Source organism: Centroberyx gerrardi, chromosome 16 (genome assembly GCF_048128805.1).
Source record: "Centroberyx gerrardi isolate f3 chromosome 16, fCenGer3.hap1.cur.20231027, whole genome shotgun sequence".
Taxonomy (NCBI): domain Eukaryota; kingdom Metazoa; phylum Chordata; class Actinopteri; order Beryciformes; family Berycidae; genus Centroberyx; species Centroberyx gerrardi.
In genome coordinates, this window is record NC_136012.1 from 11,733,686 (window position 1) to 11,797,838 (window position 64,153).

General features: G+C 44.3%; 6 protein-coding genes across 7 annotated transcripts; 4 read left to right on the forward strand and 2 right to left on the reverse strand.

Annotated features, from left to right (window-relative positions):
* Positions 1-13,594: 13,594 nt before the first annotated feature.
* On the forward strand, positions 13,595-29,217 carry pdgfrb (platelet-derived growth factor receptor, beta polypeptide). The gene is made up of 22 exons (XM_078288991.1): positions 13,595-13,691; positions 14,220-14,549; positions 14,682-14,939; positions 15,786-15,916; positions 16,478-16,643; positions 17,518-17,698; positions 18,150-18,265; positions 18,463-18,586; positions 18,854-19,062; positions 19,677-19,771; positions 19,929-20,061; positions 21,040-21,144; positions 21,522-21,632; positions 22,405-22,564; positions 22,798-22,964; positions 23,557-23,675; positions 24,435-24,557; positions 24,719-24,830; positions 25,753-25,852; positions 25,940-26,045; positions 26,505-26,797; positions 27,640-29,217. Exons 1-22 carry the CDS (start codon positions 13,643-13,645, stop codon positions 27,785-27,787), a joined length of 3,336 nt encoding a protein of 1,111 aa, XP_078145117.1. The 5' UTR covers positions 13,595-13,642; the 3' UTR covers positions 27,788-29,217.
* Positions 29,218-29,776: 559 nt separating this feature from the next.
* csf1ra (colony stimulating factor 1 receptor, a) lies at positions 29,777-42,981 on the forward strand. Its single transcript, XM_071905878.2, has 22 exons — positions 29,777-29,906; positions 30,235-30,355; positions 33,579-33,869; positions 34,275-34,562; positions 34,735-34,871; positions 34,960-35,125; positions 35,313-35,514; positions 35,970-36,085; positions 36,188-36,299; positions 36,551-36,756; positions 37,100-37,191; positions 37,352-37,478; positions 37,665-37,769; positions 38,431-38,541; positions 38,636-38,798; positions 38,918-39,000; positions 39,144-39,247; positions 39,622-39,744; positions 39,875-39,986; positions 40,072-40,171; positions 40,939-41,050; positions 41,574-42,981. Exons 2-22 carry the CDS (start codon positions 30,304-30,306, stop codon positions 41,718-41,720), a joined length of 2,949 nt encoding a protein of 982 aa, XP_071761979.1. The 5' UTR covers positions 29,777-29,906; positions 30,235-30,303; the 3' UTR covers positions 41,721-42,981.
* A 1,270-nt stretch (positions 42,982-44,251) lies between these two features.
* Positions 44,252-54,423, reverse strand: hmgxb3 (HMG box domain containing 3). 2 transcript variants are annotated; one of them, XM_071905865.2, is made up of 21 exons: positions 54,297-54,423; positions 53,739-53,916; positions 53,440-53,614; positions 52,697-53,233; positions 52,419-52,526; positions 52,098-52,232; positions 51,702-51,946; positions 51,208-51,317; positions 51,038-51,115; positions 50,693-50,775; positions 50,477-50,584; positions 50,169-50,309; positions 49,174-49,481; positions 48,770-48,897; positions 47,976-48,107; positions 47,629-47,813; positions 47,171-47,393; positions 46,627-46,760; positions 46,314-46,433; positions 45,928-46,137; positions 44,252-45,756 (listed from the first exon to the last, which is right to left on the reverse strand). In XM_071905865.2, exons 2-21 carry the CDS (start codon positions 53,894-53,896, stop codon positions 45,160-45,162), a joined length of 3,915 nt encoding a protein of 1,304 aa, XP_071761966.2. In that variant the 5' UTR covers positions 53,897-53,916; positions 54,297-54,423; the 3' UTR covers positions 44,252-45,159. The 2 variants fall into 2 exon arrangements, with proteins under 2 accessions (XP_071761966.2, XP_078145241.1); XM_078289115.1 differs by lacking the exon at positions 52,697-53,233.
* Positions 54,424-55,027: 604 nt separating this feature from the next.
* LOC139916855 (SLC35A4 upstream open reading frame protein-like) lies at positions 55,028-56,069 on the forward strand. Its single transcript, XM_071905871.2, has 3 exons — positions 55,028-55,161; positions 55,585-55,683; positions 55,863-56,069. The coding sequence occupies exons 1-3, from the start codon at positions 55,147-55,149 to the stop codon at positions 56,058-56,060; spliced, it is 312 nt and encodes a 103-aa protein (XP_071761972.1). The 5' UTR covers positions 55,028-55,146; the 3' UTR covers positions 56,061-56,069.
* Positions 56,070-56,677: 608 nt separating this feature from the next.
* LOC139916854 (putative UDP-sugar transporter protein SLC35A4) lies at positions 56,678-57,989 on the forward strand. The gene has a single exon (XM_071905870.2). It carries the CDS (start codon positions 56,692-56,694, stop codon positions 57,667-57,669), a length of 978 nt encoding a protein of 325 aa, XP_071761971.1. The 5' UTR covers positions 56,678-56,691; the 3' UTR covers positions 57,670-57,989.
* A 311-nt stretch (positions 57,990-58,300) lies between these two features.
* LOC144542425 (uncharacterized) lies at positions 58,301-59,512 on the reverse strand. Its single transcript, XM_078289152.1, has 3 exons — positions 59,451-59,512; positions 58,596-58,746; positions 58,301-58,405 (listed from the first exon to the last, which is right to left on the reverse strand). The coding sequence occupies exons 1-3, from the start codon at positions 59,484-59,486 to the stop codon at positions 58,332-58,334; spliced, it is 261 nt and encodes an 86-aa protein (XP_078145278.1). The 5' UTR covers positions 59,487-59,512; the 3' UTR covers positions 58,301-58,331.
* Positions 59,513-64,153: the final 4,641 nt, after the last annotated feature.

Sequence of the window (64,153 nt, forward strand, 5' to 3'; positions counted from 1 at the left end):
ACACACACACAAAGCCTTGAGTAAATCCAACTGTCTGACCTTTACTCGCATCAAAAAATGTCTTCAAACATTCAAACCCCAGAAAGCTTGAAATATATCCTTATAGTTTAAATTTAAGGCACTTCCCTCCTGCTGTGCCAAAACTGAAAGCATGACCTTTCTATGACTGCCATAAATCTCCTAATATTTATCTAAATGAGGGGTTGCTATAGTGAGTAACCCATGTATAGAGCATCACATAAACAGCGTCACTATAGGTCTCCTTGTAGTTGTCAAGACATTCAAGTGCATCTAAGGGGAACTAATAAGAGGCTTGTATCCTCTGTCAACCACTTCTAACAGCTCACATGTGTCAGAAACAGTGTAATGAGCTGCTGTTGCTGCCCAGACAAACCCAATGCTTTCATCTTCCACAGCCAAGCTGCCTCTAAAGAGATATTACAGTGTGCACAAGGGCTGCACAGTGCTTCACTAGTACCAATATCTGTGATACCAAACACTCTGCTGTACTGTGGTAGTCAAATATTGAAGAGTGTAGGACTGCTTCAGTATTTTAATGTTATTCAACAAGTAGTGCTCAGCATTCTGTGGCATGGTGTCATGATACTCGACTTGGTGTGGTACTGAAATAAATGTAGAGTGAATATATAGAGTGAAGTTTACTCAGTGTGACAACTCACTGTCTCTAAACAGCCCTGACTTTTCCTAATTCATATTTGACCATAATGTATGACATACTGTATATTCACCCTCCATGTCTATAGATTGTGTTATGAATTGCCTAATTAATGGCAAGACAGCATATGCATTTTAATTTAAATGATGTCTACACTGACACTTGTTGTTTCAATGCAAATTTTAACCTCTGATCATGCCAGGGTGCATCAAGTGACGGGTCTGGATGCAAAAAAAATCAGATTTTTCTTTACTTACATTGCTACTGAATCTTCAAAATCAGATTCGGATGTGGTCAGTTTCACATTGTGATTTGAATTCGACGTAGTCTGGACGCAAGCAAGCCACAATGTCAAAACAACAATGTAAAGAGATGCAGAGGGAGAGAGGGAAAAGATAATGCAGATATAGATTTAAATAAATATGTTGAAATGACAAGTGTAACCATAGCCAGGGGCTTTTGAGCCGTCCTAGTATTCCCCTGGCTCAGTTTCAGGTTTGTGCCTCTAAGCCAAACCACTGACTCGTATCCTTTATCGCTAGAGCTTATAATGTATCTGAACCCAGATCAGACATTATATGGCTTCATCCATCTTCATCCATCAATGTTGATGCTGGGTTCAGCTCCAGGACCGGGCCTCGGCCCCGGTGTTTCCTGCCTCCGCCTCTCTCTGTGGCCTCTGGGGGCCCCTCGCTGTCAGGCGGAGAGAGATAACCTCTAGCTATATCTGAGACCCAGCGAAACACAAACACACGACCAGCGTACGGGGCGGCAGCACTGGGTAGCTATGGCAACGAGCCAGATCAGGAGTGAGAGAAAGCCCCCATTTTGCTGTTCAAATAGGCTGAATAGGCTGGGTATTGTGGGAGAAGAATGGTGCGGAGTCCAGTTTGTTAAGTGGTTTGTTACTCTGTCAAGCTTTATGAATAAACAAGGACAGTTGCCAAATCTAAAACAATCGACACTCTCTCTTTTTCCCTTTCTCTGCCACTCTGAGATTCTTTGCCATTGTAGCAACATCGGTGCGCTCTAACCATCGGCAAAACCACGCAAAATGACAGATGATGATAAAATGCGAGGCCCTCCCTAGACATGTGCGTCCCCCGTCCAGTTCATCTCTCTCTTTGCATTCTTAAAAATTAAAATATTTCTACTCAGTGCGTCCCCAGAGAGCTGTGGGTTGCTGGAGGATGTTTAGACAGGGTGTGTGTGCCTCTTCAGCTGATAAGGGAGTGTGTGTGTGGGAGTGTTTGCATTTGTGTGTTGGATGTGTACTATCACTGTCTATTATCTGTTATTGCTGCATTTTAATTGTCACTATCGAAAGGTGGCATATCGTTGTTAGCACTAGATACATGGGAGCAGGTTTATGGAGGTTTATTTACTGATTTAGAGTAGATTTATTGTAGTCCTAAACAAAGTGTGATATTGCTGCGGCAGCGGGGAGAGACGGTGAGGTGGGACTGTCCTGTGTGGTGTCGATCCCCTCCTATCTAATAACTGGGCCTTCACTGGCTCTCTAATTACTGCTAGCAGGGCCTTTAGATGTGCCCTCGCAATTAGAGGAGAGCATGGTTACTGTCCAATTTACCCCCTCCTCATCTCTGTCCCACAGCCTCCCCCCCCCCCCCATACACACACACACACACACACACACACACACACTTCCAGAGAGAAAAGGCCTTAGTCAGCTGCAGGCTTGCGTTATGAATTTCAAGCTGGCCACTCATATCCTGGGAAAGGAAGAAATTAGGAAGAGGGCCAAGATTGAAAACAGACATGGACGCATTTGCATGGTGTGCGTGTGTGTGTGTGTGTGTGTGTGTGTGTGAAAGAGAGACAGAGAAAGACAGGAGGGGGTACAGAGAGAGGGATAGAGGTGTTGTGTTATTTTATGTGCGTCTAAGAGAGAAAGAGAGGGAATGAAAGAAGAAGGAAAAGGAGATATAAAGTGTGAGAAAAACAGACTTACTCAAGCTTTAAAAGCCTCCTGTGTTTTTTTTTTTTTTTTTTTTTTTTACCTCTTTCACACCTGATTTTTGGTAGAGTGATTATATAAGTGAGTTATTTTCCTGAGAAAGACACTTTCATGTTTGTGTCCAAAGCGGGCCGCCGTGAGCTCTGCCAAAACCTTTTCTCCCCCGGACCTCTCACTCACTCTCTCTCTCACTCGCTCTCTCAGTCTTTCTCTTTCCTTTTTTATTGTGCTTGTTGTTTTGTGGAGGGTTCGACGCGGTCCAGATTGCTGTTGCCAGTAGAGACTGTCTGAGCCGGTTCAGCTCAGCTACACCTCCTCTAGCTCGTCTAGCTGGCTCCATTCATAAACAAATCGCTCCGGCCCGGGACCCCTCCACTGCTACCTAAGAGCAACAAACACAACTTGATCTGTATTTTTTGAAGTTCTCTCCCCTCTGCCTCTTTCCCGGCTCGTTCCTTTGTTTTTTTCTTTTTTTTGAAACTTCCCTCCTTTTGCAACTCCCTCCCTCCCTCCTCCTCTCCCTCCTCTCCCTCCTCACTCCTACTCTTCAGAGTTGCAGCAGAGCCGGACCACTGACACTCTCTTCTGTGTGAATCCGTCAGGGCAGGAGTGTGTGTGTATGTATGCGTGTGTGTGTGTGTGTGTCTCCATTGGGAGCGCTTTCACTTTTTTTTTTTAAACTTACAGAACTCTTTGGGAGCAGTGGGCAGGCTTTTTTCAGAATGTGTGTGTGTGTGTGAGAGAGAGAGAGAGAGAGAGAGAGAGAGCGGAGACCCCCATGGTGCTGTGATTTGACTAAACAAACAGCCGGGCTCGGAGCGGTTCCTCCTCCAGCGGACTCCCAGCACACCAGAGATTAACCTCCCAGCCCTCAGACCCCCGAACATCTGAGGGATCTATACGTCTACACCAGCAGCCCTCCTGCAGAGAGAGCCGGCTGGAAAGCTCTCCTCTGATTCCAGAAGGAGACCGGCCAGCGAAAACTTATCAGACAAGAAGAGGGAAAGAGAGGGAAACACACACACAGACACACACACACTCATCCTGAGAGACGTGTCTGTGCTCCAGGATAACGCTGAAGGTAAGGGGCCTTTGTTTTCTCGCACTCTCTTTTTCTTTCACTTTCAAGGTTTCTCGTTTTTAGTCGCGGCTGCCCGGCAGGTGCTGGCAGAAGTGAAGATGTACCGCACAAGGCAAGGCGGTGAAAATTCACTTAGTCTGCATGGGGAGCCTGCCGTGACCGATTCAATTTCATAGCTGTCTGTCTCAGGATGGATGCACCTCATCCCTACAGCGCTGGACTATTGGTCCATAGGTGTTGTTGATTTGAATTGATATGTTACTCAGATTTAAACTTACTCACAAAAACACCCAAAGCTGAATGACAAATGGGTTTAACACAGATTCATGTCTGGTGCTGCCTTGTTTTTATTGTTGACATTGCTGCCAGTCAGCAGTGAGAATCTGCGTTTGTGGTATTTGTTGCCCACATACTTGAATGTGTACACATCAAGCATTACAATGTGAAAGGGTGTGAGCAACCTGTTCAAACATCAACATGGCGACGGCTTGAGTTGTCCTTTACAACGCACACAACATTGGACCGCCACACTGACAGGCATCTCTTTACACACACACACACACACACACACATCTTTTTGGAGCCTTTTCACAGTGCAACTCTAACAATGTTTATCTTCTCGCTAAGGAGAATACGTTTGACAAGGTGTCCTGGGGTCTGTGACACACACACACACACACACACACACACACACACACATACATACACACACACACAGAGCTTTATAACCCAAGCTGTTTGTATGCTCTCCACTTTGTGCTTCACTGCTAAAGGGCTTGTTTGTACAGCCCTCTCCAGTCACCCTGAGTGAACCGTCGCTCCTCAGCACTGAACCATCCGTCTCCTGCCTCCCTGGTGAATGACCCCAACAGAATCAATCTTCTCTGCATAGCTACATGGTGGATGCTCATACACAGGCCGCGGCTGCATAGCGTTATCAGACCCGGCATCAGTCACTGTCACCGGCAGCCTCTTTAGCCGTGGACGGATCTCTTTTTAGTGATAACCACAGAGAGACACATACCAGCTCACGTAAATCCGGAGTTATTGCTTCGCCTTGGGTCACCCTTTGTAAATCTCTCATAAACCTGTGAGCCGGTCTCGTCTGCGCGGTGCGGAGCAGACATAAACAACCGGCTGAATCATCCCGTCCCATTCATCACAAGAGAAGGTTTTAGTACCTGGAATGAGTTGCGTTATGACAATGCGAGCTATTTCATGACGGAGGCACATGTGGCATGCACGTCTTTTCAGTCTAATCCGGCCATATGTTTTGCACTTGAAAGCCCTGTAGTCGACACAGGGCCTTGTGCGCTGCTGCTGTAGTGGTGTTGGGCATTCGGGTGGTTAGCTGCATGCAGAGATCATTCATTTACTGTATACAGATGACCTTTTTGATTTGAAAGCATTAGCATCTCCTGAACAGATGTCTTCTTGTAACGGAAACAATGTTGGCATGTGTTTTGTCATATGTCTCCTCCTCTTTGCCTGCAGTAAGTTGCCCCCTTTTGAAGTTTCTGATCTTCTGTGGCCATCTTGTTCGGAGATGGCTCTGTGGTTATTTTGGTCCGGGTCTGGCATTGTCTAGTAGCCTACTGTTGTTGCAAATGAGCCATTGGAAAATTGCATTCATGTCATAGTTTTGCTGTCAGTGGGATAGCATCTCTTGTGGAACATTTCCTAGCACGGACTGAAAAAACAGTATATGTTAGATATACTCTGGCAAATTTATATGGTGGGGAGTTGCAAAACACAGAGATGTTTTACTCTTTTTCTGAGCGCTGGGGATTTTTCTCCTGTGCGTCAGGGTGCTGGTATGCACAGCAGCCCGGCTCTCTCCCCGGCCCCGTCGCAGTCCTGCCCCGCCGGCTCCGTTCCCCCGGCCCAGACCTAATCCTTCGTCATCAGCTGTTTCCTGGCTGTCCCGGCTCTCTGCATGCCAGCCGCTCTGAGAAAATGTGCTTCGCATTATGACCATGCAGAAAACATGCCGGGAGTCTGATTCGGCTCACATGTGCCGTGGAGCGGCGATACGGCAACGCTCTCTGAGTTTTGAAACACATTGATCCCATTCTGTCCTCTTGTGATTTATCTTTTGTGAGCCAAACACACAGCTGTTGTCCAGCAACTATGTATTGAAGACTAGTGTGGAGTTGTTTAGATCTGGATGGGCTTCAGAGAGTTTAACAGCTGGTTTTAAAGCACTCTTTGAATTTTTGTCATCAAATGACCGACATAACATATATTGATGATGAGTGTATCTTCCGTTTTATATTTTAAATATAACAATCTCTGACTCATTTTCTGGTGGTCATTTATCCAGTGATTCATAATTCATCACTCATACTTTCGGACTGAGCTGTAGCTTCTCTCGCTGGACCATCAGTCTTTTTACCCTCCTATAGGGCACCACTTCTTTATCGCTGTACTTAGACACTTATTCGAGCCGTATCGTAGCTTTTCATATAGAGCACTAAGTGGTACTGAGATAGAGCATCCCGTATGGCTGCCCCTCCATCTGTCCTCTCTCCTCTCTCCTCCCCCTCGCTCCCTCCTTCCTTCACTCCCACCCACTCACACAGCGCTGACAGGCAGCTGCATCCCATCTTTGGAGAGTGGAGGAGAAATACGGCCACTCCTAGAGGACAACTCCTAGAGGAAGTTGGGGGGAAAAAAGAAGTTTTCTCTTTTATGATAACAAAGTTTAAGAGGGAAAACAGCATAAAACGTGCAAAGAAAGGTGTCATTTTCAGTTGCATGCATGTAAGACAGAGACCCAAACAAGCTAATTTGAGTCTAGAATAATACCAGAAAGATATTATAATGTCCTGTCTGTGAATTAAATTCATTCAGGAAACAGTGTATTGATAGTACTGCTTAAGGAAAAATCCAGATTTTCAGCAGGAAGTTTTGGTCTCCATCACATTCTTTTAACGCACTACTCTTTTCTCTGGAGTTTTCACTGTCCTGCGTCCAACTAAAACATGCCAGGACTGGTGATATACAGAGCAGTGGGACAGGACGACGAAGGAAAACACCCTGTTGCTTTTACAAGACGATAAGAATATTCCGCACAATGGAAAATGTGGGCTAATTCTAATTTCTTTCAGTCTGTCTTGCCTGAATTAGGCCCAAAGTTATGGGGCCGTTTTCAAAGCTGATGGTAACATCTAACATAACGTTTCCTCTGATTTATGACAGTTAATAAGAAACTCACCTATATATTATGAGACGATGTGAGCTATTCTGAGATTTTCTCCTCCTCACCTCTACAAAGGTCAGAGTGAACATAACTCTGCACAGCAGCACGCCAAAACCCAAGAAATAGTGTCAATGATCACTTTTCTCTCTCACTCTTATGCTCCCCCCCCCCCCCCCCCCCGCCCCCCCTCCCTTCCACACACTGTTGTGTTTTGGGAAGCCGCCATGGAAAACGAGTGGAATTTAAAGCCAGTCAGAGTCCTAATTGTATTCAGCTGTTTCTTTTTCTTTCTTTTTTTGGGGGGTGTGTGTATGTGTAGGTGGGGGGGGGGCTTAGGCTATTTCTCACGGAGCAGGGTGGGGGGGCTGTTCCCTGAAGTGTTTGTGGGACGGTGTGCAGGAAGAAGGAGGGGAGTTGGGGTGTTGCTCCGTCCAGATGGGGAGGTCTTAGTTGAAAACGGGGATGGGGTGCTGTCTAATCCTAGAGACTCTATATCTGTATAACAGTTTACCTGGGACTTCTACATGATTCTGCACTGCACTGCTTTTTAAGGTCTGTTTACGCTCACAGCATGCACACTGTGTGGTGCTTAGAAAGGAAAACACATTACAGCCCAACTAGTAGCAACCCAAAGATTTACTGCTTGAGAAAAAGGGGGGAAATTTAACTCCAATGACACTTAAAGTCACAGCTACTTTGGTATTAAAGGTCCTCTTTGATATCTTAATCCTTTTCCCCTCATTTAGGCTCCCAAATGAGTAGAAAATTAGATCATTAAACTGATATCAAACGTTAGCCACATCTGAGACTGTCAGTCTACAACCTTCAGTTTTACCCAGAGGCCCCTTGCATCCTCTGCCCCCCCCCAACCCACCACCACAACCAGCATTTACAAGTCTATTTGAAGGGGAGTAAACCAAAATCCACTGATTCCCGAACATATGTTGCCTCAGCATGACTATGGAGGGACTTCGGTTGCTGAGGCGAGACCGCTCATAGTCACTCTGCCATGCTGAAGCAAAACCAAAGGGAGTTGTGTGACGGTAAAAAGACAAGGGGACTTTTTGTTAATGCATCAGAATCTGATGATGCAAACTTGAAATGGCTTTAGTGTGGTTTCAAGTTACAGAATAGGAGATCTTACCGTATATTGACAGTGAACAGCAGTCTTTGCAAGGCCCTGTGTGCCCACAGCAGTGTCCAGTGGTCTAATTGTGACTTCTAGTAGGAGGTCAGTGTAAGCTGTCAGAGGATGAGAGCCAAAAAGACTTCAACTTGTTACTGTAGGCTACTGGAGCTGTGGTCGTTATAAAACAACAAAGTCGTCTCTCCAGCCTCGACCTAAGTCCTGTAAACAGTTACAGCACATTTGCCAAAAATACTACGACACTGTAACAGACACGTTTCTGGAGTGGGAAAATATGTGGGGCATTTCCATGATGGTGAAAGATTTTTTTTTTTTTATTTGACCAGTGTTGTCAGACACTTTCTTCACAATAGCAGTGGAGGTCAAATGCGCCCATAGTATTACATGTGTCACAAGGCATTAAGAGCTCAAATACATATTTCCACCCCTTAGAGGAAGACGTCTAAAGCCTCACAAGCTAGAAGTGCAACTGTCCATTTCTTTCCTTTTACAATCTGGAAGATGGATCGTTATGCACCCAAAACAGACTCCATGAGCAGACTGCCACACTTAAGCATTTCCTGTTTATAATAGCTCAGACACGCAGACAGCATGTTGATGACATGTGTGCTATCTTAACTGAGATCACCTTTTACTCACAAGCCTGCAGTTTATCAATTAGAATTACAGCTCTGGCACTGTATCTGTATTGGTCAAGCTGGGGTGGAAGCAGTGCATCGTGGGTCTGCTGCCAAGGGACCAGAAGGTTTGTCTCGGGGGAGGAGGGGGAAGGGGGGGGGGGGGGGGGGGGTCATCTGTCCAAGAGGAGTGATAAAAACGGTGGTTTATTTTAACAAAGACTCACTGGGTCATTTTTTTCCCACAGAGCATGCCAAAGTCCTGCAGCAGAGAGACACATTCTGAGACCCCGACTTCCGGCTAAAAAAGAGGGATCTGCAGAAAAAAAAACCAAAAAAAAAAACATGAACACTTATACTGTGCTGCAGCTATTCTAGTGATATCATTTGGAATATGTCCTAATAAAGTAAAGTGTCCAGTGTCAGCGGCTGTTAATAATCTGCCTTTATCCTGGCTGTGGCTGTTTGTATTGGACAGAAGTGACCACCAAATTGGAGATGTTTGTTTTGCGGATCACGACTTCCTGCACACATCAGTAGAGTAAACATCGTCGTCTCTGATCTGAGGCTGTGCTCGCGCTCCCTCTGCCATCCCACTCTACGCTTTGATGTGGTGTGTGTCGTAAATTGTATTCTTTATGTCTGCGCGCCCCCCAAGCAGTTTTGTCCACTGTCTGGTGTCGTGTGCAGTATTCTTGCGGTGTGTACATGGTTTGTCATACTTTGTCATTGGTCTCACTCATGTGATCTCGCATGTTGTTTGTTTTTTTCCTATGTGTGGTTTTCTCTTTTTTTGCTCTTTCTTCTTTCCTCATCTGCTTTACACATTTCTCATTCTAAGTTTACATCTTTCCATTGCTGTGCAGTTCTTTATTTGTACCTCGCTCTCTCTTCACAGAAGTCTCTCTATGTGTGACTGGTCCTCTCCTCATTGCAGCGTCTGTCGTGTCTGGCTAGTGGTTGTGGTGGTCTGCTGCATCACTGATGCACCGCTGACTCACACCCACACAAGGCCAGCAAATTTCCCCATACAGGAAGTCAGAGCTCTCCAGCTGCACTTCAGGAGGGTTTTTGGATATCTTTCTCTCTTTTGTTATTTAGTGTGTTTTTTTCTTCTTTTTCTCAAAGTGCAACCTTTCCCCCCTGGGACACGCTCAGAAAGGCAAACGCTTGGCTGCAAATGTGGTTCGGAAAGTGGTTCCCACCTCATCACGGGCCGCTTCATCATTGCCAGATGTTTAAATGAAACATGCAGCTCCAGTATATATAGATAATCCCAGGAGTGGGATTACAGGCTGCTGAGGGAAGTGAGTTTACGCACGCTGTAGCTGTGTCCCGGGGCTGTGCGTGGGCCGCGTGCGTCCTGCTGAGGCTGAGTGGAGCATTCTGCCTTGTTAGCTGGTGACACTTTGAGTGTGGTGGGGTTGTTTATGAGAACCGGGAAGGGTCAATCAGCCACCAAATTCCCATCATCTCTGGGAAAACTCATACGTCGGAATCACAGTTTATCCCTCATGGTGATTACTGTGCCATTCCTAACGTAAACACTGGCTCTTCTTCAGACCTCCATGGTCAAGCTGGGAATGAGAACCATTATGGTTTACAACAAGCCTGAAAGCCCACCAATGTCACGCTCAGCAGTAAAACCTAACAAAATGTCCATAATTGTGACATCTCAGTAAAGAAAATTAGTCTTCAAAATACTGATAATTGTTGATTTTGGCATCAATTGGCCTTTTGTTGCCCCACAGCAACATGGCTCTGGATGATTGGTCCTGTGGTTAGTAGGGTGGATGTTACTGTACATTATCACATCATTATATTGCTTCACAGCACATCTCTGTGGTTCAGACAGAGAATAGCTCTGTCCCTCAGGGATCAAACTGCTACCAAGTGTTTTTATTAAGTGGGCAGTACAGAGTTACTGACATGCTGCCAAACCTTCTTGGCAGATTCTCTGGGGGTTCATTGTTATCGAGTGTCCTGCCAGAGCTCTGACCCTCTTAACGCTTCATAAAACGGTCCGTTCCTTTCTTGCACAAAGACCTGATCAGGGCGTAGATTAGCAAATAAGCGGCTATGTTTTCAACAGCGTGGATCTCACTGCGGTATGTTCTTGAATCGCGGGTTAATCTCCAGCAGTAGCGTCCACTCTCTTTTTGAAGTGGTCCAGTGGGTCCCTTTGGCCCTCTGATCCTAGACAGTCGATCCCATTTTGAGGGTCAGACTCCTTCTCAAAGGCCTCTGTTCAACGTCCCCCACTGCCCATCGGTCAACATAAAGCCTCATCATGTTGCAGTAGCCAAACATTATTTTTCCGTCCCCCCCCCCCCCCTCTTCTCTGAGGTTTCAAAAACTCAGAATAAGATTTGAACACACCTAGATTCTTGTTCAACATCGAAGGTTTCCTGTAGTTTGATATCAGATGTAAATTCATATCCTGCACAGGGCAGTTAGTCCTAGCCTTGCTCTTTGACTTATTTTAGTAAAAATAGCGTCAGCAGCCAGCCACAATAAGATCATTTGGCCAAGTGACACATGCCTTTGGCGTCAGAGTATTTGTCAGCTGTCATGCAAAGTCGTCATCATTGACACCAAGGTTAGTGGCACTCATAAGACTTGATGTATGGCTTCCTCGGTCGACGGTCCCTCTGAGTGTGCTGTGGCCCTCGAGGGATGAGGTGACCCCCCTACCCACCCACCCCCTCGACCCCTCCGCTCCCGCCGCTGTCACCAGCACGGTCCCAAGTGTATCAGCGATCCTGGGAAAGTTTCTGAGAAATACTGTGGGAACGTGAACTGTACACAGACACCAATGACGAACAAGGGGAAGAGGGGGAGGGTATGTTTGTGTGTGTATGTGTGTGTGTGTGTGTGTGTGTGGAGGTGGTGGGTGAAGGAGGGAGGGTTGGGGTGTAGAGCAGAGTGTGCTTGTGTGTGCAATTGTGTGGCATTATGAATGTTTATGTGTATATGTGTGTGTAGCAAGAGAAAAAGCACAATCCAATCAAAGTTGGATCAATCAAACCTCTAGTGTATCTATTTCTCTCTCTCTCTCTCTCTCTCTCTCTCTCTCCCTCCTTCACCCCTTTTTATTAGAACCAGGAGGCGGGGGAGGAGGAAATGGACGAGTCATGTTTTTGGAGCAACTCAAGAGTTCTTCGTTTTGGGAGCGGAAATGCCAAAGGCAGTTAATTTAGGGAGACAACGTGTATCTGGTTTGAGTAACTGGCTTGGGGTTAGTCATGGAACTTCTCCTTGTACCTCACTGCCATTGCCACGCTGATAAGGCCATTCATCTTTTTTACATCTAGAAATACACTTACCCATTAAAAATTTGATAACAGCAGAGTTTATGCTCTTGGTATAAGTGGAGTTGACCATTTTATTAAAGATGACGTCATATATGTTCAATCAATCAACTTTAGTCATGACATGAAACGTGTATGGAGAAATAGCTGGATAAAGTTCAAAACATGTTTTCAATCACAGACTGCAAAACGATACTCCAAGCTCTTAAAATAGAAATTACACAATTGGAGTTGATCATCAAGTAAAAACATTTAAGGGGGCAAAACTGTCCTCAAGATGGATTTCGCAATTTTTCCACTGGCTCCCTCGCAGGATCCCTCCCTCTCTTCCTCCTCCACCCTCTCTCTTCCCAAGGCTCCCTCTTCCGCCCTCTCTCTCTTTCCCACCCTCTTGCATGCAGGCCTGTGATCTGTCCTTAACTGTTTCCAGACGCCTGTGTGCTGCACCCCTTCTGCCCCCCCCCCACCCCCCCACCCCCCCTAATCACAACAACAAACCACCCCTCCTCTGCTCATTCTGGATCTTTCCCTCTGCCCTTTAGCTTTATGTATGCAGTGGAATTAGAAATATTTTGGAGCTCTCTCATTGGCTGACAGTGGTCAATGTGGGGAGATGAGCATTACTCACCTTTGACCCCAATAGCTGTTGTCTTTATTCCCGAAAGTTGATATCACATTAGTGTAAAACATGACTTCCTGTTGGTGTTACAAAGCCATAGCAACCTGTCAAAACTCCAAATATGTTCCCCTGTCACTGGCTTTGGTGAATGCCCTCATTTTCACTTTTGTTTACACCAAAACCAATTAATGGCTCAGCACGACGCTAGAATAGCTCGGGCGCAGCATTGTTGCCACTGAGCGTGTTGCAAAGCTGCACACAGTGACCCGTTTGTTAGTGGACAGAACGCTGGTGAACCAAGAACCAAAAGTGCCAGACATTGTTGCTCTGTCCGGGTGCAGCGAGGCATCAAATACCTCCAATGTGAACTGATTCTGCACCTAAGACTCTGTGAGCAGGCCAGAAACCATTAGAGAAAGCAGCAAACCAAATACTTTTTTTTGTTAGTTTCTGTTTGTATGAACACAGCAAAGTTTTATGGCATTTCTCTATCATTGGGAGCAGATTGCACTGACATGAAATGTGATTTATTTTGGAAACTCCCACTTGACCTGACCCATTGGGTCTCATAAGGGCAGGAGTCCATCCGTCATGATATGAAGCTTATCTCATATGGAAAGAAATGAATGAGATGTTCAGAATCCTGAGGGTTCAGCGCTCGCTCAGTTATCAATCAGCTATTTTATTTGTCTACAGCTTGTAAAGGGGGTCAATGTATTTACAAAGTAGATTTTTCTGATATATTTTATGCTTTCACTCACTTTCTTGACTTCCCATTACATTTTAATAGAAAAGAATACTTTGTGAAGACCTTTGCTTACAAAATAGTTTTAGTGTTTTTGGATAGAATCGTTTTTGTGGAAATATAGACAGATGGATTTCAGGGAGCAACATTTTTTCAACTGGAGAAGTCCCATCACAGTCTTGGATTCTTGACTGTAATTGAATTGATCAAGCATTGCTATCCCTTCTGTCTGTTTGCAGATCAAAAGCGCCTTGAAGACATCCACCATGAGGAGTGTGACGGCGTCCACGCTCCATCTGACAGTCATAGCCACAGGTATGAAGTCAATCTCTGTCTACCAACAAAAATCCACATCTCTAACAGGATCACAAGTGGTTTTGCAGGGAAGCAAGGAGAGTGACGCCAAGCTTAGGTGAAGCGCTTCATGTTTAAATCATTTGCCGGAGCTGCAGTCATAAGAAACCAGTAGATAGTGAAAGAGGTGACAGGTTCTGCGTTTATTCAGTGGGCGTCTTATCGAAATTGAAAGTAATTATTTCACTGAGGTTTCGAAATACAGAATCTTAAAAAGACACAGAACTGCCCTTCAGGGTGATTCGTTAGCTAACTGGCCTGTGAGATTAACACAATACTTGGATGTGAACTGACCTCTGTCATTTTGAATACATCTGTCAATGGCAAGGCATCATTATCCGCCCCCTTACCCGCTCCAGGCAACTCATATCCCTCATCATTCGGAGATAGAACAGGATCTGGCTTGTATTGTTGCTTTAACCTTTGACCTCACACTCCTGTCATTTTGACCCCCCCGGCCTGACCTTTTCCTTGTTGTGTCAACTGCAGCTCTTCTGCATCTCTGCCCTGAGTTTTGTTGCGTGGAGATCACGCCCGGCGACGGAGAGCAGGTCCTGGCTGCGGGCTCCTCCCTCACCCTGACCTGCTCCGGCTCGGGGGCCGCCAGCTGGGGCTTCAAGAGGGACGATGTGCCGTACTTCCAAGTGGAGCAGGTCCACAACGGAGACCCCTTCAGCGGTCAAAACGACCAAATTGTGAAGGGCAGCGACACATCCAGTGTTTTGACGCTGAGGAGCGTGAGCTGGAAACACACAGGGGTTTATGAATGCAGTGACCCACACACTGGAGAAACTAAGGAGGTGGCTGTCTTCGTCCCAGGTCAGGCCTGGTTTACCTTTAACTCAGCTTCCTATAGCTTGTTGCTGCCATACATCAAGTTCAAATAATTCAATTTAAATTTTAGCTAATCCATAATGTAAACAGTAAAACAAGCGGCATCTCTGTCCTCAGACCCTGATGTGTGGTTCATCGAGAGCTCCCATGGCATGGTAACTAAGACCAGTGAGGAAGGCACCATCCCCTGCGTGGTCACCAACCCCAGCATCAATGTCACCCTGTATGAGAAGGACAGCGACACGCCGCTCGGCGGACTCTATGTGCCCAGCGAGGGGTACAAGGCACTGCTGGAGGACAGGACCTATGTGTGTCGTGGGGAGCTGGATGGGGTTGTGAGAGAGTCCCAGTCCTTCTATGTCTTCAGCATTGTTGGTAGGTGCTTAGGTTGAAAGTGTTGGTTAAAGGGATAGTTCACCCCAAAATGAAAATTCAGTCATGGTCTACTCACCTCCATGTCAGTCGAAAGACTGGAGTTCGTAGGACCACCAAACACAGATCGAGTTAGCCCCTGTAGTTCCACCTCAGTCTTCTCCCTATTAATAACTAAGTTAACAGAGCGATCTTTTTATAGCTCCGATTAAAAAATAATAAAATGTCCATAAAATATCTCCAAACAGCTCGTGCAGCATAATCCAAGTGTTTTGTAGCCAAACGATTGCACTGTGGGTCCAATATTTGCCTCATTATCTCCTGTATAATTTGCATACAACCTACAGTGCTTTAGTGGAAGACTCTGCTTGCTACTGTATGGTGCGCACACAACCAGAGCATTGTCAGTGAGACGGGAAAATACAGGAGATAATGAGGTAAATATTGGACTTTTGGAACCGCAGTGCAATCGTTTGGTTTCAAAACACTTGGATTATGCTGCACAAGAGAAATTGTTGGACATTTTATGCTTTTTTTTGAGCTGTAAAAAGATGGCCAATGCAGTTTTGATTGACATGGGGGTGAACAGGTCATGACTGAATTTCCATTTTGGGGTGACCTATTCCTTTAAGCTATAGTAGCAGCACCCTTTGCACAATTTAATGCTTGCTTTGCAGTGAGGGAGAATGCTACACTTTATCTGTTTTGGAGTTAGATCACTAACAGTTTCACCCCCCCCCCCCCCCCCCCCCCCCAACACACTTCCCCCCCAACCACACCCTCCTCACCCCCCCTTCTCCTCCCCACACCTCTTCCTCCTCTCCCCCACAATCGCTCTTCCCGTCCCAGCCCCGGAGGCCATCGACGCCTACATCAATGCGTCGAAGACGGTGCTGAAGCAGGGCGAACCGCTGACGGTCAACTGCACGATCCACGGAGTGGAGCTAGTGTTCTTCTCCTGGGACTATCCCAACAGAGAGGTGAGTAGGAGTGGAGCAGAACAAGCCCTTTTGTTTGACTTTCCCCTCCGCAGTCAGGCCTCATAGCCGAGCCCAAATTGCATCAAGATGTAGAGACACACCTCAATTTTTATCCCCCCTGCCCGTGAAATTTTACTCAAGACACATGGTTTCGATATTGTAATAATCGTATGGAAAATTTGGAATTTTAAACTTGGATCCATTTTTGGATTAATATGAAGATGATCTCCAGAGCTGTGAGAATGTATTTGCATGTATAGAGGAGGATTTCAGCTTTATTGAGGAGCTTTCAGATTGGCTGGAACACGGAGGCAGCTTCATCCAATTTCATGGGTGAATCTCTGCTTGTTATCTTTCTTTCTCCCATCTTTCCCAACACTCCCCACTGTGACTGTGTGGTGTCTCATAGAGTAGAAATTTCCTAAAAAAAAATCATCAATCAAACTCATCATTTCCCATAAGCTTTGTTGCGCAGAAGTTGCATCACTCTAATTTTAATCCTATTCACCATTCACATTCAGCGACCCTTATCACCCCCCTCCTCCCCCTCTCTCCTCCCAGGACAGTGACGTTGAGCCGCTGACGGACGTCCTGTCTGCCATAAGTATGCGCTCCTGCCTCATCTTCCCTCGCGCCACGCTGGCCCACAGCGGCACCTACGTCTGCCATGTCCACGAGGGCGTCCAAGACCAGAGTGCCTCCGCCAACATCAACATCACTGTCCTCGGTTAGACTGACACACACACACACACACACACACACACACACACAAAGTAAAAACAAACCGATGCTGGATAGATTATTATTGTGTTTTTTTTGACTGAGAGAGGGCCGCTTATTATATAAACCTTTGCAAGAAAAGGTGAGAGAGAGGCGCCTCTGCTAAGGGAAATGAAAATGTAATTGTATTTATTTCTGTTGAAAGTGACGTCACTAAGAATATAAACGTGTGTGTGTTTCGTGTGAAGCCGACCTTTGACATGGTATTGATGCCCTGAATGATACCTTCAAAAACAGAGCTTCAAGCCAAGGGGAAACTCTATCTTCAGATTTTTGTGAAATTGACGTAAGTTGAGTCACAGCAAACAAGAAATGTTTGTGTAACTGAGATTCATTACTTCAACCATTAACATAAGATAAACCACAGCTTCTAAGCAAATTGAGAGTCAGTAATACTAGGATTCATCGTACTATCTGAGCTTTTCTTCCTATTTCCGTCTCTTGACAGTCATTGAGTGTACACGCATGGGTCTGTGAATGCTTATTCTATCTCCAGCGAGGTGTGGTATGTTTATGAAAGCCTCGAATAACTTAAACTGCCATGCTCCTTAGAGACAAGGTAGGGCAGCTTTCTGGACATCTCAGTGGAAAAGACAGATACTGTCTGGGACACACAAGTTCAACTGTGAACAGCAACAGTAGAGTAGTTTGATGTCAGATGAAGCAGCTTGAATACACCGATACCTAACCAGTAAGCAAGACTTAGTGCATGGATCAAAGGGAGAATTAAGTTAAGATTTTGTGGGAGACAGAATGAACTGTATATCAAACGGTACGGCATGTACATGATTTGGTTGATCGTATGAACCTTCCTCCCTCAGAGCGAGGCTTCGTGGACCTGGGGCCGGTTGAGCAACGAAACGTTTCAGCGCAACTGCATCAGAACGTGGAGCTGAGAGTGGAGATCGAGGCCTACCCTCCCCCTCAGGTCCGCTGGAGCAAAGACAGCGCCACCATTAACGGAGACAAAACCCTCACCACCAGGCAGGAGCACGAGACCAGGTGGGACAGCAGACTGACCCAGGGTTCAAAATAACATGGTAGCTGTTTTGTGGCCCTGCATACCATAACACAATTGAAAACCTTGCACACTTTGGTACTTTTAAGCGACAGAGCAAATGTTTTTAAGCAATTAGCATGCGACTTAGGTTAGAGCGACAGCCCCCGGAGACATCTAGCTCCTGTCAGTCATCACCAGATAAGGACTTGGCAGAGAGAAACATAATACTCTCTGGAGGGCAAAGACTCCATCATTCAACATCACACAGGAACCATAAACACAAGATATGTGTACGCATTCTCAAATGTCTTTCAGAAAAATGACAGAAAACAGTGTTGCAAATGCAAATGTTCTCAGGATTTTTATTTGATGTTGCCTTTTTAAGTACATGTGTGTGTTTCTCTCTTAAATTCATACCTGCCTCACCTTTTGTCCATATTTCTGTGACCTCAGGTACATCAGTATTCTGACCCTGGTGAGGGTGAGGATGGAGCAGAAGGGCCTCTACACTGTCCTTGTCACCAATGGAGATGACACGAAGGAAGTGACCTTTGATCTGGAGGTCCAAGGTGAGCGATCGCTCTAACAAAGTTTAAATAATAATGGCGTACAAGGTGTGTGTCATGAAGCAGAGTTGAAAATAAACTATTCGTACGATGTTAGCCAGCAATTTGCATGGCAAGAGTCAAGAGATAATCATGTAACAGCTGATTGTTTTTACCCATGTCTGTAATGATTAATGACTGCCTCCCCCCCCTGTGTGTAGTTCCCTCTCAGATTAAAGACCTGACTGACCACCACCTGCCTGGGAAGAGGCACTTGGTGACCTGTGTAGCTGAGGGGGTCCCATCCCCGACCATACAGTGGTACAGCTGTGACAGCATGCTCAAGTGAGTCGTATAGCACTTACCCATTTATCACCGTCGCTGATCTGTCACACACTGAACACTAGGGGGCTGACCATACACACAAGTTTGTTTTACTTTGTAGTTCTGTGTCTGTCTTGATTCTGTCTACTCTGATGCACATGTGGAACTCTGCATAGTGAGAAACAAGCACCTATGCTATTTCACAGGCTTGGCTAGTGGTTTTACAGGTAGTCTATGATCAGGTTTAATGATTTGAAGCTTACCTTTTGGTTTTGTGTCCTGCTCCAGGTGTAGCAACCGGACGGCAGTTTGGCAGTCGCTGATGCCCGACCCCGAGACGCTGAGCATCCAGACCAATGTCAGCTACAGCGAGAGTCGGAAGATCAGCCAGGTCCGCAGCCAGGTGACCTTCCACAAGCCCCAGCAGGTCACCGTTCGCTGCGAGACCAGCAATCAGGGAGGGCTCGACAGACGAGACGTCAAACTGGTGTCCAGCAGTAGGTGTCTCCAGAGGTCTTACATCAGAATTCTTGTTGCTGTTGTCATGAGAAAACCTTGCAACTCCAGTTTTGGTGATTTTCAGGTTTTCACTTCCCTTTGAAGGATTACATGCTCCTCTATGGGTGAGAAAGTTCTTACGACCCCTTGGGCTTATGAAACCCTTTCAAAACCCCATTGGATAAACTCAAATATGCATGATGGTCAAGCTAAAAACAAGGCTGTTTTTTGGAGATACAAGGTTTTCACCTGACTGCAACAATATGTGTTTTCATTACAGAAATAAATCTATGTATTTCTTCTTAAGCTATAGAAATCCATGTTTACTGTAGTATTTAATGCCCCTGTGCTGTATATATTTTTTTCCTAACCATATCTTTGGGAATCATTACAGTTACAGTTGTAGCTGTACTATGCTCTCTGACCCAGTACCCTACTCATGTTTATAATCTGCAGTTTTATGCCTGGTGAGAATAGTATAACCAGTGTTAAATGTTCTGTTTGGATGTCACAACCAGTGGAGCAATACACAACCTGTGAATGTTATAGGGAATGGCAAATGCTCAGTTTGAAACCTCCTGAGTAATGCTCTGTTTCCTTTCCTCTGTTGCAGCGCTGTTCTCCCAGGTGGCAGTGTTGGCTGCTGTTCTCGCTCTAGTGGTCATCATTATCATCTCCATCATCATCCTCATTGCTGTATGGAGGAAGGTGAGACTGACAAACTCCAACATTAGTCTATTCTTGATTTTTCAAATTTTCAAGTTGAATTAACTTACAAAATTGCAATGAATGGAATTACTAAAGAGCAGCCGAATATCGGTGCATCAGTTTTTACTCAAGTGTCTGTCTTTCTGTGCGTTCCCAGAAGCCGCGGTATGAGATCAGGTGGAAGGTGATTGAGTCGGTGAGTCTGGACGGTCATGAGTACATCTATGTGGACCCCATCCACCTGCCCTACGACCTGGCCTGGGAAATGCCCAGAGACAACCTGGTGCTGGGTGAGGCATTTGGCAAAGAGGGGATGAATGATAGTATGGTGATGGATGTGACTTAACAGAGTGATGCCACCCTTAGTGTACGCTTTTTACTCTTCATTTCTCAAATCAATTGACAAATACATTACTTCTATCACAAAGGTAACTTGTAAAATATACAGCCTTGCAGTGGTCAAGTCAAAAGTCAAGTCAGATTTATTTCTAGAGCACATTTCATACAATGATGCATCTCAAAGAGACATAAAAATGGTGAAGGTATGAATATAAAATGGATGTACAAAGGGTCAGGGTTAGGGTTATTACACTTCCAGAAGCTAAGAACTAGCTCCCCAGCTGTTTTGGTTCTCTCTGTAGGGAGGGTTAAAGCACCAAATGATTTAAGACTCTGGCTCATATGGAACAAATATATCAGACAGGAACATAGTTGCCAGACCATTGGAGATTTAGATTTGTTAAAACCTGAGCTGTTGCATTTTGAGTAAGTTGCAGCCAACGAATAATTTGATTGTCAATATCAGACTCAATATTGCTCAGACTTAGCGGTCAGAGAACTTAAGCTGCAGTCAATACCAGGTGATTTCAGTGCTGTGGGTGGTTTGGATTACCTCTGCATGATTGATTCAAGAATGCTAAATAAGGTTTGTAAACTTGTCCTGTTCCCACCTTGTTTTTTAAAGCACTTTTTAGCTGTCTTTCTGATGATGTGTTGTTGAGAGTCAGCTGCTCCTTACAAACAGGAGGTTTCCCCAGGCCACCGACGGCTGCCATGGTCAGGCCTCTGCAAAGAAAAGTAATCTGGAGTGATCTGTCATAAACAACTACAGGCCAAACTCTAATCTCCCCTTCCATGGGAAAAAAGTACCAGAGGAATTTGTTTACAGTAATATTGTTTTAATTAAGAGAAATGTTCTTCCTCCTTATTTCGGTCTGCTGTGTGTTCCATTCAAACTCTTTTCTGTTGAACTCTGCTTTGTGTTCCAGGTCGCACTCTTGGATCAGGAGCGTTCGGCAGGGTGGTCGAGGCCACTGCGTACGGTCTCACTCACTCCCAGTCCAGCACAAAGGTGGCCGTGAAAATGCTGAAATGTAAGATGCAAAATGTAACAAAGCAGTAGAAAGACATGAGCGTACTCAGTGTGTACAATACAGAGAGCACAGTAGAGTCCCCTGCATAGCTGTCAAATATTGTGACACAAATGCCATATTCCTGTGAGCAAAGAGTGAGACCAGCACCCCGATGTGCTTTAGTTTGGTTGCCAGTCTGGCTCCAGTCTCAGCCAACTTGTCATTGTGCAGTTTGGCAAGGCAGCAATGTGTCCTGGTCTGGCTGCCATAGTGAACTTTATGCTTATTGCTCTCCTCCTGTTCTATTACCTTCCTCGCACTGCCCCGCTTTCACACATCTCTCTCTCTCTCTCTCCTTCTCTCTCTCTCTCTCTCTCTCTCTCCCTCTCTCCATCCAGCCACGGCCAGGAGGAGTGAGACTCAGGCTCTGATGTCAGAGTTGAAGATCATGAGTCACCTCGGTCCTCACCTCAACATTGTTAACTTGCTGGGAGCCTGCACCAAACAGGGTGAGCAGCACAGCCATTCATTTGATGAATGGTTTATAGCAGTAACACACAACTGATTCATCACATATAAAAGCAAAAAAAACACCCCAAAAACCAATTCAAAATGAATTTGAATATTAGTAACACTCATGAATGAATTAATCATTATTTATTATTAATTCATATAATTTAATGGTTTACTAACAACTAATTGATGATTACTTAATTTAATACTTTGTTTACTAATTAATAATAAATGAGATAGTAATACACTATTTATGTTTTATAAACCATTTATTAACCATTCAATAACCAAACATCAGTTGTAAACATCAGTTGCAAACTTAACATAATGTTTATTTATATTTTACAAATGATTTGTTAATCATTTACAAATACTTAACTAAGAATTTAAGTGTTTAAGATGGATAATAACAAATTATTAACAAATTGTTAATGAAGGCAATCAAGGCATTGTTACCTAACCATTAAATATTAATAAATGTAATTAATTAATTAAATAATGATTAATTAATCATTTACTAGTCATTATTATTAGGTGTTACCTATATGTTAAGCCTAATTAATACAACTTAATATATAATTTTTAAAAGAGTGTATTTGTGTTAAAGGACAGTGTTATTTGTGCATTTAAATTTGCTATAGGTGCTGTAAGTGAAATTAACTTTCAGTACTGGACAAGGTTTGATCCATGTTTGGTAAATCCCAAATGACCGATATGATATTTAGACTGCTCATGTTTCTTCATAACTCCTGCTGCTCCACCAATCAGGCCCTCTGTACCTGGTGACGGAGTACTGTCGCTGTGGCGACCTCGTGGACTATCTGCACAGGAACAAGCACACCTTCCTGCAATACTACGCTGAGAAGAACCAGGAGGACTCCGGCTGCCGCATCTCCGGAGGGAGCACTCCGCTCAGCCAGAGGAAAGGGTGAGCGAAACGGACATCCTGCACAAAATCACCATTCACAGCTGCACAAAGGACCGCTTGGTGTGTGGTTTTTTTATTGAAATCTCTCTGCTGTCACATTTCTCTGTGCCGGAGAGACGGCCACAGACACCCTTTTTCACATATGGTTTGATGTGGTCAGGGACCGTGAAGGAAGTGTGGATTTGGGACGTTTCACTGAATCCCATTGTCTGAAACTCCATCCCTCTCCACAGCTACGTGTCTTTCGGCAGCGAGTGTGACGGAGGCTACATGGACATGAGTAAAGACGAGCCCTCAGTCTACGTGCCCATGCAGGAGCAGATAGACTCCATCAAATATGCAGACATCCAGCCTTCTCCGTATGAGTCTCCCTACCAGCAGGACCTCTATCAGGAACAAGGTTTGAGCTGTGTGTGTGTGTGTGTGTGTGTGAGAGAGAGTCTGTACAAGTATCTGTGCCTCTATCTGTGTGTTGATATAGCTGGGTGTGTATCCTGTAGACCATAATGAATTTTCCAGCTATGACAATGAATATAGGGATGAAGATGTACACGCTATAAGCAGAGGAAACACAGCTAAAGTACAATATACTGTAGGTCCGAACAGTGACTGTCTGTCTCTCAGTGAAAGCACATGAGGCCAGGACACAGACACAGGCCTTTGACCAGATACACTGCTTTTAATCAGTGACTTTGAAATAGTATAATCCATAACAGGTCAGATTGTTTAAGCTTCATCAATCAGTGAATATAGTGCACTTTTTGTTTATCTGCCAGTACAGTGATCATAGGCAGGAAAGAGTGTATTTGTTACAGTATATGGGGCATGAGTTTCATTTCAGCCCATGCAGTCACGGGACACTGGGAGTTCCCCCAGAAATATGCTAAACTACAGGGACGATTTCTTTATTCATGACTCCTCCCTTCACCTTCTTGTCTCTGTATTCTGTTGCCGTCTCACCTTGTCGTCTCACCTTGTCGTCGTCTGTTTAGGTGACAGCAGAGTGGACCTGGCCATGGTCGTCAGCGACTCTCCCATCCTCACCAACAACGACCTCTTGGGCTTCAGCTACCAAGTGGCGAAGGGCATGGAGTTCCTCGCCTCCAAGAATGTAGGATATTAAAAAAAAAAAAGCTATTCTGTACCCACTAGTCAGATATATTTATATATACTTTTATTATGCAGACAGTCTGTACTCACATGCTGCCCCCTTCCACGTTACTGTAAAACCACTTGATGCAGCGTACCACAGCGCCCTCCGATTTATTACTGGTGATAAATTTTATACTCACCACTGTGTCCTGTATGAAAAAGTGGGATGATCTTTGACAAAAAGAAGGGAAACGCATTGCATTTTGTTCATTTATAAGGCCCTGCTAGGGAAATTACCCCATTACCTCTCTTCTTTAACCACATTTAAATCCAGTATCTATGGAACCAGGTCTCAGGATTACCTAATCTTCGATATTCCATATTTAAATACAGAGCTCGGCAAAAATGGTTTTCGATGCTATGCGCCTTACAAATGGAATTATTTGCAAAAGTCTTTGAAATTAGAATCCCTAGAAGTTCAAACTCTTAAACCAGGATTTTCTTAACGTCGACTGTAACTGCTTTCACTGATTTGTCTTTGTTTGCTGATCGTTTGCTGTGTGTAAATGAACTTCTACAGTATGTCTTTGTTTATATCTGTACTGTTGTTAGCAGGTCTCTCTTGAAAAACAGATCTTGATCTCAATGAGGCTTCCTGCTTAAATAAAGGAAAAAAATAAATAAATAAACTACACATTCTTTACTCTGCATTCTGTATAGTGTGAGTGAATCTGTTTACATGTATTTAAACATATTATTTCAATTCTGTCCACCCCAGTGTGTCCATCGCGACCTCGCTGCCAGGAACGTGTTGATCTGTGAGGGCAAGCTGGTGAAGATCTGTGACTTCGGCCTGGCCAGAGACATCATGCACGACTCCAACTACATCTCCAAAGGCAGCGTGAGTGTCACTGCGCTGCGAAAAGAGAACTTTATTTATGGAAAGCAGTTCCAGCAAAAAGAAATTAAATAAGACACTGCGAAGTGGATCTGATGCGGCCACGTTGAAATGTGTCCTGTCCTGTTTTCTCTGACACTGAATTTGTTTTCTCTCTCACTTAGACCTTCCTGCCCCTGAAGTGGATGGCACCAGAAAGTATCTTCCATAATCTGTACACCACCTTGAGTGATGTGTGGTCATTTGGCATCCTTCTTTGGGAGATTTTCACTCTGGGTCAGTCCACACACACACACACCCACACCCACACACGATATACATTATGCACAATGCTTATGTTGGAGCCTGACTGATTGCAGTGATAGGAAGCTATGGAAGTCTTAATAGAAATATATACAAATATAGAGAACATTGCACTGGTCAGTAGTCGAGCTCACGAGTCCTGAAGTCGTGCATCACTCTTCTTTTATGCAATGCACATAATTACATATAGAGCCTTTCTCTATTCCATGCCTAAAATGACAGTAAATGAGTGTATTCAAGGCTACAGCAGCAAATTCCATGTCTGATTGTGAGTCCATGCCAGCTTTTTGAAGGCTCATATGAGGTCTAGATCTTATTAGCCACAGTCAAGGTTTGAAATCAGTTTTTCCTTGCTGATGGTTTTGTGAGCGGTTTCTTTTTTTTTTTTTTTTTCAAGCCCTCTTCTCAAGACTTTTTGAAAACACCATGAAAACAAAGGAGACAGTTTGTTGCCCATTTAGTGCTAGCCTGTGCGGTGAACCTTCATAGTGGAAAACAAAATAATCCAAGTCACAATTCTGCCTCTGTAAGTCCTAACCGAAGCTTCTGGGAAGATTCTCTGTACTTTCTGGTGTGAATCCGACCATCAATGGACTTTTCAGATCTATTTTCTTTTCAGATGTGGGTCAGTCCCACCACTTGCTCGCATAGCTGAAGGACAATTATATTAAAAAAAAAAAAAAAAATCAGTTGATGCTATTTATCTTGGTGAATAAGTGGAATTCATCAAACATGACCAATGTCAAATGTCTTGTTGGTTTAGGAGAGAATCTGGTTATTCTTAGCTGACAAACCACTTTAAGAAATATTTAGGAGTAGGAGTACGCATGCTTTCAGATTCCCAGTCCAGTTTATCTTTTGATTTAATTTAAAAGATTTTAAATTGTTTCTGCAGGAGGAACCCCCTACCCCGACTTGCCCATGAATGAGCTCTTCTACAGCGCCTTGAAGAGAGGCTACCGCATGTCCAAACCTGCCCACGCCTCCGACGAAGTGTACGTTTTTTAATTCACCTGAAACGTTTCAGGCCAAAATACAAAAATAAGAAATAAACCAGTCATTTCGTGTTGTGTATGTTGCAGTTATGACATCATGAGGAAGTGCTGGGACGAGAAGTTTGAGAAGAGACCGGAGTTCTCCTTTCTTGTCCACACTATGGGGAATATGCTGACAGACGGCTATAAAAAGGTACGTTATTTATACACACATCACCACGACTGGCAGCCCGGTGCTAGACGTGTCAGTGTACTGTACCACCATCTGTGTCTGATCCTTTCAAGAGTTTCAAGAATTTTGTAGAATCAAGTGTCATTTTCTTGATACTAGAGCAGTGATTTGTTTAAAGATATTGTGAAACTGCATTGGAAACAAGAGAAGTCATCTCACCCCATTGGCAGAATTTTTCTCTTGTATTAAGAAAAATAAGCTTTGAAGGTTGAATATGAGACTAAATGGCATGTTTTTGCAGTGTATAAGGCTCTATCTGACTTTGCCTTTATCAAAATGGAGTTATCCACATATTCATGATCTTTGAATGTTACTTTATGCGTGTGTGGTGTCATCTTATAATTCTAAGCTTCTCAAAATGGTTATAAATAGGTTGCACATTGCCCAGATAATCAACAATCTCTTCCCTCCTGACAACAGAGATACAGCCAGGTGAACGACAGCTTTCTGAAGAGTGACCACCCGGCGGTGGCCCGCACCAAGCCCAGGCTGTCCTCGCCCTTCCCCATCGTCGGCCCGGCCTTCGCCCCCCCCTCCCCCACCGCCTCCTCCACCCCCCCGGACCCCTACAACCCGAACCCCGGAGACTTCCGACAGGAGGCGGACACGGAGGAAGCCGTGACTTCGTACAACGAGTACATCATCCCCATCCCGGACCCCAAGCCCGAGGACGTTTTCACTGATACGGAAATGGCGTCGGAAAGCCCTGCAAGGTACATCATCCGCGCTGGCTCACAAGACGCTGCGTGTGTGCCAAACGCTGGGGTTTGTAAGAGAGATCAGGCGTATTTGCTCAACACATTTTTTTTCCGCCACACACCCACTCATCCAGATGTTGGACTGAGACAATAGCTGTATTATGTTACTGTGGAGGCTACATCAGCAGACATGAAGATTGTGTGTACAGCACACTTTAACACAGCCAAGTCAAGCTGGCTTTAGCATCGCGGTTTTGGGTCTGAGAGGTCTTTGGGTGTTGCTTCAAACAGGATTCACAGTGCCACCTAGTGAGAGGAAACATGTGGCTTTCCAGAGTATTACTGCTGATCCAGGAACACAGTGAGGGTCTCATACATCAGGCAGCATAATCATGAATGATGCAGGCACCCTTTATCAGTAAAATAGAAACCATGCCTCTAAGTTTCATCCAAATCAGAGTAGTGGTGTAACAGTTATGGCCTCCCACAGTTTGAAATATTGACCTTTAATTATAGTGCCGCCACCAGGCCAATCAGTGTCATTTTTTAAACAGCAGAACATAGTGGCAAGACTCATAATCTCTCCAGGTTTCGTCAAAATTGGACCAGTTGCGTCTGATATATATCTGAGTTTGAGTTAAAAAAAAAATTGAGCTTGGCCGATTTGGCCAATCGGTATAATTGTTTAAACACTGGAACACAGTGCAAAGATGCATTTTCCAAGATCATGTTTGACAGGGCCAGTGATTTCATATCAGCATTACGACTCAGAGACATGTAATAAATACTTTCTGTGAGTCTCCAGTGAGCAGCTCCAAGGTTTTAAGTTGTGCTCTGCTCTGCTCTGCTGCCCTCAGCTCTCTGGCTCTGGAGGAGGAGACGGACTCCATGTCCCAGGACACAGCTGACACCCTGCCAGAGGAAGACAGGCTGGAGGAGGCCAGCGAGAGAGACGCGCTGCTGGGCTCCACCGGGACGCCCGAGGTAGAAGACAGCTTCCTGTAGCCTCATGTGGGAACTTTTGGGAACATAGATGCCTTTCCTTTCCCGGGAGTGGCTCCATACGTACCTGAAGAGGGAATGTGACTAAAATAGAGAATGTAGCAAACTTCACTGAGCAGGCGATCGTTATATCTTCATGAAGCACTCCTACGGTTTTGCCCTTCTTTGAGTTTTCGTATCAGATTTAGTACCTCTGAACATACAAAATGATTACAAATTATGAGCATGATGTTATTGCCCAGTTTGATATTGGAAGCTTGCCCTAGTGTAAATACGGTACTCTGCTCACACTCCTCTAGAAATGAAACAGTCCTTTGGGTTTAGATGTCCAATATGTCTTTGTTTTCCATTTTAGCCAGGGATTTATAATTGTGCTGAGAGACCTAATGGGTTATTTTGTGTCTATCAGTGCTTTATTATGCACATGTTTAACCGTATTACTTTTTTGTCTCTCATTATTATTTCATCCCCTCTTTTTTCTAGACAGATGTTAGTCTACAACCTTACAGTAGATGTTTGCAATGTCAAACAGGCGATTGAGTAAAGCTTTCGGTTTTATTTCTCCCTTTCCTAAACTGCAAGCCGTGGTATTGACCCTGGTGTGCTACTCCTTTGGGTGTTATTTTCAGGACATGCCAACGTAGACAGATTTTGAGTTTCTTTCGGGTTACATATTATGCATATGCAGTAGTTGCAGGTCAAAACAAGCAGTTCTCTTTCGTTCTATTCTTTTGTGAGAATAACATGAAATGTTTATGTCATGTGTGAATTTTGAATAGAATTTTGAATTTTGAATACATGTTTTGTATAGAATAAATGACATAGTTCTGTACCAGTTTTTGCACTTTATTAGCTTTAGGAAAACATGCATTTTCACAATAAAGATATAAAGGTACGTTATGCAATAGAATGATACAATTAAGAGTCGTAAAGAACTTCTGTGGTTGCACAGTGAAGAGTGATACCAAGTTCTTTCTTCTGTGGTTATTGACAGTTATTGACTCTTTTCGCAGTAAAAACAATAATTTCAGCATATCACTGCCGTAGCACAAGATGGTGCATGTAGATGTGCCTTTGCATTCATTGGGTATGACTGATTTTTCAGCTATCAGGTATTGTTGCTTGTTAATGGGAAATGAAGGGCTACTGTACTTATGAAACCTAGATAGCCATTTGTGTACATGTACATTATGCTTTGTGTCGTCACTTTTTGCGTAATATTCACTCACAGAGGTCCTACTTTCATTACTTTACACTACCATTTTAAGCAAAATGTTATGCTACCTTGTAGTATTTGTTTCACAATCTAAAATGCAGAACACAGACTGTATCACAAGCTATGGTACCAAAGCTTCTCTTAACGTTTACAAATGTATTTTTATATGTTGTATTTTATATGTTGCAAATGTGACAATAAACGTGTATTATCATCATATTATTGTAAACTTGTATCTTTTATGAAAGAAGCATTGCCTATATTCATGTGGGCTATATTCTCTGTCTGCCTCTACTTTCCCACTGTCTAAATAACACAAAAAAAAATGAGTGGACCCAAAAAATCAATGTTTGATAAAAAACCCCACTGTTTTATAGATGGATTACTGTCCTGAAGGTCCAAACCTCTTACTGATTTCCAGCATAATCCATCTGTGAAACCATATATCCCACTACAACCTACTTTTCCTTTTCTCTCTCTACACGCTTCCATCTCTCCGTCCTCTTCTCTAATTCCTGGGGTCAGACTACTAAGAGCCCTTTCACTGGGGAGCGTGGAAGCTATGGCTCGGCAGCCAATGACGAGGTGATTAGTCTCACCTCCACGGCTGCTATAGGGGAGAATCGCCTCTTTCTGGGGCAAATTGGCACCGGCTCATTAGTTTGCTGAGCGTGATATCCTGACCCTCCTCCCCACGCGGTCCCCTCCACCCCACCCTCTACTTGTTGTCTCAAAGATTTCATGTCTTGCTGTGAGACTTCTGTGGCTGAGAGACTGTAAACAGCAGAAGGGAGAAGGGCAGAGGGGAACAGAAAGGGAAGAAGGGACTTCGATGTCAGCGCTGGATGCTGGAAACATCCAACTCAGGGAGGTCGTCACACACCTCTAAACTCAAGATATCTGCAGGTTGGTGCATTTGATAGAACTGAATGATGCTTCCACAATGCCATCATTAAAAGGTATTTTGAGGTGTAGTCAATTAATGTATTAATATATTGATTGATTCTCCAAGGTATGAAAGTGTAAGGCCTCCTCACAGTGTCTTAGAAGTCACTGTTTCCAGTTTGTGATGCACACATGTTGTAACAGAATGCATTGCTTTTCAGCACAGATTAATCTCTACTGGGAAAAGCCGATCTGACCAGCCGGAGAGGGAAAAGAGAAGTGAACAAGGGGTGTGAGTGATAGCACAACTTCTGAGGCGTTCTTCTCATTTCTGTCTCCTTAACCACAGATCAAAAGAAGAGTGTTTCCAGCACACACGCCGTCTACATTCGCAGTGCAGATTTGGAGTTGATCCAGGATGCAGTCCTACTTTGCTCTGCTGCTGGGGGTCCTGGCCTCTGCTGCTCAAGGTAAGGCCTGTCAAACATCCTCTACTGAAATGGGAGGGAGAGGATTTTGAAATGTGTGTTGTGTCACTGTGGTTTTGGAGAGCTATTGTAGAGACTATCCCACTTTATCACAGCAGAAATCAAAGCAATAATCTGTAATAACAGTGTAAATGAAAGAGTAGCCCTCTGACAAATCAAAACATGAGGGATATTTTTTAATTCTCACATTGATTTGAAAGAGCGCATGATACAAGGACTGACAGTATTTGGATTTAAAATGTGTTTAAATCTGTAAAGGGTTTGTTGGTCAATATTGGATTAAATTAGAAAAAAGTTTTTGAATTGTGATGAGATGAATTTTGCAAAAAAAAAAAAAAATTCTTCAGTATATCCTACTCTCCAACAATTTTGCGTAATAACCCACAATTGAAATGCAAAAATAACTTTATTTTAACCTAAATTGTTTTCTTTTCTTCATGATGCTCTACTGATATTCACTTTATCATGACACATTCCATGATATGAACTCACGGTATGCAGAGAGGGAGGGAGCAGAAATGGTGCTGTTCTAAATCTGCGATTTGACACTCTATTTTGTCTAATAAGCAGGACAACTGTCTGCGGCATCATGAGTTGTTTTTTGGGCTCGTTCTTGTGATTTTTTGTGTGTCTGTTCCGTTACACCAGTTATATGGGTATCGCCCGCATGGCATCAAAGTGATTTCACGTCATTTGCATTTGAGAACATAAAGGCATCTATTATTTGGTTTAATTATGGCTGAAAGAATTAGCTTTGCTTTCTGGTGCATTATGAGGCGCAATCCAAAATGGGGTCATTTTGAGATTTGATGAATAGTTCAGTTAGATGTTTGAAGAGTGACTTTAGGGAAATGTAACTGTTAACATTTACTGTTTTGCTTAATCAGGATGTTCAGAAGTAAAATAATGCTGATCGGCTTGAGACAAAGCTAGTTTCCAAGTCTCCAGGTCATTTTGTGTGCTGTGGTGGATAGAAAAAATGCTGAACATGGAATCTCAGTTCTGCTTCAAGATTCAAAACACACTTTCCAAGCTTCTCGATAGACATTTTTCTAAGCACTGAAATTAACAACACAACACAAGATGATAAAAACACAAGCCTGGCTATTCACAGTCCTAGATACAGTTTGTAGATACAAAGCTAAATGGGGGAACTTAAGGTTAAACACAAAAGACACACTGAATCTCTCTACAGTGACAACAAGTTCCAGACAAATTAAAGTGGTCCAACTCAAAACAAACCGTACATCTAGTGAACTATCCAGCCTGAGGTTCTACAAGCTTTCATGATCTTCGGCAAGTTGTTTGGAAATTTCAAAGGCAGCATTGTTCGTCATCCTCTCACACCATCGCCATGACTGTGCTTCATCACTCCCTGAGGGAGAAAATATCTTTATAGCAGCTGCTCTCTTAGCATTACTCCTCATAAAACTGCCTTTTTGATGCCAGTTTTTCCGATAAAGTGCCTACAAATTTAACTCTCTGTGTCATGCTTAATTCTCCAATGTGTATCTCCTCTCAGTTTTGGGTTGAAGAAGAAGAAGGCCTAAGTCAGAGCAAATACAGTAAGGGGTTTGGAGCTTTAGCTACAGTTTTTCCCATTCCCATCCCCAGTGCTGTGATTGTAAGATCAGAAAAAGCAGAAGTGAGAGGGATTGAGGGCTGCTATTCAGGTCCAAGTCTTCAATCTGTTTCCTGAGGCCATGAGATCACGTCCTACGAGTCCAAGATAACTCTGAATCCAGGAGTCGCCAAGATGGCTTTCAGTTCTCCTCAGTTATCGTGAAATGACCGTTAGAGAAAGAATGTCTCCATCTTTCCTTGGGAAAAGTAATTAACCAACCATTAACTGACTATTACTGACCTCAAGATATAGGGAGAACTAGGTAATGTGATACATAGAAATTGACAACAGCTGACAAATCCCTCCGGTAGGGTGAGAAACTTGTAACCTTGTAAATGTCAGCTTTTCAGGAACTAAGAAAAAGACTTGTTTTTATCTTGACAGTTGTGCATTTAGTGATTTAGAGTTAATCCAAATGGCTTCATAAGCCCAAGGGTTGTAGACATTTCTCATCCTATACAGGACCATGTGATCCTTCAACTGAAGTTAAATATGAAACTCCTCATGAATGGCCACGTGAAAATTTTATTTAAGTTCTGACTTTATTCTACAATACTCTTAAAGAAATAGTTCACCCAAAAATGAAAATTCGGTCATTATCTACTCATTCTCATGCCAGTACAAACTCGGGTGAGTGTTTTTTTCTTCATACAATTTACCTGGAGTTCTCCAGGCTCGCTGCTGGAGGAGCTTCTTCCAGTGAATGGGGAGTGAATGGGGAGCTGGACGTTCTGCTTCAAAAAGGGCAATACATGTCCATAAAATTACTCCATAAAGCTTGTGTAGTATAATCAAAGTCTTCTGACGACTGACGATCGCTCTATGAGTCGAAAAAAACGTAATTTGATCCATTATTTCATGAAAATCCGAGTCGATCGCCATTGCATGTACTTCCGCATTACCAAACCTCACGAGGCCACCGTGGCCACGCAAGGTTTGTGTGTGCAATAGTGCGTGACCTCCATCTCGTGAGGTTTGGTAATGCGGAAGTACATGCAATGGCGATCGACTCGGATTTCATGAAATAATGGATCAAATTATGTTTTTTTTCGACTCATAGAGCGATCATCAGGAATCAGGAGACTTTGATTATACTACACAAGCTTTATGGAGTAATTTTATGGACATTTATTGCCCTTTTTGAAGCAGAACGTCCAGCTCCCCATTCACTGGAAGAAGCTCCTCCAGCAGCGAGCCTGGAGAACTCCAGGTAAGTTGTATGAAGAAAAAACACTTACCCGAGTTTGTACTGGTATGAGAATGAGTAGATAATGACTGAATTTTAATTTTTGGGTGAACTATTCCTTTAAGAGTATTGTAGAATAAAGACAGAACTTAAATAAAATTTTCACGTGGCCCCAATCCTCTTCCATAGGTTTTCACTCGACAGCGGTGAAATGCCACAATACTAGAGCAACAGCATAAAGTACTACAGCAGCAATATCCCCTAACTAAAAAAAACAATCATTTTCTTTTATTTGTTCTCTTCACACCTTTCTGTCTTTCTTTACGCTCTTATGCCTGTTTGATGGTAGCGCATTTCTTAAAATTAATTAATTCAATTCATTAATTCGTCCTTAGCAGAATGGAGGCGCCCTGTGATCAAGTTCAACTCGAAGGTGGTGGTGGGTCCTGAGGTGGTGGTCACCCCCGGCACCCCGCTGATTCTGAGGTGTGAGGGCGACGGCCCCGTCAACTGGCAGACGAGGCTAGCCAAACACAGACGCTACGTGTCCAAGACCAACGGGAACATCCGTACCTTAAGGGTGGAACGTCCCTCTGCGGAATTCACCGGCACATACAAGTGTTTGTACACTGCCGGGCCGCACCGAGTACGAGAACTGGCCTCCTCAGTGCATGTGTACGTAAAAGGTGAGCTGGGATAAAGGAGTGTAGGTGTGTGCAGAATGTTAGGATAACCTTCCTCATGTTGAGTTTGCACAAGCCACGTCAAGCCACGTCGTCTCAAGGTTTAGAAATCCTTCCTTAATCTGTCTTCCCCTTCATCTACACCAAGGAATGAGGATAAGGAATCATATCTTTCACCTGGATTCACCTTGCCAGTCTATTTTAGTGAAAGAGTAGTCCTAATATGTTCTACACAGAGTATAACAGGAGTGATTGGATGGACCATTGTCCGTCATGCATCTCTTCAAATGGTTATATCTAACACCATATTAGATATCTGTGTTCGTCTATTTCTTTAGCTTTTGGTTATCGTATTTCCTATGAGTAAATCATGCTCTAACACATGCTCTCCATCCCTTTCTTCACCAGATCCCAGCCGTGTGTTCTGGACCAGCAGCACGTCCCTGCGGGTGGTGAGGAAGGAGGGCGAGGACTACCTGCTGCCCTGCCTGCTGACCGACCCAGCAGCCACGGACCTGGGGCTTCGCATGGACAACGGCACCATCTTGCCCCCGGGGATGAACTTCACCGCTTACCCGCACAGGGGCGTTCTCATCCACAGCCTCCACCCCAGTTTCAACGCCGACTATGTCTGCACAGCCAGGGTCAACGGGGTGGAGAGGACCTCCAAGGCCTTTTCCATCAATGTCATTCAGAGTGAGAGCCACCTTGGATACTAAGCTGAAAGTGTGCATATGTTTGTTTGGAGTTCTGTCAAAGGTGCACGGCTTAACACTCATGTATGATTCCCTGTTCCCTGTCCCTGGTCTGTCAAAGGTGCACGGCTTAACACTCATGTATGATTCCCTGTTCCCTGTCCCTGGTCTAGGGCTGCGTTTCCCACCGTATGTCTTCTTGGAGAAAGAGGAATATGTGCGTATTGTTGGGGAGGAACTCAAGATCCGCTGCACCACGCACAATCCCAACTTCAACTACAATGTCACCTGGAAATACACCACCAAAATGGTCAGTGTGAGAAATTCTGGGACTGCTTGTGACGATGGCAAAAACCAACATTTTAACCTTGCCTGTTGCTTTCTCTCTCCACCTTCAGAAGTCAACGGTTGAGGAGGAGGTTCGGTCCAGCGGGGAAAACCGCCTAGACATAGAGAGTATCCTGACCGTCCCTGCTGTGGACCTCACGGACACGGGGAACATTTCCTGCATCGGCACGAACGAAGCAGGGGTAAACAGCTCAACTACATACCTGCTGGTTGTAGGTAAGCACAGCACCGGTCACACTCACTCACTCACCAACACAAAGCCAGGATACGCCTAAACAAACTCAGACATCCCTTGAAACTTGAAATGAACTACGATTCTACGATTAAAAAGCTTGGAACGTTTATTAACCATTCATAAATGATAATAAACTGATAATAAACGTCTCCTTATCTTTTTGAATAGACAAGCCCTACATTAGACTGTTGCCCCAGCTGTCCCCTAAGCTGGCCCACCAGGGTCTCTCTGTGGAGGTGAATGAGGGAGAGGATCTGGAGCTCAGCGTGCTTGTGGAAGCGTACCCCCACATTATAGGCCACGGCTGGGACACGCCAACGTCGCCCAACACCTCCACACAGGAGCACAAGTTCATCAGATACAACAACAGGTGCAACAACTGGAGGATAGTACAGGCAAAAATGGTCTCAAGAGAAAGATACTGTATTGAAGTGGAGAAATTCGAGACAACAAGCGTTTCGATGGCCTCTTTTACACCCTGTATATCATGCATGCTTATATCTTGTTGTTCGGAGGTGTGTAAAAAAAACAAAAACAATCAAGTGTACTACAAGACGAGGAAGCTACACCGGATTTGAAATATGCTGGCACTGCATTCTGGTTCAATCTGACACGGAACACCAAGGTCAATAGATTCCCTCAGGTCATGAAACTACTGTTATAGGGAAGAGGGGTCTTCTCTTTTTAATTCAGTGGCGTACTTCACGATGATGCATAGGAACTGTCTGAATGCAAACCGCAGGATTAGTCACCACAGCCTTTGTAGACATTCCTCTTTTTGTCTGGTTAAAGATCCTTTACGTTTTGTGTTTTTTTGCCCTGTAGATACCATGCTACTCTACTGCTAAAGAGAATGAATGCCCAGGAGCAAGGCCAGTACACCTTCCATGCCAGGAGCAACATGGCTAATGCATCCATCACATTCCAAGTCCAAATGTATCGTAAGTGGCGTAGTAAACACAAATCACATCAGTGTCTCGGTCTTTCTCGCTATTTGGATAAGTGGGTCACTGACTTCCCCTTCATTTTCTCTTCATCGGCAGAGAGACCTGTTGCCGTGGTGAGATGGGAAAACATTACCACTCTCACTTGCACCTCATTTGGCTATCCTGCCCCCAGAATCATCTGGTACCAGTGTTTTGGAATACGACCCACGTAAGTATCCCTGCATAGGCTAGGCCTTGGAGACAGTCATGTCATAAACTGTGTATTACATGGTAAATTGTAGTCATTTAGCAACAATGAGTGACAATGTCAGTCCTGCTCAAAGACACACACAGGACAGGGAACCTGGCTGTTGATGGACACACTGGCTGCTGCAGGGATTGCACCTGTGACGTTTTGGTTACGGAACAGTTTCTCTAACCACTACACCACCATGCTATGAATGTGTTTCAATGGGGCAGGTGCAATGAGAACACAACGGGGCAGGGCATGCAGATGCCAATCCCTCTGCAGGCTCCTACAGTGGAGGTCCAGAGGGAGGAGTACGGGGCGGTGGAGGTGGAGAGCGTTCTCACGGTGGGGCCATCCAGCCGCAGGATGACGGTGGAGTGTGTGGCCTTCAACCTAGTCGGGGTCAGCAGCGACACTTTTGCCATGGAGGTTTCTGGTGAGCATTGGATAATCTGATGATAAGTTCATTTTCAATAGGAGGTCACGCACAGTTGCTCTATTTATTTGTTTATCTTGTTACATAAAAATGTATGATGCTCATGAGCAGAACTAATCTGTGGATCATACAACTGTGTTTTTATGGATCAGTTGCTCCTTTGTTTTCAGATGAGCTAAAACATTGTAAATGCAAACATCATAAAAAGACTAACTAGGGACATTAGAGAACATTAAATTGTAAGACGCGCTCTGAATGTAATAAGTGTTTTACAGTCCATGTGAGTCAGACTAAGTATCACTGGCCTATGACTAACTATTTTTGTCTTTCCCTGATTGGCCAGATAAGCTCTTCACCTCCACCCTGACTGGAGCAGCAGGCATTCTGGCCATCCTCCTTGTGCTATTGGTCTTTCTGTTCTACAAATACAAGCAGGTAGGGCTACCTGCATACTTACTGTACAGTGCATGTGCCATAGCATATGTTAGACTCACTTATAAACTATTTTTTAGACATCCACACATTGCTGTGGGAAATTAGTTACTGTTTATGTTGATTTGATTTCCTGCTATTTTCCTCCTCCTTTCATTTTCAGAAACCAAGGTATGAGATCCGTTGGAAAATCATTGAGGCAAGAGATGGGAACAACTACACCTTCATTGACCCCACTCAGCTACCTTACAATGAGAAGTGGGAGTTCCCACGGGACAAGCTCAAGCTAGGTTTGCAGCACATTTTCTTAAACGGTCACTAAAATGCTCTCAGTGTAACATTTTGAATTACTTACCATTTCAGAGCATTAAAGAAAGCATGCGTTGTGAAAATAGACTGTAACTAATATAGCCGAACAGACTGGTTTTAATTTATATTGATGATAATTTCTCATATTTATGTGGCTGTCTCTCCAGGGAAGATCCTGGGTGCAGGAGCTTTCGGAAAGGTCGTGGAAGCCACAGCCTACGGTCTGGGAAAAGACGACAACGTGATGCGCGTGGCTGTGAAAATGTTAAAAGGTCAGCAGATGTAACTACCTCCTATATAAGAGAACTTAGTTTACATGAGAAAGTTGGAGTGACTGGCAAAACCGGGAATGTTCCAGATAAAGTGAAAACTCTGTCTGATTTAGGCATTTGAAAATGTTTTCAGGGTGTGTGTGTATCCCTCACAAATATAATTATCTTACTAGCAAGACAACTTTGTTATATTCTGCTGCTTTTCTTTGGAACAAATAACCCAAAGCCATTAAAGAAATTGATGGAGTGGTAACTGTGGTAAAAAGATGGTGCAGTAATAGCGTAGGGCAATCTCTTTTGGTCAGTGTTTTGTGTCATGGTTGGAACCACACATTTAGTGTTATTGTTGGTTGTAAATTTCTTTTCTAGAATGTGTTGGGCTGTATGTCTTTTTTTTTTTTTTAATTATATGATTCCATCTTATAATTCCATTAACCCCTTTCCATCAAGGCCCACAATGGACATAAGCTTACCAGCTTTATTGTGTTATCCTTCACAATTTCAGATTTTCCCATGCTCTGGTTTCTGTTAATTGTTTCATAAATCAAATCCAATCAAATCAAATCAAATAAGCCACGTAGTGAAATCATAACACATTTGGTTCACAAACTCAGATAGCAGGCTGGTGCTTGCTTACAGTCTGGGTTGTCTGTCTCTGCAGCCAGTGCCCATTCAGATGAGAGGGAGGCTCTGATGTCTGAACTGAAGATCCTGAGCCACCTGGGACACCACAAGAACATCGTCAACCTGCTCGGAGCCTGCACTTATGGAGGCAAGGCAACATTCTGCTTAAACATTTGTGTATTATCTTGTCAAACGTTTGTGTTTTTTTTTAAGTGTCCTAATACTGACTGTTCCTTCACCAGGACCAGTGCTGGTGATCACAGAGTACTGTAGCCATGGCGACCTGCTGAACTTCCTGCGCCAGAAGGCAGAGACATTCCTCAACTTTGTCATGAACATTCCCGAGATCATGGAGGAGTCCGGAAATTACAAGAACATCTGCAATCAGAAGCAGTTCATTCGGAGGTACGGCGGGCAAAACTCATGGAGAGTCTAACCACAGCAACTGTGCAGTTTTGTGAAGAGCTTTTACTCACTGTTAACATATCTGTTTCTGTCTCTCTCATTCTCTCCATCATCAACAGTGACAGTGGGATCTCTAGTGTATCCTCGGGCAGCAGCTACTTGGAGATGAGACCCAGCCAACAGCCAATCAAATCATCTCCAGGTACTCAGTAAATAGCTGTGAAAGTCCCAGGGAAACTTACAGGAATCCTTTGAGTATTAGTATTAAGTATTAGTGTCTTATTTCTTGCTACATCCAATCCTATATGCTAAATGAGCGTTGTGCCTGTCTGCCTTGATGTCTAGACTCTGTGTGTGAGGAGAGAGGTGATTGGCCGCTGGACATTGACGACCTGCTGAGGTTTTCCTATCAGGTGGCTGAGGGCCTTGACTTCTTGGCAGCCAAAAACGTGAGTGATTTTACCGATGAGAGGGTCTAAATGTACAAACATCTAAACATGGGAAGCACTGGTGTGTTAAATTGCTGTAGTGTCCATACCATAAGGCTATAAGACTACGACCCAGAAGACAAACACACCATTGGGTTTCAGATAAAAGCAAGCCAAGTTGCATAAAAAGGGCAGATGGTTATGTAAAGCAATATATGAAGGGATGGAGGGGCGTTTCCTGTTACATTCTTCCTATTGACTTATCTTTATAACTTCACATTGTTTTTGCTCATAACTCTTTATGCTATATTTAGACAGACTACATCTTCTGGGCACATTGCCTTCTTTGTGTGTGAGAGTGAACAAGCGGAGACATGCTGTGTGTCTGTGCTCAGTGTATTCACAGAGACGTGGCAGCTAGGAACGTGCTTCTGACCGACAGCCGAGTGGCCAAGATCTGTGACTTTGGCCTGGCGCGTGACATCATGAACGACTCCAACTACGTGGTGAAGGGCAATGTAAGCAAGCGCTGATGACGATAACGTAATATAATAAACTACACTGCTGTGAGAAGAGGCTTGTTGGAGTAGACTGGAGCCAACGCTGTGTGAACACTTGGTTAAAAACACTTTTTGTCCACATGTGAAGGCACGTCTGCCGGTGAAGTGGATGGCTCCGGAGAGTATCTTTGACTGCGTGTACACCGTCCAGAGTGACGTCTGGTCCTACGGCATCCTCCTTTGGGAGATCTTCTCTCTAGGTCAGAAGACGTCCATACATCCGCTAACATTTAAATCCTCACTTCCATTCTGAGTTCTCTGTTTTAAAATGATCTTTTCTACCAGGCAAGAGCCCTTACCCCAGTACGGCTGTGGACTCCAGGTTCTACAAGATGGTGAAGTGTGGCTACCAGATGTCCCGACCAGACTTTGCCCCTCCTGAGGTGTAAGTTTCAAGTCAAAGCCTGATTCATATTAAGATGGATCACTGTTGCTTATTTTCCATACATGCAAACCCCTTATATAACTTTCAGCAAGATCCCTTTTTTCACAGCAACTCTTCCTCTGAAATAACACCCAAACATCATGAAGTACTTTCATCATTTCTGATTTCAGAATACTTGGTTCGAGTTTTCCCTGAGCTTTAACACCCCAAAATTTAATAACCCACCACCAAAATGAGAAAATAAAGAGAGTGTTTTTCCCAGTATCTCCGAGGCCCCTTACATCTGTGTGTGCTGATTCGCCGTGGCTGTCACACCACCCGGAATAACTGCGCTGTGGAAACGGAGGGGACTGAATCTGAGTCAGGGCCTAATCATCTGTTGTTCTGTTGTGCAGTAGTGAGTCAGGCCTCAGTTCTGCCTGTTAGCCACATGATCTCCAAGCTGCGGCCCATGTAACTGCTATTTCACGGCAGCCAGATAAGACTGGAGGGATAGGCGTTCTTATGAAGGGGTCTCTTATCAAACTGCGTCACCACCTCCATAAGCCTCTCCTTATTTGTTCGAATCTGGCTTAATACAGCCTCTCGTTTTTACAGGAGCAGTTTTGGGCAGTTTCATGTGAAGATCTACTGCATAGTCTCAATTGTACACATCCGAAAAAGCAGTGAAATTTACATGTTTATAAATGTTTTGGATTTCCTCAAAATGCATGATCTGTCTGCTATCCACACTCCAGACGCTAAAGTATGATTCACTTTTGTTTCAGGTACATGATCATGAAGCTGTGCTGGAATCTGGAGCCTACGGAGCGCCCAACCTTCAGCAAGATCAGCCAGATGATAGAGAGACTACTAGGGGACCGTCCTGACCAGGAACAGGTGAGTGGAGTGGAGCAGGTTTTACTTACAATGCTCCAGACCAAAACAGTTCCTTGTTCCTACTAACAAGGAACATGACATATGATGCTTGAGCCAAGATGTCTTGAGAAGCCCCATGTTTTTTCATTTAATTTTCCCCAAATAGACAATAGTGCATAAGATTCACCTGTGCTGTCTTGAAAAAACATCTGTCCTTACAAAACCCATTATGCAACTGGATTTTTTTTAGATAAATCCTATTTGAGTGTTGTTCCAAAGGAGTTATCCACAAGTGACACCAATGACTGGCAGCAAAAAAAACATCTATATTAGACAAATATTGAAGCTTCAGGTAATGATGCTAGAAATGAAGTCCTGTTACTTCGTTGACTAGTAGGTATACAGATTGTTTACATCATCAGTCTGACATGAAGTTAGTCAATTATCCGGGACGCTGTCACTTGTCCAACCATAACATTAACCTGAAGCAGAGCCATTGTTCTCCTGGCAGGAGTTTCACCATCCTAATGCTCCCTCTCCACAGCTAATGTACCAGAATGTGCAGCAGCAAGTCACGGAGGGTGAAGCGTGTGACGAGCCCAAGTGCAGCGACGGCCCCTGTGACCAGTCTTGTGACTACGAGGAAGAGGAGCAGCCTCTGATGAAGACCAACAACTACCAGTTTTGTTGAGAGCCTAACGCTCCGTCAATCAAGCGATGAATTATCAAGAATCGTCAAGAATCCGGGATCAGCTCTGCTCCCTCGGCGAAGCGGCACAGCCTGTTCCACGCCTGGATAGTTGCTGAGAGTTGGAGTTGCCTTCAAAGCTATTTTTTGCTGCCTGGGTCTGTTTGCCAGACAGACAGACAGGCAGCTGAAGCAGGCATGTGACTTGCTTCTTCGCAGACCATGACTAGAAATTGCCACGTCTAGCACCGACCTCTGACATGAAAGGCAGAAACATGTCATCAAATGACGCGTGTATCCAAAGCTGTGCCTTAATATTTTATCCAAAGCTACTTATTCACTCCCCGACTGTTTATTATGTGTTCTGTTGTGCATTTAGGGAATCTCTCCTGTGAATTTGATTAACCAGAAATAATCGGTTACTGTACATCCAGAGGAGAATGCATGTTTGTTTGTTCATTCTTCTGACAATGTTCTTATGTACTGTACACAATGTTTATTGTTGCTTTTTTTAAAAATGGCATGTTTTTGTGGTGTTTTCATTCACTGTTGTCAGCAGGTTCACTTCCGTACCAGATTTTTTTTCAATGCGTATACGGTTTTTCAAAGGAAGCAACCCAACAGTTAAAACCACTGGATTCAAGACACTGCATCTACGTGAGGTGTTCCTATTATAATGTTGTACAGACAAAGTAACATATATTTTATACTCTGATGGACATCACCTTATTTAAAATCCCCCCCAAGTGCTTTTCCTCGGTTTAAACATGCTAAATCGACCATGGAAAAGGCTTTTTAGGCCCTACGTCTGAAAGAATGATCATATTGTTTTCCCTCTGTGCTTTAGTCACAGCTGTATTTCTTGTGACACTGCCATGATATCTGCCAGTTGATGGCAACATGTGATTGTTCCCCTCCAGTCCAATTAATTAGCAAACAGTGTTCAGTGTGATTTAGTAGCAGGGAGTACAACTGAACTGAGCAGGGAAGTGTGTCTGGATCCGTTATGGATCAGATGAACGATGTTTTATATTTGACAGTGTGAAAGACGATGTTTTTGCTCGGCACAGTTTACTATTTTTATTTCCTTTTGAGTTAAGACTACTGAGTGGTTTGATGTAAGCTTCGTAGACGTCTATATGTAGCAGTCAGCCTACACTGCCCAATGGTGATGACTTCAGAATGACATGTAAGCCAAATGTATGTAATGTAAAAGTATAGACTGCCAATTTGTATGAGATCAGCCATTTCAAATGTGCTTACAGCTGAGTGAAATGATGTGAGATGTCTATGTAATAATGTATATATCTCATGATGTAAATCAAGAATTGTTTATGAATCTTTATTTTCACTTAGGTGTTTTAGAGTAGATGGATAGTAGTACATAAATATTTCATAAATGTTTTGTGTGGATTCTGTGCAAATGAGCAAATCAATGCAAGATCTGCAAATCAAATGACTGGAAAATTGCAGAAGCTTTAATAAAGCTATATTGTTGAAATTTTGGATTCCAATGTAAAGTTACATACTGGAATATAATGTGTTGTGACAAACATTTATAGGCTATATTTTTCATTATTGCACATTTGCAACTATGATGGCTGTAACTGGGACCAAACTGCTGCCTTTATGTTCTTCTCTCCTCAGTTCCCATTTTTTATTGGATAATGCCCAATCTGCATTTCCTCTGTTCCATTCTCTCAGACGGTCAACATTGCACAACTCTAAACCTTTTGGAGGGAAGTAGAAATCCCACCACTGAGACTACAGAAACTCAAAATTATCAAAACACTTTTCGTCCCTTTACGTGGGATTCTTTAAATTCTCCAGAAGTACCACAGCTCACAATTTACCTTAGTCACACGGCGGCCATTTTGAACACTCTGGGTCAGAAGCTCTACCTTTTTTTTTTTCACCTTTATTTATTCAGGGGAGTTTCACTGAGAGCAATGCTTCACACCTGGAAGCTGACCAGTACAACCACAGTCTAATCTGCTGGCCACTGAGCAGCTCCACTGGAGCGGTTGGGGTTAAGGGCCTTGCTCAAGGGCACCTCAGTGGTGGTAATGAGGGAGGGGCAAGCGCTGCTTTTCACTTTGTGAAAAGCAACTGCTTGAATTTAGTGGGGAAGTTAGTTAGCTAGCTTACTAGTTAGTAAGCTACTAGCTAGCTAGGCTAGACTCTGGTAGCTAGCGATAATGGCCTATATATTAAAATGTAAACCCATTTCCCTCTGGATTCTTCAGATCCATTTGTTTCTAATATGTTTTTCAGTGGGGAAGCTGTGAAATGATAAATGTTTGAGTTTCCCACCCTGAGTGTTCAAGATGGCCGTTGTGTGAATACGGTCAATTCACCTTTACACACCTCAAGTGCATGAAGCACACAAGGTTAGTAGCCTATACATTTATTCTCACAGGCTGGCTGCTGATTGGTTGATAGGATTAAGGACCACTGATTGGGTGTGTCCTTGTATGGAAGACACTCTAATCCAAAATAAAGCAAAAGGAATAAAGTCCATCACCACATCATGATGCAGTATGATGTACAGATATACATTTTATCATCACTTTACAAACAAAATCAGTCCAAAAGGCAACAAGTGGTAACTGAGAGGTAAGAGTGTAAAACATAAAGCAGAAGCCTCTGATCATAAAAGGGCGTTAAATACACAGTTCACTTCATGATTAGACATTTACATTATGGTTAGAAGTGCCTGACCTATTCAAATCATGTGTACATTCCTTGAGTCACAGGAAACCATTTAAATTTAGCATTAAAGTTTACATCTCTTTCACTTTCTCTCACACACGCAATTAGCCTGACCACTTCCTCTTTTAACTCCTGGCACCCTGCTGGGCAATACAACAACATATGTATTAGGCTACATTCTTTCAGTCATTTCAAACCAGGATGTTCAAGTTCTCCATTTTCTCGAGTTTGACTTTCTCTCACACTCAGAGTTAGCTTGGACACTTTAATCTAAATAAGTCTGAAAAGCAGACTCAAACGTTTCCGAGGAAAAACACAAAATGATGCAGAGTTTTAGGTGGAGATGACAAAAAACAAGAATGACCTTTAAAAAAAACTCCGCTACCTGAACTTTTCAGAGTGAACCCTACAGACCACTCTGTTAATATATCACTGCTCTCCTCTCCTTACCTACTACCATAAGGCCCACTTCTGCAAAATTCAACACATTTTATCCATCGCCTATCTATTTTATCATATCAGTAAAACCTGTCATGATTAAATGCCCAGTGGCACCTGCTAGGCTTCAAAAATTAACTATTACACTGCACTCCAATAGCTCCTTATTTTTGTGCACCACCAGCTGCTTTTCCTCATGCAGTCTCTCTATTATCCACACTCCTCTCTTTCCAGGCAGCCATCTTGACATACTGTCTGTCCTCCATCCAGCCATCCAGCCCCGCTTCTTTATTCAGGGAACCACCACTTCATATACACTTTCCACCCCTCCCTGCTGTCCTTGTCCCTCCATCCCACTCCCTTCGTCCTCCTCTCTCTCGGTGTTGATCTGAGCCACTCCCAGCCGGTAGAGGGCGTCCCTGATCACCACCTCTCCCGGCTGGCAGGCCTTCAGCACCTGATTGATCTGCTGGCTCACGATGTCCCTGCTGGCCAGGAAATCCACCAGACGGTTGTACAGGTAGTAATACGCCGCGTTGTTGAAAACCAAAGGTCGCCGCTCAGCTCGGCTCACCGAGGAACCGACCTCCGATTTCTCTGTGAGGTCGTTCTCGGCACCGTCCGTCTGCTCCGCCTGTTCTGCCCCCTCCTCCTCCTCCTCCCCCTCTTCCCTCAGCTCAGCCACCAGGCTGCTGTAGGGCTCCAGCTCTCTGCAGAGGCCCATAGCGTGGTGCTCCAGAGCAGGAGGCTCCTGGGCCCGGGCCGTGCCGGCAGGGTGCACCAGCCAGCAAGAGGAGGATTTGGTGATGGGGTGGAGCTGCTGGTTCTCCCCCACCGAGGATAGGTCAGCGCTGTACGGCTGGTCCTGCAGCTCAGCGCACGACACAAACTGAAGAACGAAGGGGAGAGGCTGCATGAGTGACAAATGGAATCCTGAGACTTCCAATTTATCTTAACACAAAATAGATGTCTTCATTTCTTTTTTTTCCCCAACATAATTAATTAGCACAAGTTTGCGTTCCCTAAGAGATTTATTATTTATTTGATTTAAATTCCCCACCTCTGGCTTGTCAAAGGGGTCGGAGAAGCAGCCTTGGTTCCTGCCCCACATCTGGGTTGCCAGTTCTGGGTACTGCGTGTCAGCACACAGCGCCACCTGGCGGGCAGAGTCGGTAACGTAGACTGGGGGCCAGTAGCGAGAGGACACCAGCAGGTCAACGTGGTCTCGAGCCGTCTCGCCCCTCACCATGTACTTAGAACCACACACCACCTGCATACAGGCAGGGGACAGGAGTGGACAAGTAATGGTGAAAGCCCTTCCCAAAAGACTTACAGAGTGATGAATTCAAATATAACAGAAACATCTGAAACATTTGAGTGTCAGAGCTTTACAGTGCATATGTAACCCACTCTGATGACTGGGTGACTGGTTAAAGAGGAATTTACCTTGTGGGGGCAGACCTTGGACAGCTTGCCAGCGGTGAGGTGTGGAGGGGGCTGGGGGGCGGTGGAGAGGCCGGTATGAACACGCGTGTACAGGGAGATCAGAGAGGTCAGCAACTCATTCTAACACAGAGGGAAAGAGGAGGAGGGAAGCTTATATTTAGACAAACACCCAGACAGACACAAAGAAATCAGAGTAAGCAGACAGAAGAACATTAGTTGAGAGGGCAGCAGAGCAGCCTGCGTCCAGCGTCTCTCTCTCTCTCTCTCTCTCTCTCTCTCTCTCTCACACACACACACACACACACACACACACCTGGGTGGAGTCCGGTGCGGCGGTCTCCCCGCAGCAGTCCAGCAGGCTTCTCAGCTCCTCCTCACTGTGCTCTTCGATCCTGTCGAGTCTCAGCTGGCCCTCGTGGATCAGACGCACCACGACTGACGGGTCTCCTGAAACAGACAAGCATTTTAGTTAATGGGGAAATACGTTCTATTGAAGAAGTAAAAATATGTTTGTTTATGGTCTATATAAGCCATTCCAATCAGAACAAAGTTAATATGAATAAATCTGTCTCTAGAAATCAATGAACAATGTCTACAGGCAATAAGTGGGAGACTAAATTAAGGCTAATGCAATATTAGTTGGAACTGTGACCCCTGTATAACATTTATATCATCCTACTGCTAGCTCTGTGGAGCTATGTGATTATATGACAGATTAGGAAGGGGAACAAACTCTTCTCTCTTGTTTCTGGCTTTCGGGGAAAATACTGAATGTTCGCTACTGAAACCCAAACGGAGGTCATTGGATTAACACATTTAAAAGCTGAAGTCCAGCAGTAGTTTGACAAAGCGGGTACCTGAGGGCTGCTGCGCGTGCGAGAGGACCTTGTCCTTCTCTGTGTTGATGACAGTGGGGCTCCTCATCAGCGGGGGGATGAAGGGGGCGATGATGGAAGCATCTACCCGCGTGATGGGGATGTCCGAGGGGAAAGCCGCCTGCTCGATGGCCTCACTCTCCATGGTCAGCCAGAAGTCGTCCACGTGCACCTCGTCCGAGACGGAAAACTCGGGCCAAGTAAACTGTGGTGAGAAAAAAAAAACTGTGTAAGCATGTGGAGGTTTCATAATAATATGGAGTACAAGGGCATGCAGGCACACAAACACATCTGACATGTTCCCAAGCTGAGGTGTAACGTGTGTCAGAGATCTGTATGACACCGTCACTGCTGGATAGCTCTCAGTCTGTTGTCTCACTTTATTTATGGGTTTCATTTTCCCCATTTCTTTCTGTCATTAGCGCATCACCGTCTCTCACCTCCACATTCTTGAGCTCCAGCACGTTGTGTGTGTTGCGCTGGGCAATCTCCAGCTTGGGCGCGATGCCGCACACACCGCAGATCATGTCGTTGTAATCTCGTACTGTCGTGCACTCAAAGGCCCAGTAGCCACTCAGCAGGAGCTCTTGGATTTGGGACGACTCCTCTGGACTCAGAGCGTGGACTGATGGACGGACGGAGAGAGGCAGAGGCGGATAGAAAGACAGAAAATATGAAAGACAGAAGGAAAGAAAATGGCACATGCAGAAAACTTAAACAACCGTTCCAAAAGCCAGACAAAATCAGACTGAGACAGTAGCAGAATCCAGCCGGGTTGGGTGTTTACCGGGGTGATTGGGGACATGGTCCAGGATGGTCCTGACAGCCTGAGGTGGGTGATGGCCCAGTTTGATGTTGGCCCGGATCTTTAGGAACAGGTCAACACTCACCAGCAGTCTGTTCCCAATGTTGAACAAACCTGCGGGTACAAATTCACACCAAGCCAGGGAAAAATAATTAATAGTAGTTAGCTAGTAACCCGGCTATAGACCATAATGCAATTAAGGTTACGCTGTTTACATGCACCTTTGTTATACTGCAGTTGAGTATCCCTGTTACCACGAATTAACCAATTAACAGCATATCCCTGTCCACCTGCAGTGTCCTCACCTGCCCACAGATAAAGAGGTCCACCAGCAGCAACATATGTTCTCTTAGACTAAGCAGTAGTAAGCTTCTTGTAATACATGGGAAATAAATCATGATCCCAATAGCTATACTAAGTATTGCTTGCCGACATGCTTTCTGTTGATGTCAAAATGCACCATAACACTGTGCAAGTCTGAGTTTGTGCAGAAGGCACAAACCAGACGTGAAAGGAGTATGAAGTTTCCATGACACAGTAACCTGTTTAATGCTGGAGTAAGCCAGGCATCTCAACCTGGTTTCTCATAATCAGAGTACGAGTTTCCATCCATATCGGGTAATCATTTCAAATTCTTCAGCTGATATTTGTTGACATTCTCCAAAAATTCGCGTCGGAAAACGAACCAAAAGCAAGGAAAGACCGCCAGGCTTGGAGAGATTGATAGAAAAAGTCGATAAAAGAATATACGACATGTTGTGGGTGGTGTAGTTTACCTGGGTGCAGGTCAGTGAAGCTGTGCAGGGCCAGACACTGAGAGTTGAGACACACCTTCAGCTGGAGAGAGGCCGTCTGGATCAGAGTCTCAGTAAGCAGCCAGCAGTCCTCCTGTCCTGCAACAGTACTAGAGCAGACGGACACACACACACACAACAAAGCAGACATTAGTGAAGCAGAGACCAACAGAACACCACTGTATCGGAGTAATAAAAACAGAGGCAGGGTATAAAATGAAGAAATAATAATCAGGAGAGGAGAAGCCAGGTAGCCAAACAAGCCAACTGTCAAGACACAGAACAAACATCAGACTTTCTTCATAAACCAACACCTCTCCTCCTCTTCCTCCAGTAGAACACAATATCTCCCGCTCCTCCCCTCCCATCTCATCCCACCTCCTCACCTCTGACCTCCTTTGAACAGAGGATAGTGACAGAGGCCACAGTGAGTAGCAGCCGACTCATAGAAGCGGGGCCACCCAGACTGGACCAGCGTCTCTGTCTCCACGGCGTCTGCCTGGTCCTGTTCGCCTGGATGAATAAAGACTATCTGGGGAGTGTTGAGCTCCTGGATGAGGACCAGCGTTTCCTGGAGCTCCGTCTCACTCTCGGGGATCTGCAGGACCCGCCGCAGCAGCTGCAGGGTGGACTGGCGCTGCAGGTCCTTCTGGGCAGGACTCAGGACCTGGTATGGATCCAACAGAGCGCCAGACTGAGGGAGAGATGAGATGATGAGAGAGATGAGATGAGATGAGAGATGAGGAGAGAGAGGAGCTGTATTGATCCCCAAGGAGAAATTGGGTCATTGCAGCAGCAAAGAATAAAGGTATAGGTTGGTGAACAAGGAGTAAAAGGTACTAAAGGATTAGGCTGAAAAGGTAATAAGCAATATAAAATAGTACAATAATATAAAAAATGTGTCTTCATTAGCATCTCCATAAGTTTCTACTGGCTAAAAAGAATTCTTGCTATGATGGCTACTGACAGATTTCGATGTGTCAAGCAAGATATCAACTAGAGAAATAGAGAACTAGATTCTCAGAATGTAATACTATTATTACTACTTCTAACAACAATAATAACAATAAAAACTATATTTATAGCACTTTTCAAACAAAGAAGCAATAGTGGAAAGAGAAACATTATTATATAACAGCACGTGTGAATTAAAAGGTCTTAAGAAGGGATTTAAAAGACAACGCTAATTCTGAGCTCCTCAGGGAGGGAATTGCAAAGAGTAGGTGCCCTGACAGCAAGGGCCCGGTCTCCTTTAGTCCTTTAAGTCTAGATTCAGGAATGACCAGAAGGCACCCAGACTCACAAGGGGTCAAGAGGTCAGAGATACAACTGGGAGCTATTTAAAAGTGATGAGCAAAATGTGAAGGAAGACAGCCTTAACCTTGGCTCCTACAGCGTTCTTCCGGGACAGGTCCCAGCCACATTTAGGGCACTCGGCAGGTTTGTGTCTGTTCTTATACACATAGTCGCAGGACGGGTTCTTACACCGGCCCCTGCCCCGCGCTGTAGACAGACCCAAGTCCTGAGACATAAGAACAGAGAAACAATTACCCAAAGAACAAGAAACAAGAGACATCCAGAGACAAAACTACATCTGAAAGGAACATTGAGCTAAAATGAATCTGCCTGAGTGTCAGTAAAGCCCAAATGATGCAGGCTAAATTGTGCAGGTAATAGCAGTATACTGACAAAGCTGGAAATGGTGTTCTGTTTGAAAGGCATGACTGACAGGATATTCACTCCCTTATCAATCAGTGAAGCAATATGCTGGCTGCCATCTGCTGAGGCAGGGGAGTCCTGTGAAAAAACATACAGAGAGTGAGAAAAACAGACAGAGAGTAAATTTATAGCATTATTACTTTCTTTTGTGTGTGTGTGTGTGTGTGTGTGTGTGTGTGTGTTAACCTGCTTGGCTGTGGTTGCTGGGACTGTTTGGCCGAGCTGTTTCAAAGTGCTGGGTTTGAGACCTGAGAAACTCTCACTAGGCACTGTGGTCAGAAAACAACAACCACATCAAATGAGAGCAGAAACCTCAGAACGTACAAACACACCTGCAAACATTTCACTTCCCCTCACATAATGAAGACATAACTTCCGCCGTATCGTGTCGATAATAAACAGTCAGTGAACATGCAATGAAGTCATTCTGAACTACTGAACTGAATGGAAAGGAAACCCTAAATTCACTAAAAGTTGCAAGAAAGACATCAAATAAAGTATAATTACAGGAAATCAAATGATATACAGTACCGACGGCTGATTTGTTGTTGACACTCAGAGATTTCCCTTTGTCAGGTGGGACAGTTATGAACTGGAGCAAGGCACGGCCTAGGAATAGGTATAAATCCATAAGACAACAGCTTATTTTATCATTGCATCACACAACATTGGTTGTTCATGTGCTGTATGCTGTGTCTGACCTGTGCTGCAGTAGGCAGGGAGGATGGGTCTTACGGGTCTCTTCTGCACAGCAGCGTTGCTTCTGTCTTGACCTTGGGCTGTGGCGCCCTTAGCACTGCCTTTCAACGCTCTGCTGGTTCACACAGAGGAAGTATTCATAAAGTAAGATATAAACCAATTTGTAGGTAAGGCATTGTTATTACGTGCAATAAAATTCATTTGCTATAACAATACAGTAAGGAGTCTATACAATCTTATTCCATCCATATTTTCAGGTTTACAATAGGTCTGGGTCTCGCACTTTAATATATTTCAACATTTCAAATAGAAATATTGTTAATGAGGCCAAATGCAAATGACTGAAAATGATGTCAGTACCTATATTTACTGCCACTGGAATGTATAACAATTTTAAATAAAAGGTGTCAAGTTATCACACACATAACAAACACAAGTTATCCATCTATACTGTACATACACTGAAAGCCAATAACAAAGCTCTACAGCTGCTCACCTTGTTTGTGCCTGTGTCTTGGTGCTGCTGCCCTCTAGTGGCGCTCCTGGTAGAACTGCACGCTGTTTCCTGGAGCTCCGCTGAACTCGCCCTTCTTTCTTGCCTCCAGTGGCGTTTGTGTTACTGACAGTGGTCGTCTTCTCCTCAGCAGCAGACAAAGTGGGTTGACCGCTCTCATTAGAGTTGGTTTCAGCTTTCTGTGGAGTTTGCTTAGATGCAGCATCTTTCGCATGGGTCTTCTTTGCCTAATATGGAAATATGGAAGACTTAGCCATAGCTAAGCCATAGCTAAAATGACCTGTACCACTGTACCCTAAATCACTTCAATCCCCTTATATATTCATAATAGATGCAACAGCCCTAATTTTTCAGGTACAGATATTGCTTGTCACTTACAGCAGGCACCCACTTGCCACCCAGGTGGCTCCCACATTCGGGGCAAGTCGGTGGTTTGTGGCGGGTGACATACACGAATGAACAGCCAGGAGTTGGGCACCTCCCCCGACCTCTCCTGGTGTAAGTCTTTACAGTCTGCAAAAGAGGGAAAATGTTTAAACCTGTGGCTCTCAATGTCCATTACAATGACCCACTCAAATGATTTCTCAAATTTATTCAACTGGGTGTTGATATTCTTGGAATTTTTCTGTAAATAGCTTTGAAATCTGCCTCTTTCTAAATCTACATTTTTATAGTGAATGAACATTTGTGAGTGGTTACCATTTTATATGAAGGTTTGGCACTCTGTTCTATGCTGGTTCCTACAGAGACCATCATCATTGGGCCAACAGAGCTGGCACCTGCCAAAGACTTGGGCTCCAGCAGGTTCTGAAGAGACGGAGAAATCACATCACAACATCATCCAGAACACTGTTTGTGAGTAAAATGGTCAGCTGCATTGGTTTTTAACTAGTAATTTCATGCTCTAAAAATCCCTGAATGAATGAGTGAATGAATGAAGCACACTGCTACTTGGCAGATGGAAGTTTAGGTCTCACCTGGGTGGGTATGATGGCGACCACCTGTGTAGTTTCGCCTCGCATCTGCTGCACCATTGCCCCGCCCACGTCCCCTTCCTCAGATGCCATGCTAATGACGCTATAACCACTACCAACGACTCTCGACTCGTTCCCCCTCAGCAGCGTCCCATCTGCTGTGAGGGCAGTGGAGCTCTGTGTGTCTGTGGGTGCCATCATACAGGCAGAGGCTTTGGGGTCAGAGGAGGGCAGGAGTCCCTGGAGGGCCGTGGGATGAGACACCGCAGCCGTTACCTCGGCCAGGCCCTCGACGGCGACGCACTGCTCGCCGAGCTCCACCTCGCTGCCCAGCCCCAGAGGCGGGAGCTGGGGCTCTTGGGGGAGGGAGAGGGAGGGCAGGCCTCCTTCCACCGGGGAGTCCAGAGACTCCACACACACCTCTGGCTGGGAGCCTCCTGCCTGGTGGTTCGAGGAGGAGCCTTTGGGCAGAAGGACGTAACTGGCCCTGGGGAGGATCTTGCGGAAGCCCGGCAGGTCCTGGGAGGGGCCGAGTGAGGGCTGAGGGAGGTACACAGATGGGAGAATTAATGCTCTACGACTACGTTATGACTCACTATGCTGACACTGAGATTATACTAGACACCAGTGAACAAGGCTGGAGCAGAGATAAAGGGCTGAGTGAAACTGTGAGAATGGGTCTTCTTCACTCTGATACAGATAAACCAGATGCATGGGCTTGCTCACATGTTGAGGATGTAACTTACTGTTTCTATGCCCTCCTTCTCCAACTTGGCCTTCTCCAGATAGTAGCCTTTCTCAGCCACACTGAGCCGTTTCCAGCTCTCACTGATGCGCTTGTTGATCTCTGACTGCGGCAGGTTCGGGATTTCCTGCTGCATCATCTGGTGGACATCAAAGTAGTACAGCAGGTAGGCAGACCTAAAGACAGAGGGGATTCAGTGTCAGCAATCCGTAATGGAGACTGATAAGAGAGACGGAAAAGAAGAACCTTTCATTTGTGTGTTAAACTGTGTGTGAAAGTAGTTTGGGTCTGATACATTACCTGGGCTTCTTGGGTTTCTCCACAGTGTCTTCCTGAGCTCTGTTCTTCCTCTTCTTGGGGGAGGTCACTTCCATCAGGGTGTAGCAGCTCTCCACCTCCTCTGTCATTTTCACATTGTCATACACCTCCACCGTCTCCATGGTTTCCATGGTCTCCATGGCTGCAGATCTGGGACCAGCTTGGGGAATAGTAAAATATTTGTTTTATAGTCATGTTTGCTGTGTTTGGATGGTATATCTCTGATGATGGGGGGCAAATGGAGATGCTTTGAATAATAAAACCCATTGAAAGCAAGACAGTCCAACCAAGGGCTGCTGTGACATATCAACTCTCTGCAGACTAGAGAGGAAGCAGCACGAATAATGACTTTATTCGATAACTAAATATAACGAAAATACACAAGCCATGAATGGGTATCACTGACAGACTAATGAAGTGACAGCATGTCAAAAGTATTGGTCCTTCCCTGCTTTAAAATGTAGAGTTATTGGTGTGTGTTTATACTGACTGCACACTCGGTGAGTTATCCAATGAGGTGCCTTCTTATTGAAGCCTTACCTCTGGTGTCCCGGGGCTCTGCAAACTGCGCTGCACAACCCTCAAAAGATGCCGAAAATATCAAGCATTGTACCGACGACCAAAAATACGGGTATTTTTCTACGCTCCATATCAAATTAGGGATTTGTGGTTCATAAATGTCCAGTACAATAGCTTGGTTTGTCCTCGCCTTGCAGAAAACATGGCGCTTTGTTGCTATGGTCTTCAACCAATCACGTCTCGGAATAAACAAGCACAGGCCAATCACAGAAGACGTTTTTGACACGTGAAAGTAATGCGTGCGCCCATACACCTCTGGAGGACATGTTTTGACAGATCTAGGCTCAGTTTTATCTCGATACATTTCTGACAAACTACTGACATGACTGACATTGTGGACTTTGGGAACAGTGTTTATAGTGCGACACAAAGTACAGTTCACACAATTAACCACAACTCTGTGTGTAATAAGCTCAGATGATTCAGCTAATCGATATCCCAAGTATATTTGAGTCATGAGTAGAGTCTTGAAGATGTTTTCTCCATACACCCCATGCTTAAATCGTGTGTAACCCTCAGCGCCGTCTTGCAGACAAGCGGCGTTGTCATGGAATTAAATCAAACCGCAACTCTGCCAAATATGTCTCTTTAGATTATGCTTGTCTTTCAGACAGGTTGCTCAATACACCTGTCTCCAACCATATGTTCACTGTCTTGTTTTCTTAAATTGCAATACTCATCTGTAAGACGATGCTGAGGGCTGAAACACCCTTTGAGCGAATAACTGCCAGGCCAAAGTAATCGCGCTGAATACAAGTAGCAGACTGTCCCAGGCTTATGAGTCAAGCGCAGATCATTCCATTGAGCAAAGATGGCGGATGACAAGGTGAGTAAGTTACTGTGCTCTGACTTTAAACTTATTAATTTCACGTGTCCTGTCAGATGACAGTCCTTTCTAGGGCAGGAGGAATTAACTCCTTTCCTCTCTGCAGCAGCTGGCTTTATGTTGAGATTACACGGGGAAGGTTAGATGCTGTACGAATTTCATCGCTCCTTGTGCTTGCTAAGCTTTTGCTATGTAGCTAGCGTTAGCTAGTGAGGACAGTTAGCAAACTTTAAGAAAACTAAGTAATGTAACTTGGTTGCTAGAGAAGCTCTTGTGGAGCGATTCTGTATTCTATAGTCAACAAAAATCTATCGTGTATGGAGCAGCGTTAACTGTGTTATCCACAATAAGATGTTAATTTAGTAAAAGTGTTATAACATCACTGTTACCTAATGCTCATGTGATCCCCCACTTACATTTTAGGATCCTCTGAAACAGTTGAAAGATCTGACCCAGCTCAAGAATCAGTTAGAAGAGATCCAGAGGCGAGTGGAGAACGAAGTTTCCGTAGGAATTCCTCAGGTAAGTTGCTCATGTTTCTTTGATCATTGAATAGATCCTTTAAGCTACTGTGATTTTCTCTTGTCTACCAAGTGAATGCACCAACCTTAGTTTGATTAGTTAACCTAATTGTATTTCCTGAACCCCGTTCCTGTGTTGGGACAGTGATAAAAGTGTTCCTGTTAATGTTTCTGTTGTAGGGAGGCTCTGTGTTGGGATCTCCGTTCCTGAAGGGGTTTCTGGCCGGCTATGTGGTGGCCAAGCTCCGCTCCTCTGCCATCCTGGGGGTGCTGCTGGGAACAATCACTGGCATGTACGCAGCACAGAGCTATCAAGTGCCCAACATTGAAAGGACTGTGAAAGATTATTTGAACAACATGAAAAAAGGACCAAAGTAATTTGGACTGACTACTAGCCCACATCTTCCTTTGCCTGTGGTATAGGGGCACAACAGCAGGAGACACTGTTGCAGCTGCTGGTTTGTCAGTGGCTCATGAACAGAGAAGCCTCGAGGCTCTCCTGATATCCTATGGATGTCATGATATAACTGGAATTTCATTGGGGACTCAAAGTTTTTTTTCATTTTTGTGCAAGTTTAGGGTGATGCTTCAGTTACAGACTCTTGTATTTCCTTTCCATTGATAAATGTTAGATGTACTCACTCAATACCAGACTTTGTGCCTACAAGGTTTTAATTGTTCCCTCAGATTTTGACTGCTGTCTTAGTATTGTTGCCTGGAGCAGCTGTCTAAGCCAGTTTGACTTTGAATCAGGGATGTGTATAACAGCCAGTTATCCCTGCAAATGCTTCTTACACCCACATGATTCAGCTCAAAATACACGTTTACTGAAATAATTGTGTATCAGTATTTAATAATTGACATTTGGTTGGGATTTATAGCTTTGTTTATTTTTAAAATGGCCTCATTGTGATTATTTATGACTTGATGTGAGGTTTTTTTTACACTATTGGTATTATTCACAGATTTGTTTAGGAGTTATTTAAGTGTTTAGTTTGCAGTATTGAGAATGATCGTGATCCAGAATGTGGGGCCCAGTTCCCCAGCCAGGCGCAGGAGACAATGGGTGAAGAGGCTCGAGTGGGGCGTCCTCCTGGGGCTGATGGTCCTCATCTATGGCTCCCACGCACCGCTCATCGCCCTCACCAAGGTCGATGGTCAAGTCCCCTTCAGCCCCTCTTCTTGCGTTGTCATGATTGAGTTAGTCAAACTCCTGATCTCCCTGGCGACCCTCCTCCTGACTGGGGACCCGTCTGCCTTACGCGCCGCTCCCTCCCTGGTCCTCGTGGCTCCCTATGCAGTCCCCGCCGTCCTCTACGCCCTCAACAACAACCTGGTAGTTCTCATGCAGGCCTACATGGACCCCAGCTCCTACCAAGTCCTCAGCAACCTGAAAATCGCCTCCACTGCCCTGCTCTACTCCTTTTGTCTGGGCAAGAGGCTTCGGTCCGCTCAGTGGTTATCGCTGGGGCTCCTCATGGGGGCCGGGGTGTGCCACAGCTACAGCAGCCTGGATCTGGGGGACCTGGAGAGGGCTGAAGCTGAGGCAAGTCCCCGGCTTCATGTCACAGCCTGGGGCCTTTTCCTGGTGCTGGTGTACTGCTTTATTTCAGGCCTGGCAGCTGTTTACACAGAGAGGGTGCTGAAGAGCCAGCAGCTGCCGCTCAGCCTGCAGAACCTTTACCTATATGTGTTTGGAGTGGCCATCAATGGGGTCTCCTCTCTCTCCAGTGTCGCAAGTGAAAAGGGTTTCCTGGAGGGATACTCAGGGGCTGTGTGGGCCATTATAGCAGGGCAGGCAGCTAACGGACTCCTGATGTCTGTGGTGCTGAAGCACGGCAGTGGGATCACCAGGCTGTTTGTCATCTCCTGCTCCATGCTGGTCAACGCTCTGTTGTCCTGGGCCATCTTAGGGCTGCAGCTCACCCCTCTTTTCCTCCTGCCCGTTTCTATGATCGGTCTGGCAGCTTACTTGTATTACAGGTAGTGGAGTCTCCACCGAAACAATCACGAGGTCCCTTTAACCAGAACAACGTTGTATTTCTTCTTCTGTAGGAAACTTCTGTTTCCTATTTTTTTTTTTTTTTTTTATTGAAGTGGTGTTTGTGTGTTTGCTCCTGCCTCCTGTCTGTAATGTTTTCTTTGAGTCTTGTTGCTTTTCATCTCATTTCAAATGGTCAAGGTTGGTTGTTAGTTGAAAATGATCAGCCATGATCAGACAGTAGAAACTGCACTTTGACCTCCAGACTCCAACACACATTTATTTGTTTTGCAATCATTTACCATTAAATGTGTACTGTCCAGTCATCAGTTGCCTTGATTTTGCCAACTTGCATCAAATTTTAAAATGTAACTATTTACTATTTCTCTTACACTATTACAGGTGAACTCAAATTTGAGGTGTTGGTAATGATTATTATATCTTTATGGTTACACATTTCTCAAGAGTGGTGCTATTGTTAGCTTGATGATATTTTCTGTATCACAGTCTCTGCCAAGTCGACTGTCAAAGATAAAATACAAGTGACACACAAAGTGTTATTCGGTCTGTCAATAACTAACCAATAAATACATTGTCAAAAAAAGTGTTTATTTTCTCATGATTTACAGTAAGCTCATCTACTAATTAAAAATATTGTTTCTTTTTTTTCATTGTTGTTGGGATAACAGCTCAGCCTTGGGATCACCTCGCACAGCTAGAGAGTCCTTTAGCTCTCCCAGTGCTATGGAGAAAATGAAAGAAAATTATTACATTGTAGATAAACCAATTTATGAAGACCAATGGCAGTGGAAGTACAGAGTTCACATCAAGGAATACCTTTCACATGTTACTTAAGAGGTAAAGGCAAAAACAGCTACAAGCATAGCCCAAATCTGATAGAGGTCAGAAATAAGTGATACACATGAGCTCACCCGTGCGGAGTTGCTTGTTGTCGGCCTGCAGCTGCTGGTTCTGGGCAGACAGGTAGACGGCGTCCTGCACGGCCTCCAGCAGCAGAGCTCTGTATCTGCCCTCCGATGTCTTCCTCTGCTCCTCACTGACCTGACGAAACACTCTGAACACCTAGACAGGAAGCAACAGAGACGCAGAACAGCATGGGGGTGACACAGCAGCTGAACATGGGTCTTCATGTAAACACACATGCACAAACTAACGATGGTATAACCAAATTGTCTTTGTTTGCCGTCTTTGGCACTTTTTTGTTTTGCGCTTTTTTATACACTTAATGTAATCATCAGAGACTGTTTGGAGATTTTCCTTTTTCCTGACTGTGTGAATTCCATTTATCTTCCTGATATACTGTATAGAATTGCTTAACGTGGTAAACTGTAGGATCCTTGTTTTCTTTTTATTTTCATTTTAGCGAAGCGGTAATTGCTGTGATGTTTTAGCATTGCACTTCCCAGAGATCACAACACCAGTGATGTGATGTCTTCTTCCTTAGATTTCCTGTTGATGAACTTTGAGCTGTCTGTGCTAACTACCTAGCTCTTCTTCTGTTTATCCCAAACAAACTGCTGTTGCTGCTGGAAACATAAAGCGCTTCACTTCCTATGTGGCAGAGGATTTTCCCTGGGAAAGACGTACCCAAACACCGGGTGTTCAGAACAGCAAATGTAAAATGTTAAAACTTTCATTACCTGAGTATGTGTTGAATCACTGTTGTTTCATATCAATCGGCAACTGAGAGTAGCAAAATGGACATTTATTTATATGAAAATGTGGCAGATACTCGTTTTTCTCACATGGACCCAAGTAATTCCCACCTGGAGGCTCTCCTCCCTCAGACAATGCAGCTCCATCTGGTGTCTGCGGTATTGATCCTCCATGTCTCTCTCGGCCTGCTGGGCCTCAGTGCGCAGCGCCTCCATCTGCAGCACCAGGACCTGCCTCTCTTTGGCCAGCACCAGCAGCTCTCTCTGGGGACCCTCCGCCTAGCAGAAAAGTAGATGAAAAAATACAGAAAATGCGAGGAAAACAACAGAATTAAGTTGCATATGCAGGAGTTCCACTGTTCCACTAAAATAATAGGCTTGCATGAATTTAAACAGACTCAGCAACCTCAGCTAAGATAGATCAGAATCAGAATCATGTTAAACAATAGTGCATCTCATTATCCCACCGGTACCTGTTCATGCTCCAGTTCTCTCTCCATCTTCTCCACCTCCTGCTGAATTAATCTCCCATGATCCTCCTTAAGTCGCCTCCTCCGCTCCTGTGCTTTGTTGTATTCCAACTGAGACTGATCATTAAATTGCCAAGATGGATGTCTTAGTATGGGATGCCCATTTGTACACATACAAATGTCATTAATAGGGTATTAACACAGCATTGCAAACATGGTGCCACACTGGATGTACAGGTGTTCAGTATATCTAATACAAAATGACTGGGTTCAGATGAAGTGCATTACCTGTTGTGAGAGGTCAGATTTCTCGGCAGCAGGCCCCTGCTTCACCATCTCCTCTCTGAGAGTCTCCCTCAGCTGCTGGATTCTAGCTACCCTCTCCTGGACCTTCTCCACATCCCCTTTACCCTCTGAGGATAGGACCAACACACGCAATATAGGGGTAATGGTAGTCCCTATATCCACAATTTAACACATTTTTTTCTTCAATTATCACAGCATAATACCTTTGATGTGTTCTTCCATTTCCTGTCTCAACTGGTCCTGTAAATATTTCATCCTGTCTGTGGTCTCTCTTTGGTCAATGCTGCGATCACCAGAGAGGTGCAGATTGCTGTTTGGGGACTGACATCCCTGCCAAATCAATGCAACACATGACACCCATGACATCATTACATGCAAAGGGAACATAGTTTGTTGTCATTTTGGTAAATTTGTGGGCAAAATTCCACTTTTAGGTAGAAACCTTTATTTTGTCTTTTATCTTCTCTGACCGTTCCCTCCTCTTCTCCCATGACTGATCTTTCACAATCTGGTGGAGAGGTTACAGAATGCAGATCAGCTGTAAAATCAAGAGGTTCCTACGAAAGGCGGCGGGAAACCACAACTGTGTCATTTAGCCATAAAGCGCCATCCCATAAATTACCTGCAGATTTTGAGTCAGCTCTGCTAGCCTATAGGTGGTCTGCTCTCCTTGTTCCCCCTGTGACATCATCGTGGTTCTTAGATCCAGGATGTTATCTCGGATCTCTTGCTCGGTTGCCCTTGGACACCACCGACCAACGGCTGCCTTAGTTACCAAACCTCTCACCCTCTGGGCCAAAGCTAAGGCAGAGGGGGTCTCGTCATCCAGGAGACCTGATGGGTTTGGGAGAGACAAGGTTAAATCAATTCAACCTCTGTGCTCATTGTGTGCTGAAAGGAATATAATGTAACCCGGTGGGAATTGGCCCAGAAGACCGACTGACCACTGACCTTGTGGTTGGATGCAGTAGAGGAGGACTGTCCTACTGTTTCCCGTGAAAGCGTCCTTTAGGAGGAAAGGGAGGAGCTTGTCGCTAGTCGTGGCTTCAAGATGGATTTGGTCCAGAACCTTTACCAGTGGGCTGACTCTGGGTGGGGTTAGGCAGTGACCGTTGAATCCAACACATACTATTAACAGCTGATGAATTCAAAAATGCTGCTATAACTAATTTAAAGGACTTCTCTTTGGGAGTTTGGCCCATTGGTCACTGTGCCCAATATGTGACGAGAGGATTGGCACTAAAATCATCTCTGCATGTGTCTCTGTCTGGTGCGTATGCTAACACTAGCATACAAAATGTTAAGTAATCGTTGGCGACTAGCATTATCCTAAAAGTAAGAAAATTAAAACTTGTAGCAGCTCTAAGGCTGGATGTTAGTTAATTTTAATGATGTGTCTAAACCTGTCAGGCATGTTTAGGGGATTGGTAAAACAGACATAAAATATGACAAAAAGAATGAACTTTCAATGGCAGAAGATCTATCTTCTCCCGAAACTTGTTTACACAGGAAGTGAGTGAAGTTAGCCAGACAACTGAAGTGTTTTGCACTGTTGATTCGTAATGGACTTATTAATGATGAAGATTGAGATTTTGTTTTCAGAAGTTATGAATCTACCGGCGATAGAGTAAATAACAATACCAACTTTGGATTACTAAAAGGTTTATCTTTATACTTTGAATAAAGCTAATTGCCTACAATTACTTAACATCCTGTAAGCTAAAGTGTTAGCATGCGTACCGGACAGAACTATCTACCGGAGACAGAGATGATTTTGGTACCAATCCTCTATTCAGATATTGGTAAGATGACCAATGGGTGACCACAGTTGGTGTAGGCCTTTAAGGCTTAGGAGGACATAGTATATTGTTTCTAGTTCCTTCAGCCCATGTAATAGATAGCTAACTGACCCTCTGAGGTCAGTCATGCTGGCCCCTCCTGCCAGGCTGAACAGCTGCAGTCTGCTGCGGCAGAACTCAGACTCCACCTTCTCCGCATGGAGTCTCCACTCAACGGCCACCGAGAACAGGGAACTGCATCTGAGGAACACACATATCATGAACATGTAGAGAGACACATACTCATCCTCAAATTTCAAGAAAGGGAACATGAATGACACCGTGTACAACAGCCAGGAATCACAGTGACATATCTGCCAAGTGACAATCCAATCACTCATCCTACAGTTATACACTTAAGTCTATTGTGATTAGCCAGTGTAATTAAGTCATTCAAAGTAATTGAGTTCATGGATTACATGGCCAGTTTGCTTGACCTGTGCTCTAAGTGACCTACCTGCTAGAAATAGTTCCTGGATTGGCTTTCAGTGTCTCCCTCCCTGTTTCATAAAGACCACAGGCCTCTTCTGCTGAGCACACACACACTTCACACACCCCTCCTACAAGACTGAGACAAGAAGAAAGGTATTAAGCGCTTGTTTGTTGTTGTTATTGCGTCAATCTCGATACATGGCAGTGGAAGAAACTTCATCTGTGCTCACCATCCAAGGACTGGGTGAGACACAGGTTTTAGATCCTGTCTTTTGGGGCTCAGGAGATCCAGAGGACTGCCATCTGGGTGAAACTGGCAACACACCAGAAGTTAGTTGGCACGATATTGTGTCTAAGATGATTTTTGATCAGGGGGTTGTGAATGTAGAGAGACATACCTGAACGAAAGACACGGAGGTGAACAATTCTCCTTTCACTTCTGTTGATATACGACCAAACACATTGGTCAAAACCTAAAATAGAGTTGGCTTATGTCATCACTGAACAGTCAATGAAAGCTGCTACTTTTTGGGTGTAGTTTTGTTTTGGACTCCACCTGTTTGATGATGCCATGGTCTATCAGAGTGCCTGTCTGGTCTGACCTGGAGCTTCCACCAATCAGCAGCGCTCCATTATAACCACAGGATACAGACTCAGCGAGGGGCTGGAGGAGCTCAGGGTGGAATTTCTGCAGATTTATATTAAATTAGGAAATTTCCAAACATCATAGTACTTAGTACTGATTGAAAAACTGTAAGGAGTAGCTCAGATAGAACAGTTAGACCGCTGTAAATTACTGATGATCAGAGGTTCTTTAATACCTGAATGTTGTCCACAGTTGCAACTTGATCAAATGAGAAAGACTTTGTTTCCTAATTGAAACACACATGGCTCATTAGAACAGTAAAAGCAGTAAAAGCTTCCTGAGAGCAAATTACTTTCTAGTTCTAGTTAAATACATAATGTTTTACCTCATCCTTTCCCGATGTGTAGTCCACACTATGTCTGTCTTCACTAACAACTACACAATTTCTACCCTCTGTGTCTGTGATTAAGACAAAGAAACACAGTGACGGTTGGAGGTGAAAATCCCCAGGGACAGCAATCCAATTTACACATTTTTGTCCTTACTTTACCTGGGATTTTAAATACAACTCCCACTCTTACAGCTCCTTCAGATATTATCTGCACAGAGAGGGAAACCAGTCAGAGACTCAGAAAATACAATGACTTTGCATGAGACAGTCTGAAATTCCCTTAAAGTCTCATTACTGTCATTAAACACCACTATAGTCTCTACACTGCAAATGGTGACAAACAGTCGGTACTTACGGGTACGTCCATGTTCACAGAGGAAGAGATCTGTGGCCATGCATCCCATGCTTATGTCTACCATTGGCACTGGGTCACCTGGATTTGATTACACTGGTCTGAATTATTAATGAGCCAGACTCTACTTTCACTGGTCTGAGTGATGGGGGGTACGGTTACCAAGATGGACAGAAAGTTCAAAACTGAGGTCATCCGTGAACAATGATCCTTTGTAAAAATGACAGGGGGATGTTTTGCTTTAACCATCTTCATCATGTCATTTTGGAACGTGATACAGTAAGGGATAAGACGAATAAAACATTACAAGCAAGTATGAAGTAATCAGATTTATTTTAATGTGGTACATTATGTTCAAATCCTGTTGATAGATGAAGACATTATGTCTCAAATGTATTTGAGACATTAGAAACTGGTTCATTTGTTAATAACGTTCTGT

Excerpts from the sequence above, each read along its gene's own strand:
- pdgfrb (XM_078288991.1), top strand. The coding sequence starts at position 13,643 with ATGAGGAGTGTGACGGCGTCCACGCTCCATCTGACAGTCATAGCCACA. Across the intron at positions 22,965-23,556 it reads GGACCTCTATCAGGAACAAG|GTGACAGCAGAGTGGACCTG; the intron begins GTTTGAGCTGTG and ends TCGTCTGTTTAG. Across the intron at positions 26,046-26,504 it reads TGACAGACGGCTATAAAAAG|AGATACAGCCAGGTGAACGA; the intron begins GTACGTTATTTA and ends TCCTGACAACAG.
- csf1ra (XM_071905878.2), top strand. The coding sequence starts at position 30,304 with ATGCAGTCCTACTTTGCTCTGCTGCTGGGGGTCCTGGCCTCTGCTGCT. Across the intron at positions 34,872-34,959 it reads GGAAATACACCACCAAAATG|AAGTCAACGGTTGAGGAGGA; the intron begins GTCAGTGTGAGA and ends CTCCACCTTCAG. Across the intron at positions 41,051-41,573 it reads ACCGTCCTGACCAGGAACAG|CTAATGTACCAGAATGTGCA; the intron begins GTGAGTGGAGTG and ends CCCTCTCCACAG.
- hmgxb3 (XM_071905865.2), bottom strand. The coding sequence starts at position 53,896 with ATGGAGACCATGGAAACCATGGAGACGGTGGAGGTGTATGACAATGTG. Across the intron at positions 51,318-51,701 it reads AAGACACAGGCACAAACAAG|AGCGTTGAAAGGCAGTGCTA; the intron begins GTGAGCAGCTGT and ends GTGAACCAGCAG. Across the intron at positions 50,310-50,476 it reads AGAACACCATTTCCAGCTTT|GACTTGGGTCTGTCTACAGC; the intron begins GTCAGTATACTG and ends CTTATGTCTCAG.
- LOC139916855 (XM_071905871.2), top strand. Across the intron at positions 55,684-55,862 it reads TTTCCGTAGGAATTCCTCAG|GGAGGCTCTGTGTTGGGATC; the intron begins GTAAGTTGCTCA and ends TTTCTGTTGTAG.
- LOC139916854 (XM_071905870.2), top strand. The coding sequence starts at position 56,692 with ATGATCGTGATCCAGAATGTGGGGCCCAGTTCCCCAGCCAGGCGCAGG.
- LOC144542425 (XM_078289152.1), bottom strand. The coding sequence starts at position 59,486 with ATGGAGCTGCATTGTCTGAGGGAGGAGAGCCTCCAG. Across the intron at positions 58,747-59,450 it reads TGAGGGAGGAGAGCCTCCAG|GTGTTCAGAGTGTTTCGTCA; the intron begins GTGGGAATTACT and ends CTTCCTGTCTAG. Across the intron at positions 58,406-58,595 it reads CAACAAGCAACTCCGCACGG|CACTGGGAGAGCTAAAGGAC; the intron begins GTGAGCTCATGT and ends TTTTCTCCATAG.